At 48.8% G+C, this 72089-nt stretch overlaps 1 protein-coding gene across 1 annotated transcript; it reads right to left on the reverse strand.

Moving 5' to 3' along the window:
* Positions 1-29484: 29484 nt before the first annotated feature.
* On the reverse strand, positions 29485-42053 carry LOC134948849 (E3 ubiquitin-protein ligase ARK2C-like). Its single transcript, XM_063937097.1, has 2 exons — positions 41805-42053; positions 29485-36031 (listed from the first exon to the last, which is right to left on the reverse strand). The coding sequence occupies exons 1-2, from the start codon at positions 41872-41874 to the stop codon at positions 35406-35408; spliced, it is 696 nt and encodes a 231-aa protein (XP_063793167.1). The 5' UTR covers positions 41875-42053; the 3' UTR covers positions 29485-35405.
* Positions 42054-72089: the final 30036 nt, after the last annotated feature.

The following is a 72089-nucleotide window of genomic DNA, read 5'->3' on the forward strand; positions in this document are numbered from 1 at the left end:
CCTGTCCCTCCGCTAGGGGGCTTTGTTACTAATCTTATGGGTTGGGCCGTGCCTACTGTCGTTTCTGATATAGTGGCTGCTAGAGAGAGCGCCGATATTGTTGCCGATTCGTCCTCTTGATCACACTCCTGGGGAAAGTTCAAAACAGGGTACAACTTGCACGGGTTAATACTTGCGTGGGTTAACTTATTAACATTATCCTTAACATTTATACAGTTGCTAAGTGCCTGTTTGTTACCCCCTGATGCGTCATTCTCCGCAACCAATTTCTCTCCTGATATGTATGGTGGCGGCGGGGCCGTGGCTATCAGTTTCCTGATAGGGCCAGATCCCGCCGCCTGAGCCAATCCTCTCTGTATTTCACCCTCCTGTTGCCATAACTGCAAATAATCATAATGTTGGATTCGTCTCTTTGTTGATTTAATGAGACATATCCTTCTCCTTAAATTTTGCAACACTTCTGGGCTGAAGCTGCCTACTCTTGGGAATTTCTCCCCGTCATGTACAGTCATTTTCTCCCATTCATCACATAAAATTTCTGTGTGTCTTCCGTATTTTTCACACATTACATACCTTGCCGACCCAACTGGTCGGTTTACAGAATCAACCCGAACCGGGGTTGATCGCCCCCTTCCTGATCAACTGGCCCCCATAATTTGCAGGTGTTGCTTGCTCTACCTCTGACCTTTATATCAGGGTCTTCAGCGAACCCTTACAAAAAACCAAAATATTCAAAGATAGGTTGACGGTGAAGTTTACCGAGCACCTCACTCACTCGCCCACGCCGACCAATATGCCCACACACTGATATAGTGCTGGCGTACTCGACCCAGGGCCCCTATTAACCTTCGTTTACTGGAACATGTGAGTGTGATCCGAAGAGCATTAACCCTTTCCAGTAAAGGTGGGGTTGTCGGATAATTCCTGAGTGACCAGCGAACTTCCCTTTTTGAAAAAATAAAAAATTACACAAATCACGTTAGAATGTACAAATAGCGTTTATGACCGGGTTCGTACACAAATGGTACTGGTCAGGTTACTAACTAATGCACACAATTACGTGCGGTACAATCGTTCAGTACATAAGCAACTAATCTTATGTACGGAGCGACCAGTGGAATCGACATTCAGCAGCTGCGAATTCCTTCAGCCTGAGCTTTTATGACCTATATGGGTGTTGCACCAACCCTTCTTGGTGTTGTGCCTTGTCTCTATAGCGGACTTCTTTGTACCTAGACCTCCTGGTCTGTTATACGACCTCCTGGTCTGCTATACCTCCTGGTCCGCTACACTCTAATGCTCAAATTTTATGTTTAACCAGAGATGCCTCCCTAGCCACCGTGCATGTCACTTACACGTATGTACCTTCACGAGAACTCGATGATTTCTGTGGTTCAATCCCCAAAATTGTAAAAACAAACACTCACTCACCACATATACACTTTTGTTTCTATTTCTATTTCTGCGCAGAAATTTTCTTTAGACCAGATGTGTTGTAAATTTGGAGAAGGATCTGTTAATTTAAATTTCGAATACTAAAATAAACTTGCGCTATTTATCGCCTGTTGCGCTATTTATCGCCTGTTGCGCTATTTATCGCCTTGCCACCTTTTCGCTTGTTAAAAATCAACACTATCGTGTGACTTGAGTTACGTGGGCGTACCCAGACGCTCCGTTGCGTAATTTACGCTGCGTGCGTCGGCCTTTGCGTACGCGAGTCTCAGCCCTTTGTTAGACACGTGTACACAAAACCAATGTCCACCGTAACACAATGTACACGTTTATCAATGTAGATGATCCTCGATCCTCTACTGAACCCCACACCAATCTCTCCTTGTACCTTTAGGTAGAGCTGCGTGTGTGCTTTACACTTTATCCCTTAATGCATTACTTTTACACTTTAACTATGAAATAGCGACAAATCTCTCTTAGCACATTTTATCAATTTAAAATGGCAAACAGGAGAGTGACATATGAAAATACACGAAAAAGAAATGCAGATATGCGTGTGTGCGTACGCAAGATAGAAATAAACAGTTTTAAAAGACACTAGCGTGTTGTTCTTACCTCCGGTTCCGGATTCCCTCAGCACCCTTTACTAAGCGAAGCAGACGCTTATCCCGTCAGCACTGCGAAGAATATGATCTCCCGCCCTTTGCTGATGGATAATGTCTGCTGAAATTACCTAGCAGAGATATGTGAAGGACAGGACGAGCCGCCAATTGATAAAGCAAAATATTTATCTTATTTAAAACCCTTTAAGAGGCCTAAGAACACTGTACGCTATTGACGTATGGAGTACCGTAAGGGTACGCACGTTGCGTAACAATCTCTTAGCCGTGGTCGAGACGCTCAAGCGTCACGTTCGCTCACGGCCAAGAGATCACAGGCAGGCACGCTATTGGCTGCTGACTAACGTAATGGTTCGCTATAGTGTAGCGGACGCTCGGGACCACGAGGAGATCACCAGCGGCGCAGACGCTCACAATGTTAAACCTTTATATCTAAACCATAAACAATGTAATATGCAGTAAAACCTTAGTGTAGAGATAGGGTGTAGATGCAACACAGTGTAACCTTATTAACTTAAAAGCTGTTCGAGCGTCACCGACGCTCTGAGAATACTTAACACTATAAGAAATACACAGATACCGTGCTTAGGGTCTAACTCCTTATATGAATGTTATTACTTGCAAAAAGAATAATACAATACAAGTCACACACTACAATATAACATAGACTAACTAACCAGATAACTACACAGGAAATACAATATAATACAATTACGTTTGCAGGAATATTAAGAGAGAAAGGGGAGAAGAGAGAGAGAGAGAAATGGCTCACAATGACAATAAGACAATATGATTGCGGAGAAAAACTTACGCACAAAGGGGAACGATTGCATGCGCCTCTGGACATCCAGCTCCCGATTATCAGCAATGAGAACCGTTGAAGAGTGAGAGCTGGATGTGATCGGCTTGTCTATTTATGCCCCACACACAATACAATTCAATGGTCCCTACAATCTCATTGTTCATTGGACACAGGAATTCCTCCTCGTATTATAACAAAAGGTCATAGGTTGATTCATACAGGTGGGCTGTGACAATTTCCAACTGCTCAGGTGGGTGGGAAACTAGGTTTCCCGCCGCATGGATAAGTAAGTGCAAATAATAGTAAATGGACATAAACTTCTTATGTCCATAACTATTCGCACGAGCGATTAATTCGCTTCAAACCAACACCGGAATATTGCTAATTAAATACTCTTCCGATGGATACTAAACACCACTGTATTACTCCTGTCTGACCCTTCGTATCAAACAAAGAGGGATTTCTCTGTCCATGAACATTCTACATTAACCAAACTTTCAGATTCTATCAAAGGGACCATAATCTACAAAATACATTATATGGTGAAAATATGTAACGAAAGTCGCCCACTAGACGCATACAATCTCTACCGTAAATGCGCATACCGTGCGCCTGCGGGTGCACGCGACTGCGTGTATGCGCACGCACGGGAGAGTGTACGCACGTGCAGAGCGGACATGTATGAGGTGCAAATATGGCAGTGTGCATAGTGATATTTTTCTGACTTTGACAGCGTGTTGGGCCGTCCCACCAAGAGCAAACACAGCGTTGAGTAAATGTCTGTTCTTTAGGTGGCTATTTTATTTTATATTGATTTGACTGTGTTTGTGTTTTTTTCTGCAGTCGGCGGCCGCTGCTCGCTCCCCCCGCTGGGATCCCCGCTCGGCGCGGCTCACAGAGCCGGCACGGTGATCCTGCTTGAGGCGCAAAGCAACTTTGAATTTGGCGCCTTTGCGGAGGGGGGCGGTGCTTAGTCACGCTCTGCTCCGCCGGGCTCAGCGCGCGCTGGCGGCTATTTTCCGAGGCTGCAGCGCAGGGGGAAGAAGTAGATCGAGTCCTCTGGTCACAGTGAGCCGGTTGCAGTGGGGACAGGGGGCATCTATAATTTATTAGTGCTGCTTACACTGCACAGTAGCGTGCAGATCTTAGTGCTGCTGTGGCTGCGCTTCTCCATGCTCCCCCCCTCCTCCCTCCCTTTCTGCCTAATGCTGTGTTTAGGGGAGGGTGACAGGTGCTGACATGGCATCTAAAGGCTCCAAAGCAGCACAAAAACAGGGCCATTTATGTGAGGATGGTGGGTCAGAACCTTCTGCCCAGCCCTCATCAGAACCCCAGAGCACCCCTGCATGGACATCACAGCTCACTGAGGTTATGTCCCTGTTAACTCGGACAGCTTGTCCCGGTATCGGAGCCAGAACCAGCATGGGCTGTATCCCTGGCAAAATCAGAGGAAGGGCTCTCTAGGGCTGTAATCCCTTCCCAAGCCTCTTCTTTTAGTCCTCCCCCACAGGCTTCTAAAAAGATTGCTAGCCTCTGTGCTGAAGGAATCTGACGATGATATGCCTCAATTAGATGAGGCGGTGGTAGATATACAGGATACTGATGACGATCAGGTGTATGAGGACTCTGAAGCAGTAGCTCAGGGTATTGAGGCTCTTATTACTGCTATTCGCTCAGTATTACAGGTGGAGGAGACGGAGCAGGACGCCTTACGCCCTTCAAGGTTTGGCACCAACCAATGCTTGCCGGTGACTTTTCCAGTTTCGAAGGAGCTAGATGCACTCATAACGGCAGCCTGGAAACATCCAGACGCGAAGTTTCAGGTATCAAGAAAAATATTGTCTTCCTATCCTTTTCCCACAGATAGCAGGACGCGTTATGAGACCTCTCCTATTGTGGATCCTTCGGTGTCACATCTGTCCAAGAAGATGGTTCTGCCGGTTCCTGGAGTGACTTCGCTTAAGGAGGCGTTGGAATCCATCTTGAAGACTATTTACTCGGCGGCCGGGGTATTACATTGCCCGGCGCAGGTAGGTTGTTGGGTCAACAAGGCGATGGAAGCTTGGGCGGAGTAATTGTCCTCTGGAATTCGGGACGATTTGCCGGCGGATCAGCTGATACAGTTGGTGGAACACATCCGTGAATCAGCCCTTTATCTTTGCGAGGCTTTCAAGGACATCTGTATTCTCGCAGCTAGTATTTCTGCTTTAGCAATTTCGGCCCGCAGAGTTCTCTGGCTGCGGCAGTGGCAAGCGGATATGGAGTCCAAACGGGCAGTAGAAGCGTTGCCCTTTACGGGAGAGGTCCTGTTCGGTAAAGGTCTGGATGCCTGGATTTCTCAGGCCACCGTAGGTAAGTCGACTTATCTTCCTTCTGCTGCTCCAGCCCCTCGCAGACAATACAGGGGTCCCTCCTTTCGATCCTTTCGTGCCCCTTCCAGGTTCCGAGGCCAGGCCAGGGGAGGAGCTTCCGCCTCAAGTGGCCGTAGGCAGAAGTTCCACAGCCTCAACCCAGTCAGAGGTTAAGTCCTCCACCACTACCACCGCATGATGGGCTTCCCTCCCACCTGGGAGACCACAGGGTGGGAGCTCGTCTGTGGGACTTCAGGGAGGTCTGGGTACAGTCCTGTCCAGATGCTTGGGTCAGGGATATCATCATTTGCGGTTACAAGCTCGATTTTCAAGCCCGACCGCCCCAGCGGTTTTTTACCACGGGTTTACCAGTTTCCGACGACAGAAGATTTGCCTTACAGTCAGTGGTCCAGAAGCTTCTATCCGCAAAGGTACTGATACCTGTTCCCGCTCATCATCCCGCTGTAACTCAAGCCTGTTTCTTTTTCATCCACTAGGGGTCACTGGAGTACTCTTGGGGATATGGACGGCTTCCGCAGGAAACAGGGCACTGAATATTTTAATTTAGAACACTCCACCCCTCCATATCCCAGAGTACCTCAGTGTTTTTTCTGTGCTCGAAGTAGCAACAGGTCTGTGGCTTGGTCCACAATTCTTTTGAATATTTTTATTTTTTTTAGTGAATATTTTTCTTTTTTCATACACATCCCTTTCCCCCTTCCAAAAGGCAGGGTCAGGGATAGTGCAAGCTGCTACTAGCAGCTGTGGTGTGTTCGGTCCTCACTGAATGAGCACCCTCACAGCCAGACAGACTACCTGCAGACAGGCTGGCCGGCGCTTGCAGAGAAGCCCCGTCGGAGCCTCACCACAAGCAGGAGTCAAGGTATGTTGGTCGGGGCGGTCAGCTCCCGCTGCCGCCCCGCTGTGTGAGGACATTGTTTGCTTTACCGCTGATGCCGGGATCCCTGTACAGACCGCCGCCCGCCGCCGCTGCTCCGGCCCCCACCGCTGCTCCGGCCGCTGCTCAGAGCGCTTCAAGATGCGCTCCCTGCTGTAGGTGGCTCCCGCTGGCGGCCCCACACGCTGCTCGCTGCCCGCACTGCATCCGCAACGGAGCATACAGGGGGGGGGGGGCATTACAGATCTGCTAGCAGAGGGTGCAATCAGCGGCATGAGGGGGAATAACCTGCAGCAACAGCAGTATGCTAGGCTGCAGGGTTAATTACACAGGATTTTCATATAGATGTCAGTTTAAAGGCTGGTAACCTGCACTGTGATTATATGTGTAAGCATGGCAGCCATTTTAACCATGCTTCCTGTGTCTTCCTGCTGTGATTCCAGAACGTTCCAGTACTACATCTCTACTCCACCGGAGGCGCAGGGGTGTTAGTGGGAATTTGGGATCACATTTCATAGTACTGGCCACGTGTACTGCACTTGGCCAGATATATATATATAGAGACACCTTCGTTCTTTTTTACTGAGTCGGGCAAGTGTCTGTTTTTTGTGTATTGTATTGTCTGTCGCCATAATGAGTAAGGCACCAGCAAAAATTAAAAAGCATCACTGCAAAGTCTGTAGCAGTGTGTTACCGGTGTGTTTTGTGGATTCGGTTCCGAATACAATTTCTGCTCCGGTTTTAAAGCCAATTTCCTCCCCGGACCCTCCATGGGAAATGCTAGCCAATGTACTGGCTGGGTTGCAATCAGAATTGACCGCCGCTCGACAAGAGCGGGAAGCGGTGAGACCGCCAGAACTACCGGAGGCGTCTCAGCCTTGCGAAAGGTCCAAATCCATTTTGGGTAGACGGGATAAATTTCATATGTCTTATGATTTACCAGTTTCTGCTATGTTGCATTCTGACGATTCCATGCCAGACCTCACGGCACAAGATGAGGGTGAGGAGGGCGAAGTGGAGTCAGATAGTGAGGATTTTAACAGCTCAGGTATTGATAATATCATCAGAGCGGTGCGTCAGTCTCTCAAGTTTACAGAAACTGAGGAGCCTCTCACAAATGATCAGGTCGTATTTACTAAACGACAGAGAACTCCAATGTGTTTTCCTGTTTCGGAGTCTTTTAATAAGATGTTAGTAGAAACACGACAGACTCCAGATAAACGGTTTTCTATACCTCGCAGATTTAAGTCTAGTTACCCGTTTCCAGACTCTGTGACATGTACATGGGAGAATCCACCAATAGTTGATTCGTCAGTGTCGAAGCTTACAAAGAAATTAACCATACCAGTGCCAGCGGTTACTACGCTTAAAGACCCTTCAGATCGAAAAATAGAAACTATGCTAAAGTCCATGTATGTAGCAGCAGGAGTGCTGCTGAGACCTGGCTTGGTTGGTATCTGGGTCACTAAGGCGCTCATAGTATGGATAACAGAACTCAAGTCTGCCCTACATGACGAACAACTTATACTTCTTGCTGATCAAATGTGTGAGGCTGCGGAGTATCTCTGTACAGCTTCTACTGACGTCTGTCAGCTCACTTCTCGTATTTCATCGTCGCTAGTTACGGCACGACAAGCACTCTGGCTGCGTTCTTGGCAAGCGGAGGCAGAGGTCAAACGAGGTATAGAGGCGTTACCTTACGATGGCAAGAAGTTGTTTGGTCCTGAATTTGACACATGGATTTCTGGCCCTCTCGGTGGACTCTCCGGATTCTAGATCATTGGACGTCGTCAGGGCGATCAAGATCAATGTAGATAGGACTTTGGCTATTCGGAAGTCCGACTCCTTATTTGTTTTATACGATGCTGCCCGCCGTGGTTGGCCAGTTTCTAAGCAGACTTTGTCACAATGGATTCGGCTGACCATCAGACAAGCTTATTTGGCGGCTTCTCTGGAACTTCCGTCTTCAGTTTCGGCGCACTCTACGCGCTCTATGTGGCCTTCGTGGGCGACTGCCCGTGGGGTCTCCATGACTACTTTATGTTGGGCGGCTACTTGGTCGGGCCGACATACGTTTGTCAAATTCTACAGGTTTGACACTTTTGCGGCCTCTGCATCACAGTTTGGCCGAGCGGTTTTACAGGACTCTCAGCGCTCTCCCACTCCTGTCTTGGGAGCACTGGGACGTCCCCATTGTAACTGCACTCCAGTGTCCCCTAGTGGATGAAGGAGAAATCAGGATTTTGGTACTTACCGATAAATCCCTTTCTCTGATTCCACAGGGGACACTGGACGCCCACCCAGGGCTGTTTCCTCCTTTTTCGCTTAACGGTTTGCAGATCACTCTGTGACTGCTTGTTTGGTTCAGGTTAACCTTTTGTTAGGTTAGGTTTCCAGGTTTGTTTCGTGTTATCCTGGTTTACAGGGCGGCGTTAACCTCCTCTACTTTGACGTTAGTTTATTCCAGCTCTCCTCGGGCACAGTTTTACGTAGACTGGCTTGGAGGGGGGACATAGTAGGGGAGGAGCTAGACACAGTGTTTGAGTTTTCAAGTGCCAGCTCCGCAGGAGACATGGGCACTAAGGAAAAAGAAGAAAAGGGCTGTATTATCGGTGCACATAAGGAAGATTCGATCTGGTTATCGCATCCACCTGTATTGTTTTAAAATTTAACTTTTATTATTATATATTTAAGATTAGATTAAAAATGATTACACACAAACTAGGAGTATAGGCGAAACATAGAGGTTAAAATATGACATAGACAAAACATAAAGGTGCAATGAGATATAATAAAGGTGATCTAAAGATTAAAAAGATGTGTCCGCGGGGGGGCGTGGCCTGGAGGCTGACCAGAGTGGCTGCATAAACAGGGAGCTCTCTATCCCCTGAGGAAAATATCCCCTTGTTTTCCTCCCCTCACTCCCTGAACGCACCACCATACCATCTACTGCACCACCAAGACCCCCTCACACTGGTGGACCCGTGCTGCGGAGTCGGGAAGCCGGTATACTGGCTTCTGCGGACTGCGGCCTGTCCACCCATCTGAAGCCGGGGCCTCGATTTCAGCCCGGCGCTACTCGTCGCGGGGGCCGTCCGCCACTGGGAACCCCGGAGTGCCCGCTCAAGACTCCCATCTCTGATCTGTGCGGCCGGACCCCCCTTACCTGACACCTGAGATCCGCGGTGCTGTAGGAGGGGGAAGAATCCGACTGATCGCGGCTGCATGAGGCCCGGAGTCCCCGCGGTGGCGGCCATCTTTGATCTCGGGATCCGGACGGGGTGGCGGAGGACGTGCGGCCCGGGGATCCCCCCGGCGAAGAGGTAAGCCGCTTCCCCTGCTTTTGCCTCCCTGCGGTGCTCCCTCCCTCTGAGCCCCAGCGCACACCACCCGCGGACGGCCGCTGTCGGCGGCCCTGACACGCTGGAGGGGCTGGACGCAGCTCCACCCCCCCTCCCCCTCCTGTGACCTCAATCTGGGACTGACTCTGTGCCCCTCCTGGGACTGAGTGGACCTGCTTCACTTCAATTGCCTGGAGGCCCCTGCACACTGTCTCCTGGGGAGTCCCGGCCCAGATCCTCCCCAGCCTCCGGCTCCCTGCAGCCTGCTCCAGCGGCGGCCATTTTGTGGGTCCCCGGGACCGCAATCCCCTCTGCCTCCAACCACCTAAAGCCCGCTGGGGCCTACATTGGAGCTCACCCGAGGGCCGTTCTCATACCTGTCCGCGGTCCTCTCCCCCCGCCGGGACCCGACCGCGGGGCTACCCCGGTCACTGGCTGGTCCGTGCCCGGGACGCGTCCCCGTGGTCCCCGAGCGGTGGAGATCGTCTCCGGGGCCCTCCCTCCTGCGGCTTTGGATTATCAGCCTCCAATCCTGGGCTGGGTGCCCTCCCTCTGCTCTCTTGAGCCTCCCTGGGCAGGCTCCACCTGCCGGGCTCGGCTGATGTCCACACCATGATGCCTCCTTAAAGCCCCTGATTCACCTTCCCTGGCCCTGAGCCTCACTGCTGGAGCGCCACCTCCATTTCCCACCCTGCTTTCCACCCACCCCCCTACGCCCCCAAGATGACCAGGGGTAACAAAAAATCCCAGGGGTCCGACCTCACACCATTTCTAACCAAAAAAGGCACCCCAGCCACGAACAGGCCTGACAATCCCGGCCCATCCCAAGGTCCCTCCGAATCGGAGGCCGAAGATGACGATCTCACCCCCCTCACCCGCAAGGACTTCCTCTCCCTCCTTAAAGAGATGCGGGACATCAAGTCCTCAGTCCAGGCTCTACACTCCCTGAAATCCGATATAGCCGACATCGACTCCAGAACTGACCAACTTGAAAGGAGAGTGGAAGAAGTGGTAACATTCCAGCAAACTGCAGAGACCGATCTTCATCAACTCCGTCAGGATGTTGCCCACCTCCGGGAGGAGAACGAGGACCAAGACAATAGAGCAAGGAGAAATAATATGAGGATCCGGGGTATTCCCGAGGAGGTCGAGGCGACTCATCTCAATCTCTACCTCAAACGCCTCTTCGCACACTTGTCGCCTGACACCCCTGAGGAACATCTCCTCCTGGACCGAGCCCATCGGTCCTTGCGGCCTCGCTCCCAGGACTCCTCCCAGCCCAGAGATGTCATCCTCCGAATGCACTACTTTACAGCGAAGGAGGCCGTCATGAGGGAGGCCCGACGACTGGGATCTGTGACTTTCCAAAATACCCCGCTCCAGATTTTTCAGGATTTATCCCCGCTAACCCTAGCTAAACGCAGGGACTTCAAACCCATCACTTCCCTGCTCTCCCGTCACAACGTGAAGTACCGTTGGGGTTTCCCTTTCCGGATCCTAGTGTGGCACCAAGGGAAGCTCCTCACAGCCAGAGATCAACCTGAGGCCCAAACGCTCCTCTCCAGACTGGGCATCTCCGCTCCTGACCAAGATGTCCATTCTCCACGCCTCCCACAACGGACACAGCGGCACTCACTTCAATCTCCTCGCTCTGAGTGGTTCACGGTGCCGTCCTCTGCGGCCTCCCAGGCTCCACCTCCAGTTCCCTGAGAACTTTCACCTCTCTACGCTACCGCTCCCCACATTGAATTGGGGCGATCACTCCTGGTCGTATCCCCCCATCAGAGGCGCTACTTTACTTTAGGTTCTCCGTGACCTTACCTCTTGATCCCTTGGTTGCTTCACAAATGTTTTGTTGTTAACTCTTGTTGAATTGTTACAATGTTTAAAAGCTTAAATGCCTAACTGCCTAAATACTCAAAATTCACATTCCTGATATGTTTCCATGCTGACACTTGATTTACTCTCTTCCGTCCCCCCCCCCCCCCCCCTCTCCTATTCTTCTCCCTTTGGGGCTGGCGCTCCAGCTGTCTTCTCCTCCTGTCTTCTCTCCAGCTCTCTCCCTCAGGTACCCCCAGGGGAGGCTTGCCTCCTGTCCTTTCCCGAGCGGCTCGTGATCCGCGATCTGGGCCCCATGCCGCGCCCCCATAGGGCCCCAGACCCTACTGCTGACCTAGGTGCCCCCCCGACACCTAGTACTCCTTCCCCTTGTCAGCTCTACCGGTCCTGGCCTCCTCCGCCAGACGACCAACCACCCTCCCACCCCCTCCGGTCTTCTTTCCCTCCCCCCCCTCCTCTGACCACACTCTCTCTCACTTCATATATCTCCGATCTGTCTCCCCCTTCTCCACCTTTAACCACCTCCGCCCTTTCAAATCTGCCGACCTCGCTGTTGCCTGCCCATGGGTCTCTGGGTACTCTCTCATAACGTGAAGGGCCTGAATAGCCCTCAAAAGAGAGGTAAGCTCTTTGCTTCCCTTAAACACCATAGAGGCGATCTGATCTTCCTACAGGAAACTCACTTCGTACACGACTCTCACCCTACCCTGCAATGTAAACCATTCCCTGTCTCCTTTCATGCCTGCGATCACTTGGCCAAAAAACGTGGAGTAGCGATTTTAATTGCCCGCCACCTCTCTTTTGAACTCCTAGACTCTCATACGGACAAAGACGGCCGATTCCTTGTCCTAGTGGGGAAACTTAATAATAATCTATGCACTCTGGTTAACGTTTACACCCCTAACCAGCGACAGGAACGGTTCTTTACAAGGCTAGATAATCTCCTCACTCGAGTCCGGCAGGGCGACCTTATACTCGCAGGGGACTTCAACTCCGTCCTCAACCCACAGCTAGATCGCTCTTCCTCTTCCCTTACTCCTTCCCCATCGGACTCCCTCCGCTCTAGATCCCTCCTCCGACTTATGCGATCTCAACTCCTCTACGACTCCTGGAGGATAAAAGATCCCTCTGCCCGCGACTATACCTTCTACTCTGCCCCTCATAACTCCTACTCCCGCATTGATATGGTCCTGCTCAGTCATGATCTTGCTTTGAATCTCCGCGATGCCCATATTCACCCATTAATTTGGTCCGACCACACCCCCATCTCCTGCGACTTGGCAGGTTTGGTTTCCCATCCTCGCCCTATGACATGGCGCCTCAACGACTCCCTCCTACACAACCCTGAGATTAGGTTCCATCTTCATGACAAAATCTCTGATTATTTCACCTTAAATGACTCCCCCGATATCTCCAGATCCACCTTCTGGCTGGCGCATAAGGCTGTTCTTCGAGGACACCTCATCAGCCTAGCCTCAAAAGCTAAAAAGCAATCCCTTTCCCAATACAACTGGCTCTCTATTAAACTCCACGCACTTGAGACCCAACACAAGGCGTCCTCCGACCAGACGGTCTTGTCCGAACTTCGCACCATTAAGGCGGAACTTGATCTCCTTCTTACTACACGGGTGGCCAAGCGTCTTAAGTGGCTTCGCCAGTCCTTCTATGAGAAGGGCGACAAGGCGGACAAGATCCTGGCGGCTCGACTCCGCTCCACGAGAGCCAAAACCAACATTGTCACTATCAGAAATTCTCTCAATCAACTTGTTCAGGATCCCATTGCCATTAGAGCCGCCTTCCAATCCTACTACACCGATCTATACAACCTTCCGCCTCCTCCACTGGGCTCTTCCCCCCGACCTCGATCCGACCTTATCTCCCACTTTCTCTCTGCTTCTAAACTACCCAGACTACCCCAGGACGCCTTGGACCTTCTTAATGGTGAGATTACGGTGGAAGAAATCACCCAGACTATACTCATGCAAAAAATCGGCAAATCCCCGGGTCCGGACGGGTTCACGGCTCTCTATTACAAAAAATGATCTGCCCTTCTCTCCCCACACCTACACTCTCTGTTCAATGGGATTGTCCAAGGCGACCCTTTTCCCCCTGAGATGCTAGAGGCCAGAATTGTGGTGATCCCCAAAGAAGGCAAGGATCCCCTTAACTGCGCTAGCTATCGCCCCATATCTCTCCTGAACTTAGACCTGAAAATCTTTGCTAAGATCCTGGCCAATCGTCTTAACCCATACCTCCCTTCCCTTGTTCACTACGACCAAGTAGGGTTTATCCCGGGCCGCCAGGCAAGAGACAACACCAGACGAGCCATTGACCCTTATACATATCTCGAATTCCAGGGGATCCCCTACTATCATGCTCTCCTTAGATGCCGAAAAAGCATTTGACCGGATCTCCTGGGAATTCCTGAGACCCGCCTTGTAGGCCTATGGCCTGTCCGGGGGCTTCCTCACTAGCATCCTAGCATTATACTCCACCCCCTCTGCCACCGTCCTTATCAATGGTACCCCATCCGTCCCACTTAGTATTTCCAATGGCACACGTCAGGGCTGCCCCCTCTCCCCCTTAATATTCGTCCTCATCATAGAACCCCTTGCCTCTCAAATTAGAGCACATCCGGATATACACGGAATTCAGGTAGGCCCCACAGATCCCAAAATCTCCCTCTTCGCAGATGACATCCTACTCTCCCTGACCCAGGCCCTTATTTCACTCCCAAACTTATTCTCAGTTCTACAAGCCTATAGCCTTATTTCAGGCTATAAGATCAACTACTCCAAATCTGAGGCCATGATGCTACATATCCCCCAACATGAGGCTGAGTCCCTTCGCGCCAACTTTAAATTTAAATGGCAGCCCACGAAGATTAAATACTTAGGGATATACCTAACCCCGCGTTACGACTCCCTCTTCCGGGAAAACTTCCCACTCCTCCTCTCTAACACATTAGCCGACCTGACCTCTTGGAACAGTCTCTTCATCTCGTGGCTGGGCAGGATCATAGCAGTTAAGATGACCATAATCCCCAAATGGCTCTACCTTTTCCAGACTCTTCCTGTAGCGGTCCCGGCGTCCTTTCTCCGCACTATCCAACGAGCCTTTATACGCTTTATTTGGAACCACAGACCTCCCCGCATTGCTGCCAACACTCTGAAAAGATCAACCTCCACGGTAGGCAGAGGCCTTCCCGATGTCAAATTATACTACCTCGCCTCCCACTTATCCCACATTGTCACTTCATACCTTCATACGCTCCTCCAGGGTCGGTATCCTGGTTGGACATCGAGGCAGCCTTCATTGGCATCCCAGACCTGACCCCCTTATGGGGACTCTCCTCCACCTCTCGACCCCCAACCTCTAAACTTCTTCCCACCATCAAATTCAACCTCAAAACCTGGGACACCCTCTCTCTGAAGTGGGGTCTCACTACTACACCCTCACCCTTGACCCCCATCTGGCAGAATCCCATGTTCCCCTCCGGACTCTCACCTACGAGATCCCGGACGTGGATAACACTGGGCCTTAAATTCCCAATCGACTTTGCCGATCGGGGCCAATGGCTGTCCCTGCCTGACCTCCAGCAGAAAATCCCCTCACAACCACTCAATCCCTTCCAATTCCTACAAATACGCCACTTTCTAACCTCCCTCCCCCCCACCGCCTTACTTCGTGCCCTTACTCCCTTTGAATCCCTATGTGTCAACTCCCACTTTTCCAAAGGCATAATCTCCCAACTTTACTCTCTCCTACTGGAATCCTCCCTGCCCTTATCCCGGCCCCATGAACTCGCATGGGAACGGGACCTCGGGCCTCCACCCGAAACTGAAGACTGGGAGGACATGAGACTAGGGATTGCTAAATGCTCTATTGCCACCGCTTTTAAGGAAACGGCCTACAAAGTTTATTACCGCTGGTACTACACCCCCGACCGTCTTAACAAATTTTTCCCGTCCGCCTCTCCGGCCTGCTGGAGGAACTGTGGAGCTAGAGGTACTATGCTCCACATATGGTGGACTTGCCCGGTTATCGTGTCCTTCTGGGATTTGGTCCACTCCCTCCTCAACTCACTTCTAGAATCCCCTGTGCTGAAAGATCCTTGGATCTCCTTACTGTGTTATCCCCCCCCCACTCCTCAATAAATTCTCCCAAAAGCTGACCTCACACATTCTAGCGGCAGCAAAATCACTGATCGCCCTCAACTGGAAGAGCCCCTCACCACCTTCCCTACTATCCCTTAAAGCTAAAATTTGGCACATCGCCTCAATGGAAAAGATCACCTATTACCTCCACGACCGGGGCCATGTCTTCGAGCAAGTCTGGGCTCCCTGGCTCGCCGCTGAACGTGGCTAGCCGTTCTCCTCCATCTGCCCCGCCCCTCCCGCAGACCCATGGGCACATACCACCTTCTCTCTCCGACATTCCTCTTTAACCCAGCTCCTATCTCTCTCAATTATCTCTTCTTCCTATTACCCTCTCTGTCTTCGTCTCTTTTCTGTTCCCCCTCCTCTCCTCTATTATGATCTCGTTGTTCTCAAGATATATATTATGTATGGACACAAATGTGGTTCTCCCCCCCCCCCCCCCCCCCCTGTTCCTCTTCTCCTCCTCCCCCCCCCCCCCCGATCCCCATGTTTGAATTTAATTGTTTTCCCACACCGATTAACCCTGTTATTTATCTGAAAAATTGTGGTCTATCTTGGACGCTGGCTATGTTGGCCGCCTGTCCCATGTATTTCTAGAATGCCTTCTCAATGTACCTGACCACGTATAAATAAAGAATTTAAAAAAAAAAAAAAGATGTGTCCGCGTGTTTACTCTAACGTCTAAGTATTATATTAATAATTGATTATATCATTATTACTGTATTTGTCTAGTCAGTGAACGATATCTCAAGGAGGCATTAAAGGATCTAAATGAGACAGATATAGATAATGTATTATCAATTGTGTAACACTCTGTTCTAATGCTTAGGTGTGTATAGTATTATTATCCCGGGAAGGAAAACACCTTATTTATTAGGGACTTATGACACCTTAAGATAGTTCCAGATCATATAGATATAATCACAGCTCAAAGAAGAGCAAAATATTGTGTAGCATGTGACAACCTATTACAGTATTCAGGTATTAGTACCATATAATCCTAAATTTTAGTGTTCGATATACATATTGTCTTTGTCCACAAAGGAAAAAACACCTTCTATATTGAGGACTGATAACTCCTTGAGGCTGTTCAGATTCAATTCCTATACGCTAAGATACAGTCAAGTAGATATTAGATAGTATATTGTTGAGTGCGTGACATACTGTTACCATAAATTCTCACTGTTAATACAATTATGGTATTAAGGTGTATACTCTATTTTTATCCCTAGAAGACAAGCACCTTCTTTATCTGGGATTGGTGACACCTTGGAGTTATTCAGAGTTGGATCACATATCTTGCAGTATTCATCATAGTGTGTTATCAAATAGAGTATGGGAGACACAATATCATATATTTGATCTATTGTGACGTTGAGATGTATACTCTATTTATGTCCCTAGAAGGAAGGCACCCTCATTATTGAGGACTGGTAACACCTCCCCAACACTCAATATGTTCATAGTATTCCTGCCGTTACATGGGAAAGCACCTCCATTGTTAAACGACACTGATAACTCTTAAATGATTGTATATCTTGAGCCGATAGATCAGGGGTGGGCAATTATTTCAGCTGAGGGGCCACTTGACATTTCCTGTCAGTATGCGAGGGCCACATACAAAATAGCAGCTCGCCCCACTTGCCAAAAATATAGGGACGTGGCTTCATGTGGAAGGGGTGTGGGCAAAAAATAATACAGATTCATATTAGGCTGCACAATAGTCTCCATTATTCAAATTGCGCCACACAGCGCCACTTACACACATTACACCAGGTAGAGCCCCTTTTACACACATTACGGCAGGTAGAGAGCCTTTTTACACATTAACATTTTATTTAGGATAATTATTGTGCAGCAAGCACATTATCCAGTGTCTTATGGCCCCTGGGGAAAGGTGTGACACGGTGACAGAACACGGTGGGGGTGACACAGTGACAGAACACGGTGGGGGTGACAGAACACGGTGGGGGTGACACGGTGACAGAACATGGGGGGTGTGACACGGTGACAGAACACGGGGAGGGGGGGTGACAGTGACAGAACACGGGTGTGTGACACGGTGACAGAACATGGGGGATGTGACACGGTGACAGAACACGGGGAGGGGGGGTGACAGTGACAGAACATGGGTGTGTGACACGGTGACAGAACACGGTGGGGGTGACAGTAACAGAACACGGTGGGGGTGACAGTGACAGAACACGGGTGTGTGACACGGTGACAGAACATGGGGGGTGTGACACGGTGACAGAACACGGGGAGGGGGGTGACAGTGACAGAACACGGGTGTGTGACACGGTGACAGAACACGGTGGGGGTGACACGGTGACAGAACACGGGGAGGGGGGGGGGTGACAGTGACAGGACAACGGTGTGTGACACAGTGACAGAAAACGGTGGGGGTGACACAGTTACAGAACACGGGGAGGGGGGGTGACAGTGACAGAACACGGGGGGTGTGACACAGTGACAGAACACGGTGGGGCTTACAGTGACAGACCACGGATGTGTGACACGGTGACAGAACACGGGGGGTGTGACACAGTGAAAGAACACGGGGAGGGGGGGTGACAAAACACGGTGGGGGTGACAGAACACGGTGGGGGTGACAGTGACAGAACACGGGGGGTGTGACATGGTGACAGAACATGGTGGGGTTGACAGCGACAGAACACGGGGAGGTGACACAGTGACAGAACACGGGGGGTGTGACACAGTGACAGAACACGGGGGTGTGACACAGTGACAGAACATGGGGAGGTGACACAGTGACAGAACACGGGGGGGGTGACACAGTGACAGAACACGGGGGTGTGACACAGTGACAGAACATGGGGAGGTGACACAGTGACAGAACACGGGGAGGTGACACAGTGACAGAACACGGGGGGTGTGACATAGTGACAGAACACGGGGGGTGTGAGATAGTGACAGAACACGGCTGGGTTGACAGCGACAGAACACGGGGGGTGACAGTGACAGAACACGGGGGGGGGGGTGACACAGTGACAGAACACGGGGGGGGTGACATAGTGACAGAACATGGGGGTGACATGGTGACAGAACACGGGAGGGGTTGGTACAGCGAGAGCTAAAGATCTCTCTCCCAAACCTAAAAACAGTCTGACGCCACTGCCCGCACACACAAATATACGCACACTAACACACACACACACACACACACACACACACACACACACAGTAACTTACTGATCTGGCTGGCAGTGGCAGGAAGGATGGATCTGCAGCAGTCTGGCTCTTGTCCCGTGTAGCTCCGCCCCCTGAGGTCCCGTGTAGCCCCGCCTCCTTCTCGGCTGAACACAGCCGTTGTCACTGGGGACTCTGGAGGAGGCTGCTACAACGCAGCAGCAGGGGAGAGAGGCGCCGCTGGCAGCTTGGAGGTACTGCAGTGCAGAGCAATGACGAGCAGCTCAGCCGGTCGGGCCGCTTGTCATTGCTCGCTGGTGGGAGGCAGTGGGCCGGGCAGGATCGGTTTGCGGGCCGCATCCGGCCCGCGGGCCGTATTTTGCCCACCCCTACGATAGATCGTATGTCACCACCCAGCATTTCACCAAGTTACCATATACTGAGTTTTGTGGCTTATATAGATCACATGACTGTAGTATATATTTTCTAAATTAATTAGAATGTTGATATTAAAGCAAAAGGAAGGAAATTATCTTAATATACAGCTTCACTATGTCCTAAGTGTTTTCATATTTTTATTGCAGAATATGATCTGAACTTTTTATTCCGGTTGTCACTGTTAGCTTATATCACATGTGTCTCATAACATTTCTAAATTTGTCTTATATAAGTTGCAATATATCATTTCTCCACTTAATATAATTGCCTATTATACCGTATGTCGTTACATACACTCTATTCGCTGATGCAGTGTTGCTATTAGTCTCACTGAGATATTGACCTATTGAATGAGACCACAATTAGTGGTCACCTGTCAGCTACTTTGCACTAGTACTGTTAAGAAAACATCATCCCTGCATTCAGTTTAAATGTGTCCTGAATGCTTCTGTGTGTTTGTTACAAAGTATAAACTGAAACATTTGTTGCAATTGACACTGCTAAATAGTATCACTGATGTCTTTTAGCATCCCTAGGTTCTTTCATGTGAAGATACAATATATAATTTCTCAACTCCACATGCTTATTTATATTGCTTCAGAGAACCTGTTTAGCAAGTGCGGTGCTGCTTATTGTCTCACTGAATCATTTATCTCTAGAGTGAGTCTACAATTTGCTGCAACTGATACTCATCTCAGCTATTTTACACTAATGCTGTTAAACAATACTGCAATTCTATATAGGTCAGAACTGACTAGACATTTTTCTAACTATCAGACATAGACATTGAGACACGCGGACACACGCTGCCCACACGCGTGTTCCGCCGTTACCCTGACGAAGACTTCAAAGGCGGCAGAAGACTTCAGAGCTTCACTGAGGTAACGCTGCGCGCCATTGCTCCCTCACAGAACACACACAGCGCACACTGTTGGGTGCAGGACTCGGGGAGGGGGGGGGGGGGGGGGCAGCACCCTGGGCAGCAATATATACCTCTAAGACTGGCTATACATATATATACACTTTTTTGTGGTATTTACAGTGAATCCCCGCCAGTTGTTTTAAAAGAGCGGGACCGAAGCCCGCCACTGAGGGGGCGGGGCTTCTCCCTCCGCACTCACCAGCGCCATTTTCTCCACAGCACACGCTGAGAAGCTGGCTCCCCGGACTCTCCCCTGCTGATCACCGGTGACAGAGGGTTTTAAAGAAGGGGGGGGGCACATAATTTGGCGCAGTACATATATAAAGAAGCGCTGTATCTTGGTCATTTTTTCCAGGGTTATTGGCGCTGGGTGTGTGCTGGCTTACTCTCTCTCTGTCTCTCCAAAGGGCCTTGTGGGGGAACTGTCTCCAGATTAGAGCTTTCCCTGAGTGTTTGATGTGTTGGTACGTGCGTGTCGGCATGTCTGAAGCGGAAGGCTCTCCTAGGGATGAGGTGGAGCACATGAGTGTGGTGTCTCCGTCGTCAACGCCGACACATGACTGGATGGATATGTGGAATATTTTAAATGCAAATGTGAATTTATTGCGCAAACGTTTGGACAAAGCAGAGTCCAGGGACGGTACAGAGGGTCATGCCCTGCCTTTCCCTATGTCACAGGGGCCTTCTGGGTCTCAAAAACGCCCACTTTCTCCAGTAGTTGACACAGATACCGACACGGATTCTGAATCCAGTGTCGATTATGATGATGCGAGGTTGCTGCCATAATTGGCAAAGAGTATTTATTATATGATTATTGCTATAAAGCAGGGGTGGGGAACCTTTTTTCTACCGAGGGCCATTTGGATATTTATAAAATCCTTCGGGGGCCATACAAAAATTATCAACTTAAAAAATTACCCTGCCCCTTAGAGGTACTGTGTGTGCGCGCCGGAGGCGCGCACGTGCCAAAAAAATGGGTGTGGCCAGTTAAAATTGGACGTGATACACATATGCCCCCAATAGTGCGGTACCAGATCCACAATTGCCCCCACAGTGCCAGGTATACAGATGCCCCCACAGTGCCAGGTATACAAATGCCCCTCACAGTGCCAGGTATACAGATGCCCCCACAGTGCCAGGTATACAGATGCCCCCACAGTGTCAGGTATACAGATGTCCCCACAGTGCCAGGTACACAGATGCCCCCACAGTGCCAGGTATACAAATGCCCCTCACAGTGCCAGTTATACAGATGCCCCCACAGTGCCAGGTATACAAATGCCCCCCACAGTGCCAGGTATACAAATGCCCCCCACAGAGCCAGGTATACAGATGCCCCCACAGTGCCAGGTATACAAATGCCCCTCACAGTGCCAGGTATACAAATGCCCCTCACAGTGCCAGGTATACAAATGCCCCTCACAGTGCCAGGTATACAGATGCCCCCACAGTGCCAGGTATACAAATGCCCCTCACAGTGCCAGGTATACAGATGTCCCCACAGTGCTAGGTATACAGATGCCCCCACAGTGCCAGGTATACAAATGCCCCCCACAGTGCCAGGTATACAGATGCCCCCACAGTGCCAGGTATACAGATGCCCCCACAGTGCCAGGTATACAAATGCCCCCACAGTGCCAGGTATACAGATGCCCTCCCCCCTCCCCTCCGTGCTGCTTACCGTGGGACACGGAGGAGAGCGCGGCTGTCGGGTGGGAGCGGCGGCGTGTAGTCCTTCAAACCAGCCGCCGGTTCGAGAGCCAATCAGAGCTCGCGGACCGGCAGCCGCGGCTCCTGATTGGCTGCCGGTCCGCGAGCTCTGATTGGCTCACGGACCGGCGGCTAGTTTGAAGTACCGCACGCCGCCGCTCCCACCCGACAGCCGCGCTCTCCTCCCTGTTCTGACAGATGAGACACGCTGCCGCAGGACTGAGCGGCAGCGTGTCTCACTGACACAAGCTGGTGGGCCGGACCAAACGGCTTCGCGGGCCGTATACGGCCCGCGGGCCGGAGGTTCCCCACCCCTGCTATAAAGGATGTGCTGCATATTATAGATGACCCCGCTGTACCTAATCCAAAGATCCACATGTTTAAAGAAAAGAAGCCTGAGGTTACTTTTCCACCTTCTTTCGAATTAAATGAGTTATTTGAAAGTGCTTGGGAAACTCCAGACAAGAAACTGCAGATTCCCAAAAGGTTTCTTATGGCGTATCTTTTCCCGATCAAGGACAGGATACGGTGGGAATCCTCCCCAAGGGTGGACAAAGCGTTGACGCGCCTTTCCAAAAAGGTGGCGCTGCCGTCTCAGGATACCGCTGCCCTCAGGGATCCTGCTGATCGCAAGCAGGAAACTACCTTGAAGTCAATTTACACACATACCGGTACATTACTCAGGCCGGCAATAGCGTCGGCTTGGGTTTGTAGCGCTGTAATAGCGTGGACCGATACCTTATCTGCTGATATGGATACGATGGATAAGAAAACTATTTTATTGACCCAGGGCCATATTAAGGATGCGGTCCTTTATATGAGAGAGGCTCAGAGGGATGTGGGCATACTGGGGTCCAGAGCGAACGCTATGGCGATTTCTGCCAGGCGAGCACTGTGGACCCGACAGTGGACGGGTGATGCCGACTCGAAACGGCATATGGAGGTTTTGCCTTACAAGGATGAGGAATTGTTTAGGGAAGGTCTCGCGGACCTAGTTTCCACGGCTACTGCAGGTAAATCAACCTTTTTACGGTATGTTTCCTCACAGCCTAAGAAAGCGCCACATTATCAGATGCAGTCCTTTCGGTCGCATAAATCCAAGAGAGCTCGGGGATCTTCCTTTCTTGCCAGAGGTAAGGGCAAAGGGAAAAAGCTGCCAGCTACAGCCAGTTCCCAGGAACAAAAGTCCTCCCCGGCTTCTACTAAATCCACCTCATGACGCTGGGGCTCCGCGGGGGGAGTCCGCTTCTGTGGGGGCACATCTTCGTCTTTTCAGCCAAGTCTGGGTTCACTCTCAGGTGGATCCCTGGGCAATAGACATTGTTTCCCAGGGGTACAAGCTGGAATTCGAAGAGGTGCCTCTTCGCCGGTTTTTCAAATCAGCACTGCCGACTTCTTCCCCAGAGAGGGAAGTAGTTTTGGCAGCAATTCAAAAGTTGTGCCTTCAACAAGTGGTGGTCAAAGTTCCCCTGCTGCAGCAGGGTATGGGCTATTACTCAACCCTGTTTGTGGTCCTGAAACCGGACGGTTCGGTCAGACCCATTCGGAATTTAAAATCCTTAAACCTATACTTAAAGAGGATCAAGTTCAAGATGGAATCGCTCAGAGCGGTCATCGCAAGTCTGGAAGGGGGAGATTATATGGTGTCCCTAGACATAAAGGATGCATACCTTCATGTCCCCATATATCAACCTCATCAGGCGTTCCTGAGATTTGTGGTGCAGGATTGTCATTACCAATTTCAGACGTTGCCGTTTGGGCTTTCCACGGCCCCGAGGATTTTTACCAAATTAATGGCAGAGATGATGGTGCTCATGCGCAAGCAGGGTGTCACAATTATCCCATACTTGGACGATCTCCTGATAAAAGTGAGATCGATAGAACAGTTGCTGGACAGCGTATCTCTCTCCCTTGAGGGTGTTGCAACAACACAGTTGGATTCTCAATCTACCGAAGTCACAGTTAGTTCCAACGACCCGATTGCCTTTCTTAGGCATGATTCTGGACACGGAACAAAAGAGGGTCTTTCTCCCGATGGAAAAGGCCCAGGAACTTCAGAGCTTGGTCAGGGACCTGTTAAAGCCAGACAGGGTGTCGGTACATCACTGCACTCAAGTTCTGGGAAAGATGGTGGCGTCTTACGAGGCCATTCCATTCGGCAGGTTCCATGCCAGGACTTTTCAGTGGGACCTTCTGGACAAGTGGTCCGGGTCACATCTACAGATTCATCAGATGATCCGCCTGTCCCCCAGGGCCAGGGTATCTCTCTTGTGGTGGCTGCAGAGTGCTCACCTTCTAGAGGGTCGCAGGTTCGGCATTCAGGACTGGGTTCTGGTGACCATGGACGCGAGCCTCCGAGGATGGGAGCAGTCACACAGGGAAGAAACTTCCAAGGTCTGTGGTCAAGCCAGGAGACTTGTCTACACATCAACTTACTGGAATTAAGGGCCATATACAACGGCCTTCGTCAAGCGGAGACCTTACTTCGAGGTCTGCCGGTTCTGATTCAGTCAGACAACATCACAGCAGTGGCTCATGTAAGCCGCCAAGGCGGCACAAGGAGCAGAGTGGCAATGGCAGAAGCCTCAAAGATTCTTCGATGGGCGGAGAGTCATGTAATCGCTCTGTCAGCAGTCTTCATTCCGGGAGTGGACAACTGGGAGGCAGACTTCCTAAGGAGACACGATCTGCATCCAGGAGAGTGGGGACTTAATCAGGAACTCTTCGCAGAGATTGCAAGTCAGTGGGGACTGCCTCAAATAGACATGATGGCTTCACGCCTCAACAAGAAACTTCCGAGATATTGCGCCAGGTCAAGGGACCCTCAGGCGGTGGCAGTGGACGCACTGGTTACACCGTGGGTGTTTCAGTCGGTATATGTGTTCCCTCCTCTTCCTCTCATCTCAAAGATACTGAGAATCATAAGACGAAGAGGGATTCAGACAATTCTCATTGTTCCAGATTGGCCTCGAAGGGCCTGGTATCCGGATCGGCAGGAAATGCTCACAGAAGATCCGTGGCCTCTTCCTCTCAGGGAAGACCTGTTACAACAAGGGCCCTATCTGTTCCAGGACTTACCGCGACTGCGTTTGACGGCATGGCGGTTGAACGCAGGATCCTAGCGGAAAAGGGCATTCCGGATGAGGTCATTCCTATTCTGATAAAGGCTAGGAAGGAGGTGACATCGAAACATTATCACCGTATCTGGAGGAAGTATGTTTCCTGGTGCGAAGCCAGGACTGCTCCTCCTGAAGAATTCCATCTGGGCCGTTTTCTCCACTTCCTGCAAACTGGAGTGAATTTGGGCCTAAAGTTAGGCTCCATTAAGGTTCAGATTTCGGCCCTATCCATTTTCTTTCAAAAGGAATTGGCTTCTCTTCCAGAAGTCCAGACTTTCGTGAAAGGGGTGCTGCATATCCAGCCTCCTTTTGTGCCTCCGGTGGCACCATGGGACCTTAACGTGGTGTTACGGTTTCTTAAGTCTCACTGAATTGAACCTCTTCAAACAGTTGAATTGAAGTATCTCACTTGGAAAGTGGTCATGTTATTGGCTTTGGCTTCGGCGCGGCAAGTGTCGGAGTTGGCGGCTTTGTCTCACAAAAGCCCTTATCTGATTTTTCATGTGGATAGAGCTGAGTTGCGGACTCGTCCTCAGTTTTTGCCTAAGGTGGTTTCTTCTTTTCATATGAACCAACCTATTGTGGTGCCGGTGGCTACTAGGGACGTGGAGGATTCCGAGTCCCTGGATGTGGTCAGGGATTGAAAATTTATGTGGCCAGAAAACAGGAGGCCCTGTTTATCCTGTATGCAGCCAACAAAGGTGGCGCTCCTGCGTCTAAGCAGACTGTTGCTCGCTGGATCTGTAACATGATTCAGCAGGCTCATTCTACGGCTGGATTGCCGTTACCGAATTCGGTAAAGTCCCATTCCACTAGGAAGGTGGGCTTTTCTTGGGCGGCTGCCCGAGGCGTCTCGGCATTACAACTGTGCTGAGCGTCGACTTGGTCGGGTTTAAACACTTTTTTGCAAAATTCTACAAGTTTGATACCCTGGCTGATGAGGACCTCATGTTTGCTCATTCGGAGCTGCAGAGTCATCCGCACTCTCCCGCCCGTTTTGGAGCTTTGGTATAATCCCCATGGTCCTTACGGAGTCCCCAGCATCCTCTAGGACGTAAGAGAAAATAAGATTTTAAACCTACCGGTAAATGTTTTTCTCCTAGTCCGTAGAGGATGCTGGGCGCCCGTCCCAGTGCGGACAACATCCTGCAAGACTTGTATATAGTTATTGCTTACATAAGGGTTATGTTTTCAGTTTGGATCAGTTTTGGACTGATACTGGTTTTGTTTCATACTGTTGACTGGTTCGTGTATCCCATGTTATATGGTGTGAATGGTGTGGGCTGGTATGAATCTTGCCCTTGGATTTCCAAAATCCTTTCCTCGTACTGTCCGTCTCCTCTGGGCACAGTTTCTCTAACTGAGGTCTGGAGGAGGGGCATAGAGGGAGGAGCCAGTGCACACCCATACCTAAAGTTATTTTTTAGTGCCCATGTCTCCTGCGGAGCCCGTCTATTCCCCATGGTCCTTACGGAGTCCCCAGCATCCTCTACGGACTAGGAGAAAAAGATTTACCGGTAGGTTTAAAATCTTATTATTTCCCCATTGTAACTGTGCTCCAGTGTCCCCTGTGGAATCGGAGAAAGGGATATATCGGTAAGTGCCAAAATCCTGATTTCCTTTAGAAAACATATGCCATATTTTCTGGATAAACTTCATACTACTTAGGAAACACATGCCATGTTTTCTAGATGACTCATATGCTCTTTTACTGTTTTTTTCTTTTTAACTGTATTATCTTCTGAATCTTTTTTACTCATATTCGTAATAAATCTTTTATATTGGGATCTCACTGAGCGCCTGTCGGTGTTTTACCACATTCATTCAACTTCCAATACAACTTCTGGTCACAGGGAAGGCCCAAGTTATAACCCATAGGCAGCACGTGAAGGGTGCGCAGCTGAACCACACCAATTACCTGTTCAATCGGGATGTAATCGTGTCACTATACCGACGCCGGAATCCCGACCGCTGGAAATCTCAACAGTCGGCATGCCGACTAACAGGGACTATTCCCACTCGTGGGTGTCCATTACACCCATAGCGTGGGAATAGAACAAGGGGCTTCGTTGCGCTTGTCCCCACGCCGGCAATCTGACGGCTGGGATCCCGGCGTCGGTATGCTGACCGCTGGGATCCCAGACGCCAGTAACCTAATCCCAACCCATTCAATCTGCCCAAAGCGGGGAGTTTAGACGGGTTTAGGCGTTTAGGCAGATAAACCCAGTCTGTTTGGAAAGATGGGCGCACAGACACAATTGAGTTGTGACAATTGTTTTGGTGTCTAAAAAGTTGCGTTTAGACTGGATTTTTAGACGCCCAGAACAATTGAATCGGCCCCACTGACTGCTGCCGTAACCGCACTGGTAATAGAACCGGCAAGAGTGAGGGAAGGAGTGAGAACAATAGGATCAGAGAGTAAGTGGCATTTATAGACTATGAAAGCCTAAATGTAAGGCCAGAGCTTACATATTGGTCCTAGCTGGTGATTCCTCCAAACCTTGGCATGCCACTTACACCTGTTCCCTGTGACACTGTAGTTGAAATATACCATTCTGGTTTCTAGTATGGCAGGGGGTCCCGGGGCCACAGCTGTTAGGTTGGTGCAGAGTGAGTTGGGTCATACCTGGATGTAGGGTATATGGCAGGTCTGGTCCAGGTATTGTAGCTGGCTGAGATCAGCAAGCCAGGTAGGTATCCGGTCTTTAGGTCGACACGCGTTAGGCTGCTGAGTTGCAGTGAATAAAAACCTGCTGCCGTCACCACACCTGCTGGGCGTAGTTCTTACAAGTGTCACACTAGATGTAAGAGGAAATACTCTATAGAGACTTGGACCTAGCTATCTCTCTACCTGTGACCCAGCACTATATTCTGCTTGTGTTACTATCCAATACGGAGATGGAATATACCCGGGGCCAGGGGCCTAATGTCCATAATGAGTAACAATGACTTCTGCCTCCTGATTAGCTGCAGATGGAAATAACTGGTAATCTCCTTTGGCTTTGTCGTGTGTTCTGCAGACTTTGAGGGAGATGTATCAAAGCTTGGAGAGGGTTAAAGTACCAACCAATCAGCTCCTGTCATTTTATAGTGTTTGAAAAAAAGAGCTGATTGGTTCTATATCTCTCTCCAAGCGTTGATACATCTTCTCCTATGTCTGGCTTCCTGACCAGCTCCCAGTTCCACCATGTGCTAATACTGAGACCGTATTCTCTGTAACGCACTCAATATCTGGGAGATTACAGACACCTCACTACTGACACATTGTCACTATACTTTTACTGTTTAATATAAAAAGAACCATGCCCCAGCTTCCAGCATTGCTGGTTTATATTACATGATGGTTCCTGGAATAGAGAAGTCAGAGTAATAGACACGTCAGCAATTCTTCTTTACCTGAGGCAGGATGATTATCTTGCTAGACTTTGCCCAATTATAATATAATAAGTTGGCGACTAAAACAAGATGGATTTTCTCAAGAGTATAAAAGTTGTTGATTATATTTTTTGCTGATCTCTTAGGGGAACATTTCCGACGCGTTTCATGTTATTCGTCTAGTGACAGCAGAGATGGTGGGGAATGAGCCAGACACTGATGGACAGAAAGGCGTCCTAATCACCACAGCCAGCATCGCTGCCTATGACGCACCGGTCACGTGTTTACTGGAATATTATGTATTGTGTAATCCGTATGTATTATTTACACTGTGTTTAGGATACATTCCCCGTGCAGTAATTGAGGGTCTGAGTCACATGTAAAGGGGGAGCAATTCCAGCAATCAGTGATCCATGCAAATATCCACCTTATTCAGAGACCACTACATGTCTGTAACCTTATGTAACCTTACCCGCCCCCAGCCCCCCGCTTGTGACAGCAGCCATCAGCACCGGCCCTTTTCAGTAAGTGTGTCACACACATCCCCTGTAACCTGAGTATGATATAACCCATTCATTATTACCATACACAGCGCCGGAGATATTCTGCATATCCAGATCTCTAGTCTGGGGTGTTGTTAGGAGACCCCCATTCTCTTCAGGCTGCCATTTAAGGTACCTATTGGTGCAATCCATAATCTGTATTCCCCCTTATCCCCCCCACATTCAGTCCCTCGCCCAATCCTGCTGCTTCCACCTCCGTATTATCTACAGTATCAGCTCATTTCTTACATTAAAGATAATAAATCCCCTCATTCACCATCCCCATATCTCTCCCCTGGATTACTGTAATCACCTTACACTCCCACCCACTTGTCTCTGCCAATGACCCCTCCACTGCTTCCCCCGATCAGCTCTTGCCACTGGCATCTTCAGGATTTCTCCCCCTTTGTGTCCTCTCCTCCCGCAGAAAGTCAGCTGTTGCTGCTGTAGTAGAGCTCTCTCCTCCCCTTCTATTATCTAGTATATTAGTAACGAGATGTGCTAGTCTGTAACCATGTTACATGTATAACCCCTATGGACATTGCTGTGCAGCTCTGACGTGCTATATAAGTAAGCTGCCTACTGGCTCCCAGGCCTCAGACACATCCCCTCTTACCTCTGATAACATACACACAGGTACAGCACAGGGGGCAGTAAGGGTTATACTCGCCCTCCTAACGGCTGAGAATTGCGCTGTGTATGCATCAGTGATACCCAACATAAACCTTACATAAAATAACGACACGGAGACGTGAATTTGGCAGAAACTGTTAGCAATTTATTTAAATGAGCTTTAAACGTTAAATAAAAGAGAAATTAAGTTTACGCCATACATTCATTTTAAAGCCATAAACCTAGCTGAGCAGAAAACATGCGCGGCCAGCTATGCAACCCTTGCGCCTATCACCCAGACGATCTGCCAAAAAGAAAAAGAAAAATCATGGAAATTTCATGTAAACGAGCTTCAGGCCAATCGAAGCAACATATAGATACAATAGGATAGGTAAAACAAATAAAGGGGGGAGGGGGGTCACACAAGTAAACTCGGTCAGAGGTAAAACTTAAAACCTGCTGAGGGACACATAATTGAAATCCAATTAGCCAAATCAAGTATAATTAAGCCGAATTAAGTCCGTCAGTCCAGGTAAAAAATTGTTAAATCCCTCTAAACTCCCACTGCCAACAGTGGCGAGTAGCTAATCCCCGAGTAGGGAGGACAGGGGGAGACGTACAAGACAGCGCAACACGCAACAAACAGCGTAACAATTCCTGCATGCGCCTAAACGCTGCTAAGGCCTGCGCAAACTATCTGAACTCGCCAGAGCATAGTCAATCACGCCTAACCGCCTCTTGCCTAGCATACTTAGTGGGGTATTCAATTAGTACTGTTTTTTTCGACCAGTCGAAAGAACTGCACTTTTCACCCATTTTTAGGTCGAATTTCTATTCGCCCTATTCAATGGCCGAGCTGTTTTTTTTGACTGGTCGAAAAATCCGGCACGGGCGAAAACCACGTGTATCGGGGAAGCCACCGCCGATACACGTGTTTTGGCAAATTCGCAGGTGTTTTCGTTCATTTTTGCCGCAATTTTCGCCAGTGCCGATTTCAACAAAAAAAAGTGAAATGGCACGGGCGAAAATGGATTCAAAACCGGGTGAAAAGCCCGCAACTGAATGCCCTGTGTCGAATTAGTGCCATTTTTTTGACTGGTCAAAAAAAGGCACGTAATTGAATACCCCCCTTAGCAGCACGCATCCATGCCCTGACCGCGCTAGTAGCAGAGCCAGAGCCATCATCCTCTGAATCCCCAGTTAGCATACCGACAGTCGGGATCCCGGCAGTCACAATACAGATGCTGCGATCCCAACGGGGGCACCATGCCGCCGTCGGTATACCGGCGAGGTAGGTGATTCCCCCTCTATGAGTGTCCATGACACCCATAGAGAGAGAATAAAACAACTCGCCACCGAGCCCGCATGGGGCTAAGTTGCGCTCGCCCCCCTGCCGGCATTCCACCGCTAGGGATGCCGTTGTCAGCATAATGACATTCGGAATCCACATGCACACAGCATATATACATACATTCACACCGCATACCTACACACATAGAATGCATACACACATACGTTCATACACACAACACATACAGCATACATACAAACACACATATGCATACATACACAAAACATACATACATACATACACACACACATACATACATACATAGACAGCATTCCTACAAACACACATAGCATGCTTATATACACACAGCATACATACACATAACACACATCATACATACACAGCATACATACATATATGCATAGCATACCTACACACACCCATCATGCATACATACATACATACAGCCAGCATGCATACATACATACAAACAGCATACCCACACACAGCATACATACGTAGCATACCTACAAATACACATAGCATACACACACAGCATTCCTACACACACATATAGCATACATACATACATACATACATACATACACAGCATACCTATACACACACACAGCATACCTGCAAAACACACATGCATACACATACAAAATACAAAACTAACCAAAACAGGAAGAGGAGGAGGAGAGTCACTGCTGGAGTCCATGTGAGCTGATCTGCTGCTGCACATGCTCAGTAGCTCCCGGCCTCAGCTGTGTGGGTGTAATGTATCCAATGCAGAGAGCTCTACCGATCAGCGCTCTCTGTGAGGAGCAGCCAGGCAGGCGCTCTGATTACGACTGCGGGTGGCCCCGGCCGCTGCAGAGATGTAGACAAAGCTGCTGTATCCATCTCTGAAAGATAAAATTGGTCCATCATGGGGGGCCCCTAAGAGGTGAGGGGGCCCAGGGTAACATATCCCCTGGCCCCCCTTAATCTGGCTCTGCCTCACCTGAAGTCTCGGTCTGACCAGTCACCAACGCCTCCGCCGAGGAAACAGCTTCATCTTCTCTCAGCTCTTCATCAAACTCTGAAAAAGGAGTTAAAGCCGCCCCCGAAGATGAAGCTACGGAGGCGGGCAAAAGGGGAGGAGAAACCATAGCGGGCGCCCTAGTATACTGTATTGTTGCAGGTGCGCTCATACCCAGTTGGACAACAGCCGCTCCCATGTCCTGACATGCCTGCAAAAACTGCTGCATAGCCGGTCTGGATGGGACGGAAATAAGACCCCCGCCCTGAACCATGGTCAAAAGCCATAGCCACTACAAGGGGTGCAAAAGCCGAAGCTATAAATGACATCGCCGATGCGAAAACCCCCGTATGACGGATGAGGAGGGCCCAGAGCATATTTTTGAACTTGAGCCCAACACTCTCAAGTTCCGCCACTGATGTGTGACCCGTTTTCTTGGTGCATCAAGGCCTGAGGGTTACTCAGATGACAGATGCTAACACAGGTGGTACAATGCTCAGAACAGCAGCAGATCAGAGAAGCCATCAGGCGATGTCTATTTACATAAGACGCCTCCTGAATCAGGCCCTGGTAGATTCCTTGCACATGGCATGTATGCTATGCAGAGCAGGGGTTAGAGTGCTCCCCCTAACTCCCCCCCCCTCACCCCGGGACATTGCGCCCCGCGGATGGGACAGCCTGACAGTTCCCGAAAAGCGGGACTATCCTATCCAAAGCAGGACGGCTGTGGGGTATGCAAAGGATTCCCCCAGTGCCACACATAAGATGGCCACTGGCCAGTAGGAGCACAGTGGGCCTGATTCAGATGTGGACGGAGGAACTATATCTGCTGCTTATACAAAAGCAGCAGTGGTAGCGCTAATATGTTAATACAGCAGGATGCGTCATGCCTCCTGCATGCATTACTGATCCGAACTGCATCCTAGGAGGCAGTATCGGATCTTCTGCAACACTATCGGCGGGCTGAGTGACCCAAGGAGTCGCGCAAGTCAGCCACCGCGTCTACTATGAAGGAGCCATGAAATCTACAACCTCAGGTGGATAATCCTGGCCTAGTCCCTCCCTAAAAACATTGGCGACACAAATCCATTTTGAGAAACAGGCTGTTGCCACCCCTCCGCACCCTCAAGCGTAATCAGACTGTCAATCACAGATAATCTAATACCGTAGTGTGACCAATGTCATGGACCTGTACTGCACATGTGTAGCAATGCCCAGTGTACTAGCGCAGTCACTGGACCTGCTACTATGTGCTCTGTTCTTCCTTGCCTGGGATGGGCTGGGATCAAGAGGGATCCTGGTGCCGTCCTATGGGGAAGGATGCGGCAGTGGAACCAGGCAGCGCTGGGGACCTGGGCCGTGTCTGGTCCAGTCCCCACCTGCCCAACTGGCTGCAGAGTTCAGCAGCGGCCATGGAGGCGTTGGTGAATAACCACTTTCGCTCCACATGTGTAATGGCAGCGTACCTGCACCGAGTGGCGGCGGCGAGTCAATCCTGGCTCGTTACATCATAGCACCGCCTCCTGTCACTGGCTTATATCAGCCAGCACCGGGCATGGGTGAGCAGTATGTCGGCCGGGAGGGAGCAGTGAAGAGCTCCCGAAGATTGAAGATAGAAGACGCAGGGGAAGGCGCCGGAAGTCCTGGAGGGTGGTGGCAGTTGGGAAAGAGCTGTTACACACTGCCGCCCGCCGGGTGAAGATCATAGATCCGACGCTTGTCAGTGAAGACGTCGGAAGCCCTGGGACAGCGGTGTGCGACAGAAAAGAACTTTTACTTGCCACCACTGCCGAGGTGAAGACTCCAGGAAGCCCGGAGGTGGTGGGAGCCATCCCGCCTCTGGTGAAGACCACGCGGAGGACGGGTCTGGACCTAGCTTGGTCCAGCCACAGCCTTTATGATGGATAAATCCAGACGATCCCACCCTAGACCACCAGAGTGTGAGACTAGGCCCGTGGGCATAGCAGGCACTAGGCCTGTGTCGCATAAGTGCACACTAAGCCCGGTGGACATCTAGGGGCATAAGGCCCAATAGAATGGCACAATATGTGGGTACTAGGCCCGAGGAGCAGTGTGGGCAGTAAGCCCAGTAGACTTACACATTAGGCGGGCACTAGGCCCGTGGATAGAAGATTTAGCTCTCAACAGAAGCAATAGGTCTGGGCCCCGTGGTCATCAGGCACCAAGCTCAGGTAGGTGGGCAATAGGCCCAAAACATTTGGATCATATTAAGTAGGCGGGCAACAGGCCCATGGCAGTAAAGTCCCCCAGATACACAACAACAGTAAGCCCAAAGCTATTGTGTGGATGACAAGGTTGGTATAGGCAAGGGCACAAGGCCTAGTAGTCTTACATTGTGTGATTAACCGCAGGTATGGTAAATCGGCACTAGGCCGTAGTATCTCCTCATCCTGCACTAGACCGCAGGTTGGATAAATCGGCGCTAGTCTGCAAATGTGGTAAGTCAAGGCTAAGCTGTGGTAACTCTTCATCCGGCGCTAGGCCGCAGGTTGGATAAGTCGGCGCTACGCCGCAGATGTGGATAAGACGTCGAAGCCCTGGGACAGTAGTGTGCGACGGAAAAGAGCTTTTACTGGCCACCACTGCCCAGGTGAAGACTCACAAGAAGCCCGGAGGTGGTAGGAGACATCCCGCCTCCGGCGAAAACCACGCGTTGGGCGGGTCTGGACCAAGCTTCATCCAGCCACAGCCATTAGGATGAGTAAATCCAGATGGTCCCACCCTAGACCAACAGGGTTTGGGCACTAGGCCTGGGATTCATTACGCGGGCACTAGGCCCGGGTGACGTAAAGGGACATTAGGCCCAATAGAATGGCACAATAGGCGAGTACTAGGCCCGGTGAGCAGTGTGGGCAGAAGGCCCAATAGAGCTGCACACTACGTGGACACTAGTCCCTTGGATAGAATATTCAGCCCCTAATGGCAGCAATAGGTCGGGGTCCCGTGGTCATTAGGCCCAAAGCTTATTGTAAGAGGCTCAGGTAGGTGAGCAATAGGCCCAAAGCATTGGGATCATTTCAGGTAGGCAGGAAACAGGCCCATGACAGCAAAGTCCCACATATAGGCAACAATTGGCCAGGGCACAGTGGGCGGTAAGCCCAAAGCTACTATGTGGACGACAAGGTTGGTATAGACAAGGGCACAATGCCCAGTAGTATTACATTGTGCGATTAACCGCAGGTGTGGTAAGTCGGCACTAGGCCGTAGTATCTCTTGATCCTGCGCTAGCCCGCAGGTTGGATAAGTCGGCGCTAGGCTACAGGTGTTGTTAGACGGCGCTAAGCTGTGATATCGCTTCATCTGGTGCTAGGCCGCAGGATAAATAAGTCGGCGCAACGCCGCAGATGTGAAAACGTTGAAGTCCTGGGACAGTGGTGTGTGACGTAAAATAGCTTTTACTGGCCACCACTGCCCAGGTGAAGACTCCAGGAAGGCCGGAGGTGGTGGGAGCAATACCAAGTGGTGGGCGGGTCTGGACCAAGCTTGGTCCAGCCACAGCCCTTAGGATGGGTAAATCCAGACGGTCCCACCCTAGACCACCATGGTTCGGGCACTAGGCCCGTGGGCATAGCAGGCACTAGGCCCGGGCAATATAAAAGGGGCATTAGGCCCAATAGAATGGCACAATAGGCGAGCACTAGGCCTGGTGAGCAGTGTGGGCAGTAGGCCCAAAGTAGAATGGAGGAGGTGGTATGGAATCTAGAGAAGGTGGTAATTTAGATCTTCCTCTTACCGTATTCAGGAGATCCAACACTCAATTTGCCCTGGGATGCACTCTCCGCGGCACAGGGGACAGCTGGAATGTGTTGCAAACCACTGTAAGATGCAGCTTGGATGGTACTTGTGGCTGCAGGGCAGGGTAGACACTCGCTCCCCATCTTGGTACTGCATCAGACAGATAGCACATGACTGTGTCGCTTCGTCCCCAGCAATGATGGTAGATTGGAAAAATCTGATCTTTAACTGCAAGGCCTGGACATTCTGCCTGTGCATCTCTTCCACCACAGCTGGCCTGTTCTGTTCGATGATTTCTTCCAAAATGGGCGGGATATTCTGCTCATTGTCAGCTTCCTCAGCGGCTGTCATCATCTGCATGACGATCTCGTGCACCATGTCCGAGAGATTCTGCCTATTCTCCGCTGGCTGCTGAGACGTTGGCTGTAGATGACTTGGACCAGGGAGAGGATCTGGACTTGGTCCGTCTGTTGGTGCTATCTCAGGAGCAGGAAGAGGAGAACGGCTTTGGTGTCTGTGCTCCCTCTGAGGTCTCTGCAGATGTTCCTGGGTGTCCTGATGAGATCTTATTTCACCTCTTCGGCGCTCAGACCGCAGTCTCTCCTCAAATACGGTCTGCGTTGAATCATCTGAAAAAATATACCTTATATAGTAGCCATAACAATTACCTATCGATAACATGTACCAATCAATTGCCGATCAATAACTTGAGTTACAGTAAACATTTTGGTATATCATTGATAGTGTTACACTGTAAGAGACTGTCAGAATAAGAGTTGTTTCATTTATTATAGTTATTTTTGTAAGTGAAATTTCCATTAAGAGCAATATTACAGCATTAAGCAAGAAAGGAACCAATAAGGAGCCGCTCTCATTGGGAGAATGGATCTCTAGGTGTTCCAGTAAGAAAAGACACAGAATAATGCAGGTAGAACAGAAGGCCTGAGGGGAGCTGCACTAAACAGAAGCGATATAGGGAGACAAGAAAAGCGACAAGAGGGGAAATGAGAGGTAAAAAGTAGGAGGGGGAGAAAGAAGAGCGTGTTGGTAGGGGTGCACGCAGGAAGGGAGGAGGAAGGGGGAGTGCTGGCATGACAAATCATTAAGTGATAAAATATCAGATCTAAGCAGGGGATGTAGTGGAGGAGGCCTCGTTATGACAAACCCAAGGTGCCCAAATATATGCAAACTGGCTGGGGTGCTCAGGCAGGACGCTAGAAATGTATTCCAGGTGTAGATTTTCCAAATAGGGTTGAGTAGAGCAGAGAAGGGAGGCAGCGCTGGATGTTTCTAATGAGCAGCAGCAGTACAATTAGCTGCATTTAGCTGCATGAGTGAGTACTGCTGTGTGTGTCTGCAGCGGAGTAGGGAATGGTAATACCAGTGAGTGTGACATTCAGACGATCAGTCGCTGACCAGAACCCTGTGATTCTCAGACAGATCCACCATAAGTATCCCAAGGAGCCCCTATAATATCTATGAGTGGTCGGAGGGGGAATAAATGAGAAGGCACCAGAGGAACGAGTGCGGCTCAGAGTGGAGATTGGGCTAGATGCAGTGGTGCAAGTAGAAATATTTTCTTATGGGTACTGAGTGACGAAAAATGGGCGTGGTCATGTGTTGTTATGGGGCGTAGCCACATGCTGCTAGTGGGAGTGGCTACATGACACTAGCGGCATGGCCACATGACACAGCCCCTTTTTGGGGGGATTCTGGAGGCAAGGCTATCAATATATAGTAATGCCTCCAGTATAATATAAATATATAGTGGTACCTCCAGTATAATAGAAATATATAGTAATGCCCCCAATTTAATAACAATATATAGTAATGCCTCCATTATAACAGGAAAATACAGCCACTGTCCTCCCAGTAACCCTGACAAAGTGGGAGGAGCAGTCATGCTGCCAAGCACCATGGTCTTGTTGCTTTGTGGCACTTATAATTGTGGCAATGGCAAAGTGTGTGGCAGGTGGTACTGCGTACCCACTGCCAAATTCTTAAGGGTACTCCGTACCCGAGCGTACCCACATACTTGCACCACTGGCTAGATGTGAGGGTGCATTAGTGGGGGTAGAATAGGTGGGAGTAGGGTAATAAAGAGATGGGAATAAGGGTGTGAGGGCTGTGGGAGAGTCTGGGCTAGCCTGTAAGGAACATAAGTGAGTAGCGGAATGGGAAAATCATCTAAAAATACTGAACTAGTCTATAAATGAAAACCTGCTGAGGACTGAGCTCTAATGGTTCAGGTCAGTGTTTCTTATACTTGGTCCTCAGCACCCCTAACAGGTCATGTTTTCCAGACCTCCTGTGTTTCCCTAGACTGTGTCAGTCAGGAATGAATGTGCTGCAACTTTTGAAATGTGACAGATACAGCGAGTGATGAGCCCACCTGTGCCCCAGCTAGGGGGTCTGCAGCACGTGACCTGTCAGCAGTCCTGAGGGCTGAGTATGAGAAACCCCTTACATCATACAATGACTTGGTGATTTTGTGAACTCGGAGCCACCATGTTACTTTGGGCCAAGCTGGCCGTGTCCATCTCTGTACAGCTGCTGGACCCAGAGCTCAGCTGTCAGCTCCTATTTCTCCCTCTGCATTAGTTCCCCATCACTGCGTCCCTCCTCCCTAGTCTGCACCATGACCTGCTTTGTTCCCTGCACCAGCGCACTCTCAGGCCTATATAAGCAGAAGCACCTCACACCCACAATTCATCCGGGCATGTCCTCTATCTCACCCTGCACCTTCTCATGGCTGGTGGTGACATCTCACCCAACCCGGGACCCCGTACACTCCCCACTATCTGCTCACACTCCTCTTTCCACCCCAAAACTTTCCATCCAGCCCATGCATGTAATCCCTCCAACCTGACCCACATATCTTCCATACTCTGTAAAGTACATAAACCATAGACCTCAGATTCACATTACAATTTCCAGATCGTAGACTGTTGGTTGGTAAAATTAAAAATATATTGAGATAGTTTGTGAGAGGGGCTCTGAGATTTCGGCTGCCTAGGGGCCTCCACAGGGTTTAATGCGGCACCACTCACACCCATCCATGATCTTCTTATTTCACTATCTATCACACCCCATTGCCAGTTCATTTTGGCACTCGGAGCACATTGCATTGTTATCAGACTGCGTGACCCCCCTATTGGTCCAGCAACTGAATAGAGATGACAGCTCAATAGATCCTAAATCAGCCTTGTGTTACGTGTGATCCCAAATAGATCCCAAATCCTCAGCCCCAGTATTATTACTGAACAGTACCCATAAGGGTCGGATGGTTTATGTAAATATAAAAAGTGTGTGGCAGGGCATAGAGATAATGTGCAGCATGGTCAGATCACATGCGCCCGCACCACCCCACTGTGTCCCACAGTGTGTGACAAGGAGATACGTTCTGCAGATGAGTATAATATAATACTGAAAAAAAAATACTTTTTAAGTTATATTAATAACATTTTTTTTTTAAGGAAAACACTGTTATGAATGGTTTTAGAGAGAAACATCATCAGTTAAGTGGTTAAAGATTCCCCAATCCACCAATCTGCCCCCATACATTACAGATATTGTTAGTTGATTGCAGATCATTTTCAGCAAATACAGATCTGCTGAATCTGGAAAGTCTCATCATGTTACTAGTAACGGTCTGCTGATTGTTACCATACACCAGCAATCTACAGCTTTAATTGATCTGTGAAATTCAACATATTTAAAAACCTGATTTACCAATCACTGGTCAGAATCTGCGATCTGTGATCCCCATATATTGTGGATTTTGTTTACAGAATGATCTGCAAAATGCCAAATTGCCCTAATTTATTGCTGATGTATGGGGGCCACATCTCCAGCTGCCACCCGCATGCTACCCAGGGTAACATAGCATGGGGGGATATTTATCGGTGCTTGGAGAGAGATAAAGTAGCAGCCAATCAGGTGCTAACTGTCATAATTCAAACCCAGCCTGTAACATAGCTGATTGGCTGGTGCTTTATCTGTATCCACTATATCACTTTAAGGCTAAAGGTGCATACACACGGAGCGATATAACTGAGCGATTTTGACTATATAGTCAAAATCGCTCAGAAAGTTAGTGCAGATCGCTCCGTGTGTATACAGGCAGCGATAGCGATGCGCGTCCCCGCTAGGTCGCTATCGCTGGGAAAAATAGTCAGTGCAGGCAAGTCAATTTTGGCTATGTCGCTGCAAAAGTTAGTCAAAATCGCTATACTTTAAGAGGCCAGCGATTTTTCCCAGCGATAGCGATGTTGCAGGCGGCGGTGGTGCGGGCGGCGGCGGGTTGTGGCGGCGGTGCGGGCAGCGGCGGGTTGCGGTGGCGGTGTGGGCGACGGCGGGTTGCGGCGGCGGTGCGGGCGGCGGCGGGTTGCGGTGTGGGCGGCGATGGGTTGCGGTGGTGGTGTGGGCGGTGGCGGTGCGGGCGGCGGCGGGTTGCGGCAGCGGTGCGGGCGGGCGAAATTTACCTTTATCTTTATCTTGCAGAGTCTGGCAGCGGAGCGGTACCAGTTTCAAAAATGGCGCCTCAGCGTCATTTTTGAAATTCAAGATGGCCGCCGCGAGCCAATCACGGCTCGCCACGTCATCGCCCCGCCCCCTCCCGCTGACTTATATAAGTCAGCGCGAGGCAGCGGCTTTCAGTCCGACGGCGGAGGAGGAGCGAAGAAGAGCTCCTGAAGACTGAAGACACCGTGGAAGTCCTGGATGGGCGGCGGCTATGCAAAAGAGCTTAGCAGCCGCCGCCCACCAGGTGAAGATGCTGGAAGTCCTGGGAAGGCGGCGGCCATGCAAAAGAGCTTAAAGGCCGCCGCCTCCCAGGTGAAGACGTCGTGGAAGTCCTGGATGGGCAGCGGCTATGCAAAAGAGCTTAGCAGCCGCCGCCCACCAGGTGAAGACGCCGGTGCAAGACCCCAGAAGCCCCGGGGAGGTGGCGCCCCCCCAGGTGAAGACGCCGGAAGCCCTGGGAAGGCGGCGGCCATGCAAAAGAGCTTAAAGGCCGCCGCCCCCAGGTGAAGACCCAGTTTAATAAAGTATTTTTTAAAGAATGTGTTGTGTTTTTTTTCAATATGTTCTTTACAGGTGGACTACAGGTGCCAGCGGGCCCTTTATGTCCGGGCATGCTGGCACTTGTGGTTCTCCAAGTGCCAGCATGCTGGGGCAGGCTTGCTGGGACCTGTAGGCCACCTGTAAAGAACAATATTACTATTGAAAGGCTATCAGCCTCCCATCCACCGCCCACGGATGGGGGGGACAGCCTCGGGCTTCACCCCTGGCCCTTGGGTGGCTGGAGGGGGGGGACCCCTTGATTTAAGGGGTCCTCACTCGTCCAGTGTACCCCGGCCAGGGGTGACTAGTTGGGGGGGTAATGGCACGGCCGCAGGGACCAATATAAAAGTGTCCCCCGGCTGTGGCATTATCTCCCTGGCTAGTGGAGCCCGGTGCTGGTTTTAAAAATACGGGGGACCCCTATGTCTTTTGTCCCCCGTATTTTTTAAACCAGGACCGGACGCAGAGCCCGGTGCTGGTTGTCTAAATATGGGGGAACCCTACTCATTTTTTCCTCTGTATTTTAACAACCAGGACTGGCTCAAAGAGCCCGAGGCTGGTTTTACATAGGAGGGGGGACCCCACGCAAATTTTTTTTTAAACTTTTAGCTATTTAAATACCAGCCACCCTGTAAAATCGTCCTATATATGACACTCATCCCCTTATTTAAATGAGATAGTCAAAATCTCCCATAGCCAAAATCTCTTGCATAGTTAGACAAAATCTCTGGTAAAGTTAGTCAAAATCTCCTACTGCCAGTTCAAGGGAAAAGTTAGTCAAAATCTCTCATAGTCAAAATCTCTCCGTGTGTATGCACCTTAAGGCTTAGTATATCTCCCCCTCTGACTGTAAAATGTTAGGAGTTGATTGGTTGGTATATTGGGGTCTATGTATGAAGCCTGGGATAAAGTGGATGAGATAAAATACCAGCCAATCAGCTCCTAACTGCCATGTTATAGGCTGTGTGTTGAAAAATGACAGGAACTGGTTGGTTTGTAATTTATCTCCTTTCACGTTATCTCTCTCCAAGTCTTAGTACATAGACCTTTTTATCTCTCCCCAAGCTTTCAGGAATCTCCCACAAAGTGTAAGGCAGGACATATAGCTAATGTGCAGCTAACTCCAACTACCACCCGCATGCCACACAGGCTGAGAGGACATAGCGGAGATTTATCACAGCTTGGAGAAAGGTAATGTGGGGAGAGATAAAGTACCAGCCAGTCAGCGCCTGTTATTTTAATGACAGTTGGAAGCTGATCACTTAGTACTTAATTTCTCTCCAATCTTTGATAAATCTGCTCTTTAGATTGAAATCACTGCCCCAAAATCTCACTTACCATGATCTCCGTGACGGCTCCACCTCCTCTGATCCTCCAGGAGCCGTCTCAGCTCCGTTCTCCGGCTCATCTCCAGATGTTCAATAAATCCACCAAATAGAAAAAAATAAAATAAAAAAAATGTTCAGGAAAATCACAGATTTTATTGTGCTCTGAACAACAAGATAAACGCTGGAAGTAGAACACTAGCTGCCAAAGCACACTAGCTCGCTCTTCCAAGGCAAGACTATAGTATCAGCCACCAGAGCTTCAACTGTCAACTGCCACTGATGTGGCTGTGCACTGGGCTTATATACCTGTCCATAGACAAATGGCCGACTGCTCGCATCACTGCAGTCAGGCAGCCATATTTCTTACTGGCATGGAGAAAACCAGCTACTGAGTATCTGTATTATCATGAATTATACTGCTGACTAGCTTACACAATATTTCTACAAACTTTCCAATGAAGCCCCACCCACTACCCCATAAGCACCACCCCCTGTAAGTTCACAAATTGGGACAGTTTGTGTTTGTATGTAATAGTGGCTGGTATGTCTCATGGTAAATTCTCAATTCCAAATCATTACTCTACAGTCTGCAACATACTAATCCATAGCCCCCAATTGATAATGTAATAATTTCCATATTATTTCTTACTGACTATAGCCACTTGACCAGGAGCTGCAGAACTGCGCTTCTTCCAGATTCTAACAAAATGTGTCTGAGTGAAAGGACATAGCTACGTTGTGGTGAAACGCATTGGATGTTATCCGCTGGTTAGCTGTTATCAGTTCAGATTAGGTATCCAGCTTCGATTTGTTGTATTTTTTTGTATTTAATAGGATTTTGTTGTTTGTATTTGGCTCGTTTTGGATGTATACTGTACTTTGAATATTTAGCCACAAGATGGCAGCACTTACAGCACATTGGTGTTAGCCATTGACACAGTATTTTTTTTTTCTATATACATTTTATTTCTTTATATACTATTATATATTGTTTAACTTGTTCATATTATATTATAGTATGTCGTTTTACACTATATATGATTTTAGCACTTTAAGCTAGACATATTTGTCCTCCTTAGGATAACATCCGTTCTATGGGGGTCATTCCGACCCAATCACTCGCTGCAGTTTGTCGCCCTGTGCTGGGCGTCCCCCCGCATGTCAGGGAAGATGATCATAAATGTGCTAGATTTAGCACAGCTACGATCAACTCGGAATGACCTCCTATGTTTTATACTGCTTTTGTATTTTAAATATGTACATATGTGTATTTTATTGAGGTGGTGCACAGTGCAATGTTCATTTTATGTATACTGTATAATGCACATGTGCGATTGTGATATGACACTGTGTTATTGTATTGGTGCACAGTGCAATGTTCATTTTATGTATACTGTATAATGCACATGTGCGATTGTGATATGACACACTGTTATTGTATTGGTGCACAGTGCGATGTTCATTTTATGTATACTGTATAATGCACATGTGCGATTGTGATATGACACACTGGGGTATATTTACTAAAATTCGTATTTTCCCGACTGAGGTTAAAGTTCAAACACGAATGACATCGAAAGTGTAAATTTGCAACTTTTTGAATTTATTACGACTAATTTACTAAGCTGTCGTATTCTGCATTTTCGTGTTTACCGATTTCGATGTCATTCGTATTTTTTGGCAGTGTTTTACGGGAGTGAATTGTAAAACACTGCCGACTTTAGCACAATGAATCTCGGCCGGATCTGTGCGATCCGTGCTGGGCTTCATTGTGCATCTTTCAAAATATGTTAAACTTGGTTAAAAAAAATGTAAAAAAATGCGTGGGGTCCCCCCTCCTAAGCAAAACCAGCCTCGGACTCTTTGAGCCGGTCCTGGTTGAAAAAATATGGGGAAAAAAGTGACAGGGGTTCCCCCATATTTAAACAACCAGCACCGGGCTCTGCGCCAGGTCCTGGTTCCAAAAATACGGGGGACAAAAAGCGTAGGGGTCCCCCGTATTTTTAAAACCAGCACCAGGCTCCACTAGCCAGTTACATTATGCCACAGCCTGGGGACACTTTTATATAGGTCCCTGCGGCCCTGGCATTACATACCCAACTAGTCACCGCTGGCCGGGGTACCCTGGAGGAGTGGGGACCCCTTCAATCAAGGGGTCCTTCCCCTCCAGCCACCCAAGGGCCAGGGGTGAAGCCCGAGGCTGTCCCCCCCATCCAAGGGCGGCGGATGGGGGGCTGATAGCCTTTGTTAAAAGTGTTGAATATTGTTTTTAGTAGCAGTACTACAAGTCCCAGCAAGCCTCCCCCGCAAGCTGGTACTTGGAGAACCACAAGTACCAGCATGCGGAGGAAAACCGGGCCCACTGGTATCTGTAGTACTACTACTAAAAAAATACCCCAATAAAAACAGAACACACACCTTGATAGTATAACTTTATTACATCCATGCACACTTACATACACACATACTTACCTATGTTCACACGAGGGTCGGTCCTCTTCTCCATGTAGAATCCATGGGGTACCTGTTGGGAAAATTATACTCACATAATCCAGTGGAGATCGGTCCTCTTCTGTTCTATTTGTAATCCAGGAACTTGGCAAAATAACAAAACGAACACCCGACCACGCACTGAAAGGGGCCCCATGTTTTCACATGGGACCCCTTTCCCCGACTGCCAGAAACCCCCCTGACTTATGTCTAAGAGGGTTCCTTCAGCCAATCAGGGAGCGCCACGTTGTGGCACCCTCCTGATTGGCTGTGTGCTCCTGAAGTGTCTGTCAGGCAGCACACGGCAGTGTTACAATGTAGCGCCTATGCGCTCCATTGTAACCAATGGTGGGAATTTTGCGGTCAGCGGTTAGGTTACTTTCGGTCAACCGCTGACCACAAAGTTCCCACCATTGGTTATAATGGAGCGCATAGGCGCTACATTGTAACACTGTCGTGTGCTGCCTGTCATACACTACAGGAGCACACAGCCAATCAGGAGGGTGCCACAACGTGGCGCTCCCTGATTGGCTGATGGAACCGTCTTAGACATAAGTCAGAGGGGGTTCCTGGCATTCGGGGAAAGGGGTCCCATGTGAAAACATGGGGCCCCTTTCAGTGCGAGGTCGGGTGTCCGTTTTGTTATTTTGCAAAGTACCTGGATTACAAATGGATTAAAAGAGGAGCCATCTACACTGGATTTTGTGAGTATAATTTTTTCAACAGGTACACCATGGATTCTACATGGAGAAGAGGACCGGCCCTCGTGTGAACATAGGTAAGTATGTGTATATGGAGGTGTGGATGTATGTATTAAAGTTTTACTTTCAAGGTGTGTGTCTTATGTTTTTATTGGGGTATTTTTTTAGTAGTAGTACTACAGGTACCAGCGGGCCCGGTTTTCCACTGCATGCTGGTAGTTGTGGTTCTCCAAGTACCAGCTTGCGGGTGAGGCTTGCTGGGACTTGTAGTACTGCTACTAAAAACAATATTAATTTTTTGACAAAAAGGCTATCAGCCTCCCATCCGCAGCCCTTGGATGGGGGGGACAGCCTCGGGCTTCACCCCTGGTCCTTGGGTGGCTGGAGGGCAGTGGGGGATCTAGACTTAACTTTTAGGGGGGGGGGGGGCGCGGCGGTTTAAGAATCATAACTCCTCCCCCTAATCATAGCCCCTCCCACTTAGTAATACCCTTCCCGTTCGCTTCTAAAATTTCCTATTGTTGCCATTACTAATAAAATGTTGCCAGTTAGTGGAGAGAACCCTGCGCACTGGTGATACAGACTGGCAAATCGCCATTCCTTCCATCAGAGGTGGTAGAGGCTAAGACACTAGGGCAATTTAAATATGCATGGGACAGACATAAGGATATTCTTACAAAGAAATAAGGATCACATAAGGTTAGAGATAAAAATAATGTAAAAAAAAAAAAAAGGGGCAGACTAGATGGGCCAAGTGGTTCTTATCTGCCGACAAATACTGTTTCAACAGCACACAGATTGAGCCGAAATTCACATTATAGCACACTGAATGAGCCGTAATTCACATTATAGCACACTGAATGAGCCGTAATTCACATTATAGCACACTGAATGAGCCGAAATTCACATTATAGCACAGTGAATGAGCCGAAATTCACATCATAGCACACTGAATGAGCCGAAATTCACATCGTAGCACACTGAATGAGCTGAAATTCACATTGTAGCACACTGAATTAGCTGAAATTCACATTGTAGCACACTGAATGAGCCGAAATTCACATCGCAGCACACTGAATGAGCCAAAATTCACATTATAGCAAGCAGAATGACCCAAAATATACATTATAGCACGCTGAATGAGCCGAAATTCACATTATAGCACACTGAATGAGCCAAAATTCACATTATAGCACGCAGAATGAGCCAAAATTCACATTATAGCACGCTGAATGAGCCAAAATTCACAATATAGCAAGCAGAATGAGCCAAAATTAACATTATAGCACGCTGAATGAGCCGAAATTCACATTATAGCAAGCAGAATGAGCCAAAATTCACATTATAGAACGCTGAATGAGCCATAATTCACAATATAGCAAGCAGAATGAGCCAAAATTCACATTATAGAACGCTGAATGAGCCAAAATTCACAATATAGCAAGCAGAATGAGCCAAAATTCACATTATAGAACGCTGAATGAGCCAAAATTCACAATATGGCAAGCAGAATGAGCCAAAATTCACATTATAGAACGCTGAATGAGCCAAAATTCACAATATAGCAAGCAGAATGAGCCAAAATCCACAATATAGCACGCTGAATTAGGCAAAATAATGCAGGGACACAATGCAGGGAGAAGAGGGGGGAGAAATGGGACACAGGGGACACCCCCCCCCCCCCCACCACCACCACCACACAGACACACACACGAGACACCTACTCATAGATGGCACACACTGGAGGCCGGGTCCCGCCGCGTTATTGGGAACTGGTGGAGAGCGGTGCAGCACGGCGGGGGACGAGGAGAGAGAGAGCGTCCTAATGCGCGTACAGGAAGGAGGGGGCGTGGTCAGAACAGAAGCTGCTGTACGCGCGTGAGGACGCTCTCTCTCTCTCTCCTCGTCCCCCGCCGCGCTGCACCGCTCTCCACCAGTTCCCAATACCGTGGCGGGACCCGGCCTCCATCCCGGTGGCGGTATATCTAGGGGGGGCGTTCGCCCTAATCACCCCCCGCTAAATCCGCCACTGCTGGAGGGGGGACCCCTTGATTGAAGGGGTCCCCACTCCTCCAGGGTAACCCGGCCAGGGGTGTCTAGTTGGTTATGTAATGCCAGGGCCGCAGGGACCTAGATAAAAGTGTCCCCCGGCTGTGGCATTATGTATCTGGCTAGTGGAGCCCGGTGCTGGTTTCAGAAATACGGGGGACCCCTACGCTTTTTGTCCCCCGTATTTTTGGAACCAGGACCAGGCGCAGAGCCCGGTGCTGGTTGTTTAAATATGGGGGAACCCCTGACATTTTCCCCCCCATATTTTTACAACCAGGACCGGCTCAAAGAGCCCGAGGCTGGTTTGGCTTAGGAGGGGGGACCCCACGCAATTTTTTTTTTAATTTTAACACTGATTTCAATTTTTCAAAAGGTGCACAATGAAGCCCAGCACGGATCTCTCAGATCCGGCCGAGATTCATTGTATTAAAGTCGGCAGTGTTTTACAAGTCACTCACGTAAAACACTGCCAAAAAAAACGAATGACATCGACATCGGTAAATCCGAAAATGCAGAATACGACAGCTTAGTAAATTAGTCGTAATAAATTCGAAAAGTTGCAACTTTACACTTTCGATGTCATTCGTGATTGAACTTTGACCTCAGACGGGAAAATACGAATTTTAGTAAATATACCCCACTGTGTTATTGTATTGGTGCACAGTGCAATGGTCATTTTATGTATACTGTATAATGCACATGTGCGATTGTGATATGACACACTGTGTTATTGAGGTGGTGCATAGTGCAATGTTAATTTTATGTATACTGTATAATGCACATGTGTGATTGTGATATGACACACTGTGTTATTGTATTGGTGCACAGTGCAATGTTCATTTTATGTATACTGTATAATTCACATGTGTGATTGTGAAATGACACACTGTGTTAGTGTGTACATTTTGTCCCTATGGTCCCGGGTCCGGCTGAGTGACGTCATTTCCAGCTTGATGGAGGTGCCTGATCGGGAAGCCCGGCTGGCAGGATCACGGTGCTCTTTATGCGGGAGACAATTATGGGGGCAAGTTATTATTTGGTAAATATGACTTTATGTGCCACAGTGTGTTTACAATCCTGAGGAAGGGGATACTCTCCCCAAAACGTAGACCACCAATAAAGCGTGCACGCGTCCCGCCCACATCCTAAGGAATACCAGTGACTGTGTGCCAAGTAATATGACGGAATGTAGTTGGCATCCCGACACTCTGGATGCCAGCGGTCAGGTGACCGGCGCCGGAATCCAGGCACCGATCAGAATCCCAACAGTCAGCATCCAGAACATAAGTATACTGGGGAGGGTTATACTGCGGGGTGTAGGTTAGGGTCAGGTTCTAAGGAGAGGGAGAGGGTTAGGGTTATACTGCGGTGTGTAGCTTAGGGTCAGGTACTAGGGAGAGGGTTAGGGTTATACTGCGGGGTGTAGGTTAGGGTCATGTTCTAGGGAGAGGGTTAGGGTTATACTGCGGGGTGTAGGTTAGGGTCAGGTACCAGGGAAAGAGTTAGGGTTAGGCTGTGAGAGGGGAGGGTTAGGGTTATACTGCGGGGTGTAGGTTAGGGTCAGGTACCAGGGAGAGGGTTAGGCTACGGGAGGGGTGGGATAGGGTTATACTGCGTGGTGTAGGTTAGGGTCAGGTACCAGGGAGAGGGTTAGGCTGCGAGAGGGAAGGGTTAGGGTTATACTGCGAGGTGTCGGTTAGGGTCAGGTAATAGGGAGATTGTTAGGCTGCAGGCGTGGAAGGTTAGGGTTATACTGCGGGGTGTAGGTTAGGGTCAGGTACTATGGAGAGGGTTAGGTTTAGGCTGCGGGAGGGGAGGGTTAGGGTTATGCTGCGGGGTATAGATTAAGGTCAGGTACTAGGGAGAGGGTAAGGCTGTGGGAGGGGAGGGTTAGGGTTATACTGCGGGGAGTAGGTTAGGGTCAGGCACTAGGGAGAGGGTAAGGCTGTGGGAGGGGAGGGTTAGTGTTATACTGCGGGGTGTAGGTTAGGGTCAGGCACTAGGGTTAGGGTTAGGCTGCGGGAGGGGAGGGTTAGGGTTATTCTGCGGGGTGTAGGTTAGGGTTAGGCACTAGGGAGAGGGTTAGGCTGCGGGAGGGGAAGGTTAGTGTTATACTGCGGGGTGTAGGTTAGGGTAAGGCACTAGGGAAAGGGTTAGGCTGCGGGAGGGGAAGGTTAGGGTTATACTGCGGGGTGTAGGTTAGGGTCAGGCACTAGGGAGAGGGTAAGGCTGTGGGAGAGTTAGGCTGCAGGACAGGAAGGTTAGGGGGAGGACAAGGTGTAGGATTAGCTTACCTATGATAGTGTCGGCATCCTGACTGTCTGATTCCTATACCCAGCCCAATACGACAACACAATTGCTGTTAAACACTTTATTCACATTAAAGAGAATGTGTGTCATACTTATCTACATTGAATGCTGAAGGTGCCTGTGCTCACTGTGGATGGACTTTTGAAACTCCCTGTACAATGGCGTAAATATACATTTTGCGGAGCCGGTCACAGCTAGGGGAGCTCTCCTGAGCTTTCCTAAAAAAGTTTAGTTTAGAGTTTATTATTTCTCATACGTCCTAGAGGATGCTGAGTCACTTTATGACTATGGGGTATAGACAGGAGCCATTTGCATTCTTAAGACTTTTCAATGGGTGTGAACTGGCTCCTCCCTCTATGCCCCTCCTCCAGACCTCAGTTATAGGAACTGTGCCCTGGGAGACGAACATTTCGAGGAAAGGATTTACTTTAATACTAATGGTGATATACATACCAGCTCACACCTCAACGATGCCGCACAACATGGCATTCACATAACACACGCCAACAGGCATGAACCAATTACAGCAAACATGCTGAAACTAATAAAACACAACATGTGTAACTTTTAACAAACAAAACTGCAGGTAAAGTACGCACTGGGACGGGCGCCCAGCATCCTCTACGGACTAGGAGAAAAGGATTTACCGGTAGGTATTAAAATCCTGTTTTCTCATACGTCCTAGAGGATGCTGGGGTCCACTTCATGACCATGGGGTTTATACCAAAGCTCCAGTACGGGCGGGAGAGTGCGGATGACCCTGCAGCACCGATTGACCGAACTTGAGCTCTTCATCGGCCAAGGTGTCAAACTTGTAGAACTAAGCAAATGTGTTTGACCCTGACCAAGTAGCTGCTCGGCAAAGTTGTAATGCCGAGACCCCCCGGCAGCCGCCCAGGAGGAGCCGACCTCCCTAGTAGAATGGGCCTTCACCGACGTAGGTAACGGCAATCCAGCCGTAGAATGTGCATGCTGAATCGTACCTCTGATCCAGCGCGCAATAGTCTGCTTGGAAGCAGGACACCCAATCTTGTTGGGAGCATACAAGACAAATAGAGCCTCTGTTTTCCGTATCCTAGCTGTTCTAGCGACATTAATCTTCAAAGCCCTAACCACATCTAGAGACTTTGACTCAGTGAAAATGTCAGTAACTACTGGCACTACAATAAGTTGGTTTATGTGGAAAGATGAAACCACCTTTGGAAGAAAATGTTGGTGTGTTCTCAACTCTACCCTATCCTCATGAAAGACCAGGTAAGGGCTCTTGTGAGACAAGGCCCTCAATTCAGACACCCGCCTTGCGGATGCCAATGCCAAAAGCATCACCACTTTCCAAGTGAGAAACTTCAACTCTATCTCTTGTAGAGGCTCAAACAAATCCGATTGAAGGAACTGCAACACCACATTAAGGTCCCATGGTGCCACTGGAGGCACAAATGGAGGCTGGATGTGCAGAACCCCTTTCACGAAGGTCTGAACCTCTGGAAGAGCGGCCAATTGTTTTTGGAAGAAATTTGACAAGGCCGAAATCTGGACCTTGATTGACCCCAATCAAAGGCCCGCCTCCACACCAGCCTGCAGAAAATGGAGAAAACGTCCCAACTGAAACTCTTCCGTAGGAGCCTTCTTGGATTCACACCAAGACACACATTTTCTCCAAATACGGTGGTAATGTTTCGACGTTACCCCATTCCTGGCCTGAATAAGTGTGGGAATGACTTCCTTTGGAATACCCTTTCGGGCTAGGATCCGGCGCTCAACAGCCATGCCGTCAAACGTAGCCGCGGTAAGTTTTGATACACGCATGGCCCCTGCTGCAGCAGGTCCTCGCGAAAAGGAAGAGGCCGTGGATCTTTTATGAGCAACTCCTGAAGATCCGGGTACCAAGCCCTTCTTGGCCAGTCTCGGGCAATGAAGATTGCTCGAACCCTTGTTCTTCTTATGATCCTGAAAACTTTTGGGATCAGCGGAAGTGGAGAGAAGACATACACTGCATCCACTTTCTATTGCTTGAGTGTCTCTCGACCTGGAACAATATTTCTGAAGCTTCTTGTTGCGACGAGATGCCATCATGTCTACTTGAGGAACTCCCCAAAGACTTGTCACCTCTGCGAAGACTTCTTGGTGGAGGCCCCACTCTCCTGGATGGAGATCGTGTCTGCTGAGGAAGTCTGCCGACGCGGAATCCAGAAGAAGTGTGGAGTCGCTACCCTATACAGGTCAGGCTCTCTTTGGGGAAGCTCTAGACGTGTGGATATCTACCGCTACAGCGGGTAAGTCTCCCTGTCTTCCCTCAGCAGCACCTGCTCCGAAGAAATCCTTCTCCTCAGCTGCGCAGCAGTCCTTTCGGCCTAACAAGACCAGAAAGGCCAGATCATCCAATACCTTCTTCAGGGGAGGTAAGGTTAAGTCCAAGAAACCTGTCGCCGCAGGTTCCCAGGAACAAAAGCCTGCTTCAGGTACCCCAAAGTCCTCCACATGACGGTGGACGAGACGGCCCGGAGGTGGGGCCTGTGGGAGTGAGACTCAGACAGTTCTGTCATGTCTGGGTATCGTCCGGCCTGGATCCCTGGGTGGCAGATATTGTGTCTCAGGGATACAGGCTGGAATTTCAAAGTCTCCATCCTCATCGTTTTTTCAAGTCGGGCTTACGAACTCTGTTGGAGGACAGCACAGTGCTTCAATACGCTGTCCAAACGCTGGTGGAGGCACAGGTCATTGTGCCAGTACCACCGCACATGCTGACAAAGGGTTACTATTCGAACCTGTTTGTGGTACCGAAACCGGATGGTTCGGTTAGGCCCATTCTGAACCTAAAATCACTGAACCCCTTTCTAAAGGAGTTCAAGTTCAAGATGGAGTCCCTCAGGGCTGTCAGGTCCGGGTGTTTTTGTGAATCCGTTAACCCGGAACCAACCACAGGTGCTGGGCTATGAAGAAAGCAGGGAGGACGAAGAAAGTTCCGATTCATATATTTATTCAAAATAACAATTCAGTAAAGGGTTAACTGACAAGTTGTTAATCATCATATTATACTGAAGTATTGCAGGAATAATATGCAAGAGAAAACTCAAAAATAAATAAAAGAAATGTTCATGGAAACATATGCAAAACAAGCTGATGAATAAATGTTGGATTGTCCAAATATAAACAAGCTTTGATGCTGAACTGCAGAATGTGATTAACTGGATAATGCAGACATGAAGAGATAACTGTAAGGATTTGCAATGGAGTTTTGAGAGTTAACTGAGAGACTGTGAAGAATTATCCTTGTTATGACAACATAGCAAATATAAACAAGCTTTGATGCTGAACTGCAGATTGTGTTTAACTGGTTAATGCAGACATGGAGAATTAACTGTAAGAATTGGCAATGGAGTTTTGAGAGTTAACTGAGAGACTGTGATGAATTATCCTTGTTATGACAACATAGCAAATATAAACAAGCTTTGATGCTGAACTGCAGATTGTGTTTAACTGGTTAATGCAGACATGGAGAATTAACTGTAAGAATTGGCAATGGAGTTTTGAGAGTTAACTGAGAGACTGTGATGAATTATCCTTGTAATGACAACATAGCAAATAAAAGTACTAAATTGGGTTACTTGCGGGTTTCCGGAGATCACTGTGAAACTGTAGTAGAAGACAAGGTGATGAATGGGTTAAATGCAGAGTTGAACAAACGAACAGCTGAGAGAAACGGAATCCTCCAGACTTTGAATGATAGGCAGACTGACAAGGTAACCTCATGCAGGACACTGGGAATCCAACTATTTCCAATAGGAGTGCAATTAACTGACAGCACAGCGGAGAGCCGGTGGATCTTTCAGCAGTGAAGGCTGCAGACGGACCTCTGGGAACGGAGGCGATATCTGGACCACGGGAATCACACAGGAATGCACGGAGAGAGCTCAGAGCTAGAGCACAGCTTTGATACAACAAAGCACTGGCCCAGAGTAACATAATCCCAGCCTACTTAAAGGCAGCACAAGCACGGGATTGGCTTACACCTGCCCACAGGTGTTTTCACAAGTGCTCTGTATTAGCTATTTGGTCTCCAACATGGCCACCTCCTATACAGCAGACACACCGCAGTGCCTTAGGCCATTTGGTCCCCGCACTCACAGTTCCCAGACTCTGCATTACCTGTGCCATTGATCACGCCGTGTCCCCACACGGGCGCACAGCACCGCGAGCAACCGCACTGGCAACGGATGAACCCCAGAACCCGCAAAGGTGAGAGACCGGTTCGTGACAGTACCCCCTCTTCTATGGGTGGTCTCCGAACACCTTTGAACCTTGTCAGGATTTTTGGAGAAGTATTTCTGTACCAGACTTGGAGCTTGAACATCTTCAGAGAAAACCCAGGATCTCTCCTCCGGACCGTAACCCTTCCAGTCGACCAGAAACTGTAAACGTCCATATCGGAAACGTAAGTCCACAATCTCTTTAACTTCAAATTCCTCATTCTGCAAAGAGTGAACTTTAGGAGATTTGGACTGGGTAGTACGGAACTTATTGAGAATCAAAGGCTTCAGTAAAGATGTATGAAAGGCGTTAGGAATTCTCAAAGACGGTGGCAACTTGACTTTGTATGACACAGGGTTGAGTACCTTTACAATGGGAAATGGACCAATGAACTTGGGAGCAAATTTCTTAGAAGGAACTTTGAACTTGAGATTGCGCGTAGAAATCCAAACTTGGTCTCCCACTTTGTAATTCGGTACAGTTTTACGTTTTCTATCTACAAAAGATTTATAACGAGCGAAAGTTTTGACCAAAGACTTACGTACACAACTTCAGATGCTAGATAGACGTTGAAGCTCTTGATCTGCTGCTGGAACCTCTAGGGCTGGCAATGGATGAAACCCTGGTGGAGAACTTCTTGGACTCTTATGTTGGGCACATTTAGGACATGCTGCTATAAACTCTTGGACATCGGCTTTGAGACGTGGCCACCAATAAGACTGTTGAATAAATTTGAGAGTCTTTAGAACCCCAGGATGACCCATGAAGGAAGAGGAGTGAGCCCAGGTAAGCAGCCGTTTTCGGAGACTTGTGGCGACAAAGGTCTTGCCAGGCGGAGGAACTGGAGAGGTTCGAGTCATTAAAAAGGACGTAGGATTCACAATGGCTTGATTCGTGGTAGCATCATTTAATTCAGAAGAAGCAAAGGACCGGGAAAGGGCATCTGCCTTTTTGTTCTGAGACCCTGGACGATAGGTGAGTTTGAAATCAAATCGTGAGAAGAAAAGCGCCCATCGAGCTTGTCGTGGATTCAAACACTGAGCTGACTGCAGATACAGAAGATTCTTATGATCAGTATAAACTGTAATGCGATGTTGAGCTCCTTCTAGAAGGTATCTCCACTCCTCAAATGCCAACTTGATGGCAAGTAACTCTTGCTCACCGATTGCATAATTACGTTCTGCGGGGAGGAACTTACGGGAGAAATATCCGCAGGGATGGACCTTTTTATCTTCAAAGACTTGTGACAACACAGCTCCTACTGCTTCTGTATATGCATGCACCTCTAGTAGAAAGGGACGATTCAAATCAGGCTGTCGAAGAATGGGGGCTGACACAAAGGCTTGCTTTAAATCAGAGAAGGCTTTGATTGCTTCAGAAGACCAGTTCGTAGGATTTGCTCCCTTGCGAGTTAGGGCTGTGATAGGAGCAGCTAACGTAGAATAATTCTTAATGAATCTTCTATAGAAATTAGCAAAGCCAAGAAATCGCTGAATCCCCTTGAGAGTTGTAGGAGTGGACCAATCCCGGAAAGCTCGCGTCTCTGGGATGGATAGCGGATGAATTTGTCCCCTAGGAGGGGTCTTGCCCGGAACCAGGACGACTGGGCAGTCCCATTCACGATGAGGAGGTAGAGAGTCTGCTGCTTGCTTACTGGAAACATCCGCAAGGGATTGATACACCGGAGGTAGATCGGAAAGGCTAATTGACCGAAGAGGTACAATTGTAGCTACACAGTCCTTGGTACAAGATTTACCCCATGAAAGGACTTCCATGGTTTGCCAATTAAGTTGAGGATTATGTTTCTGCAGCCAAGGTAAACCAAGTATCACATCTTGAGAGGCTTTGGGAATCACGTAGAAGGAGAGGTATTCGGAATGGAGCTCACCAACTTTCATCTTGAGACATACGGTTCGATGAGTAATTATACCATCTGGAATTCGACTTCCATCCACTGCTGTAACGGCAACTGCTGCTTCCAGAGGCATGGTTTGAACTTTAGACCGTATGACAAAGGCTGAGGAGATGAAGTTCTCGGCTGCCCCGGAATCTAGGAGAGCTGAAACTTTCACTGTAGAACTTGGAACTTCTAATTGAATAGACAAGGTCGGCTCTTTCCCAGAACGTGATTCTAAAGTAACTCCTAGCTTAACCTCTCTTGAATAAGCTAGGAGGCGAGAGTTTCCCGGTCGGAGTTTGCAGAATTTAACTAAATGTTCGGAGGACCCACAGTACATGCAGAGGTTACCCTGTCGACGACGAAGTCGTTCCTCCTCTGTGAGGCGAGAGCGCCCAATCTGCATTGGTTCTTCAGTCATTACTAGAGACTGTGATGAAGAATCTTGTCGAGGTCTAGGATGATCACGTGGACTGGATCGCTCTGCCCTGGATTTCTCTAAACATCGCTCCCTGTAGCGTAGGTCAAGTTTGTTACAGAGAGAAATCAATTCATCCAGTTTAATTGGCACATCCCGGATAGTTAAATCATCCTTGATTCTTTCTGAAAGTCCATTCCAAAACGCGGCGATCAGGGCCTCCTCATTCCAGTTTAACTCTGAAGACAACGTGCGAAACTGAATAATATATTGACTGACAGGACGTAAACCTTGACGTAGATGGAGAATCTCCAAGGATGCTGAGGTGGTCCTGCCTGGTTCGTCAAAGATTCTCCGGAAGGAAGATACGAACTCTTTGTAATTCGAGAGGATAGGATCACCTCTCTCCCATAATGGTGATGCCCACTCCAGAGCCTGACCGGAGAGGAGGGCAATAATATATGCGACCTTAGAACGAGCTGATGGGAAACTGGCGGACATCAGTTCGAACTGGATCTCGCATTGATTCAGGAATCCTCTGCAAAGTTTTGGAGTTCCGTCAAACTTACTCGGAGAGGGTAACTGCAAGCGGGACATAGGCAGCGTCACAGGAGAAGCTGTAGTGGTAACTGGGACATCCGGGGTTGGAATCTGGACTTGGGACGTTTTAATAGCCGTATGGAGAGTCTCTAAACGGTCTGCCATAGTTTGCATAAACTGCACTATTTGTGTCTGTATAGACTCCTGGTTTTCCAGACGGGAAAGGATATCTGACGTAGCACCGCCTCCTGCGAATTGGTCACTTGACGGATCCATGTGGCCAGTGCTTACTGTCAGGTCCGGGTGTTTTTGTGAATCCGTTAACCCGGAACCAACCACAGGTGTAGGTGCTGGGCTATGAAGAAAGCAGGGAGGACGAAGAAAGTTCCGATTCATATATTTATTCAAAATAACAATTCAGTAAAGGGTTAACTGACAAGTTGTTAATCATCATATTATACTGAAGTATTGCAGGAATAATATGCAAGAGAAAACTCAAAAATAAATAAAAGAAATGTTCATGGAAACATATGCAAAACAAGCTGATGAATAAATGTTGGATTGTCCAAATATAAACAAGCTTTGATGCTGAACTGCAGAATGTGATTAACTGGATAATGCAGACATGAAGAGATAACTGTAAGGATTTGCAATGGAGTTTTGAGAGTTAACTGAGAGACTGTGAAGAATTATCCTTGTTATGACAACATAGCAAATATAAACAAGCTTTGATGCTGAACTGCAGATTGTGTTTAACTGGTTAATGCAGACATGGAGAATTAACTGTAAGAATTGGCAATGGAGTTTTGAGAGTTAACTGAGAGACTGTGATGAATTATCCTTGTTATGACAACATAGCAAATATAAACAAGCTTTGATGCTGAACTGCAGATTGTGTTTAACTGGTTAATGCAGACATGGAGAATTAACTGTAAGAATTGGCAATGGAGTTTTGAGAGTTAACTGAGAGACTGTGATGAATTATCCTTGTAATGACAACATAGCAAATAAAAGTACTGAATTGGGTTACTTGCGGGTTTCCGGAGATCACTGTGAAACTGTAGTAGAAGACAAGGTGATGAATGGGTTAAATGCAGAGTTGAACAAACGAACAGCTGAGAGAAACGGAATCCTCCAGACTTTGAATGATAGGCAGACTGACAAGGTAACCTCATGCAGGACACTGGGAATCCAACTATTTCCAATAGGAGTGCAATTAACTGACAGCACAGCGGAGAGCCGGTGGATCTTTCAGCAGTGAAGGCTGCAGACGGACCTCTGGGAACGGAGGCGATATCTGGACCACGGGAATCACACAGGAATGCACGGAGAGAGCTCAGAGCTAAAGCACAGCTTTGATACAACAAAGCACTGGCCCAGAGTAACATAATCCCAGCCTACTTAAAGGCAGCACAAGCACGGGATTGGCTTACACCTGCCCACAGGTGTTTTCACAAGTGCTCTGTATTAGCTATTTGGTCTCCAACATGGCCACCTCCTATACAGCAGACACACCGCAGTGCCTTAGGCCATTTGGTCCCCGCACTCACAGTTCCCAGACTCTGCATTACCTGTGCCATTGATCACGCCGTGTCCCCACACGGGCGCACAGCACCGCGAGCAACCGCACTGGCAACGGATGAACCCCAGAACCCGCAAAGGTGAGAGACCGGTTCGTGACAAGGGCGGTGATATCAGGTCTGGAAGAGGGGGATTTCCTGGTATCACTGAATATCAAGGATGCGTACCTTCACATTCCGATTTGGCTGCCGCACCAAGCTTATCTCCGCTTCGCATTGCTGGACTGTCATTTTCAGTTCCAGGCCCTGCCATTCGGCCTCTCCACAGCACCGAGGGTGTTTACCAAGGTGATGGCGGAAATGATGATACTACTCCACAAGCAGAGTGTGAACATCATTCCTTATCTGGATGATCTCCTGATAAAGGCATCGTCCAGGGAGGAGCTACTGCAGTCCATTGTTCTCACGACGCGGCTGCTCCAGAGTCACGGGTGGATTCTGAATTTTCCAAAGTCACATTTGGAACCAACCCAGAGATTGTAATTTCTGGGAATGATCCTGGATACGGAAGTGCAGCGGGTGTTTCTTCCGTGGGACAAGGCGTTGGTGATCCAATCCATGGTCTGTGATGTCTTGAAGCCACCCCGGGTGTCAGTTCATCAAAGCATTCGCCTATTGGGAAAGATGGTTGCTTCCTACAAGGCTCTCCAGTACGGGAGGTTTCATGCTCGGACCTTCCAACTGGACCTCCTGGACAAGTGGTCGGGATCTCACCTCCACATGCATCAGAGAATTTGTCTGTCACCAAGGGCAAGGATTTCACTCCTTTGGTGGCTCCAATTGCCTCACCTCCTGGAAGGCCGCAGGTTCGAGATTCAGGACTGGGTCCTGCTAACAACGGATGCGAGCCTCCGGGGCTGGGGTGCGGTCACTCAAGGGGTGACCTTCCAAGGACGGTGGTCAAGCCTGGAAGCCGGCCTGCCCATGAACATTCTGGAACTAAGAGCCGTCTCCAATGGTCTTCTTCAGGCGGCCCCTCTTCTAAGAAACCGGGCCATTCAAGTACAGGCGGACAACATAACAACGGCTTACATAAACCGTCAGGGCGGAACGAAGAGCAGAGCGGCAATTCTGGACGTAAAAGCACGCGTTGGCGCTGTCATCCATCTTCATTCCGGGAGTAGACAACTGGGAAGCGGACTTCCTCAGCAGACACGATCTCCATCCAGGAGAGTCGGGTCTCCATCCGGAGGTGTTCAAGGAGGTAACAGATCTTTGGGGTCTACCCCAAGTAGACATGATGGCCTCTCGTCTCAACAAGAAGCTTCGGCGTTATTGTTCCAGGTCAAGGGACCCACAGGCAGTGGCAGTGGACGCCCTGGTGTCTCTGTGGGTGTTCCAGTCAGTGTACGTGTTTCCACCTCTCCCACTAATCCCAAGAATCCTAAAGCTCATAAGGGGAACAAGGGTTCAAGCGATCCTCATTGACCCAGACTTGCCAAGAAGGGCTTGGTACGCGGACCTTCTGAATCTACTGCAAGAAGTGCCGAGGCCTCTTCCTCTTCGGGAGGACCTGTTACAGCAGGGGCCGTTCGCTTATCAAGACTTACCACGGCTACGTTTGACGGCATGGAAGTTGAGCGCCTGATTCTTGCTCGGAAGGGTATTCCGAAAGAAGTTATTCCTACTCTCATACAGGTTAGGAAAGGGGTAACGTCTAAACATTACCATCATATTTGGAAGAAATATGTTTCTTGGTGTGAGTCCAAGAAGTTTCCTGCTGTGGAATTTCAACTGGGACGTTTCCTCCTCTTCCTGCAGGCAGGAGTGGATATGGGGCTGAGGTTGGGATCTGTGAAGGTCCAGATTTCAGCCCTATCCATTTTCTTTCAGAAGCAATTGGCTGCCGTCCCTGAGGTTCAGACCTTTTTGAAGGGAGTTCTGCATATCCATCCTCCCTTTGTTCCGCCTACGGCGCCATGGCACCTCAACGAAGTGTAGCAGTTCCTCCAGTCGGATTGATTTGAGCCTCTACAGGAGGTGGAGCTCAAATTTCTTACATGGAAGGCGGTCACTTTGTTGGCCTTAGCTTCTGCTAGACGTGTCTCCGAGTTGGGGGCTTTGTCATGCAAAAGCCCTTACTTGATCTTCAAAGAAGATAGAGCTGAGCTCTGGACTCGTCAGCAGTTCCTTCCAAAGGTTGTGTCGGCATTTCATATCAACCAACCTATTGTGGTGCCAGTGGCTACTGACTCCTCAATTACTTTAAAGTCCTTGGATGTCGTGAGGGCTCTGAAGATTTATGTGAAGAGAACCTCTCGTCACAGGAAGTCGGACTCTCTGTTTGTCCTATATGATCCCAAGAAAATTGGGTGTCCTGCAACTAACAATGTGTTCCCTAATGCACACCGAGTGAAAAATATTACTACATAATAGTCAGATAATACGGAGATCTTAGTTGCGTATATCTGCAGATATAGGGTTAAGCCCCCATGCCGATCGACAAGGCTTCTCCGTCACTGGGGGTCCCTAATACTAGGTATGCGTGGGGTCCCCCCTCCTAAGCACAACCAGCCTCGGGCTCTTTGAGCCGGTCCTGGTTGAAAAAATATGGGAAAATAAATGACAGGGGTTCCCCCATATTTAATCAACCAGCACCGGGCTCTGCGCCTGGTCCTGGTTCCAAAAATACGGGGGACAAAAAGCGTAGGGGTCCCCCGTATTTTTTAAACCAGCATCGGGCTCCACTAGCCAGGTACATAATGCCACAGCCCGGGGACACTTTTTTACTGGTCCCTGCGGCCCTGGCATTACATACCCAGCTAGTCACCCCTGGCCGGGGTACCCTGGAAGAGTGGGAACCCCTTAAATCAAGGGGTCCCCCCCCTCCAGCCACCCAAGGGCCAGGGGTGAAGCCCGAGGCTGTCCCCCCCCCATCCAAGGCCGGCGGATGGGGGGCTGATAGCCTTGTGAAAAAAATTTGAATATTGTTTTTAGTAGCAGTACTACAAGTCCCAGCAAGCCTCCCCCGCAAGCTGGTACTTGGAGAACCACAAGTACCAGCATGCGGTGGAAAACCGGGCCCGCTGGTACCTGTAGTACTACTACTAAAAAAAATACCCCCCAAAAAACAGGACACACACCGTGAAAGTGTAAGTTTATTACATACATGCACACCTCCATACATACATACTTGCCTATGTTCCCACGAGGCTCGGTCCTCTTCTCCATGTAGAATCCTTGGGGTACCTGTGAAAAAAATTATACTCACATAATCCAGTGTAGAATCCGACCTTTGAATAATCCACGTACTTGGCAAAAAAATAAAACGGAAACCCGACCACGCACTGAAAGGGGTCCCATGTTTACACATGGGACCCCTTTCCCCGACTGCCAGGACCCCCCTGACTCCTGTCAAAGAGGGTCCCTTCAGCCAATCAGGGAGCGCCACGTCGTGGCACTCTCCTGATTGGCTGTGTGCTCCTGTAGTGTCTGTCAGGCAGCACACGGCACACATACAATGTAGCGCCTATGCGCTCCATTGTAGCCAATGGTGGGAACTTTGCGGTCAGAGGTTGACCGAAAGTAACCTCACCGCTGACCGCAAAGTTCCCACCATTGGCTACAATGGAGCGCATAGGCGCTACATTGTATCTGTGCCGTGTGCTGCCTGACAGACACTACAGGAGCACACAGCCAATCAGGAGAGTGCCACGACGTGGCGCTCCCTGATTGGTTGATTAAATATGGGGGAACCCCTGTAATTTTTTTCCCCATATTTTTTCAACCAGGACGAGGCTGGTTATGCTTAGGAGGGGGGACCCCACGCAATTTTTTTCTCAGTTTTTACACTAAACAGACCCTTTCCCATAGATAACCATGCACAGATCTCACTGATCCGTGCATGGTTACCCAAACTCGACTGGAAAAAGCAGGTCTATTTTTTTGCTGCTTTTTTTAACGATTCGAAAAAAAACAGACCCGCACTTGAGCACTCAGAAACTAACACCCAGATACGAATGAATAGTGAATGCCCGTATTGTATGAAATATCAGCCGCATTTGACCGGTGGTCTATTCATTCGTATTTCGGAACTTTGCAAATCAAACCATTACGAATAGTCCAAACACTGCCGAGATTGGTGCTTAGTGAATTCCCGGATTGGGACTTAGAAAAAAAAACACAAATCGGACAAACTCGAATTCTTAGTAAATATTGGCCCATGTTTTCTGGATAGACTTCAAGGACACTTATTGTTTTATTGTGTTGTATATAAATCTGCATGACTTGCACATAAATGCGTCAGTACCGTTGAATATTATTGTTATTTCCTTTTAGAAAGCACATGCCATGTTTTCTGGATAAACTTCATACTATTTAGGAAACACATGCCATGTTTTCTAGATGACTCTCATATGCTCTTTTACTGTTTTTTTCTTTTTAACTGTATTATGGCCCTCATTCCGAGTCGTTCGCTCGGTAATTTTCTTCGCATCGCAGCGTTTTTCCGCTTAGTGCACTGCGACTGCGCCAAGTAATTTTGCTATGAAGATAGTTTTTTTACTCACGGCTTTTTCTTCGCTCCGGCGATCGTAGTGTGATTGACAGGAAATGGGTGTTACTGGGCGGAAACACGGCGTTTTATGGGCGTGTGGATAAAAACGCTACCGTTTCCGGAAAAAACGCGGGAGTGGCTGGAGAAACGGAGGAGTGTCTGGGCGAACGCTGGGTGTGTTTATGACGTCAAACCAGGAACGCCAAGCAGTGAACTGATCGCAGATGCCGAGTAAGTCTGAAGCTACTCTGAAACTGCTAAGTAGTTTGTAAGCGCAATATTGCGAATACATCGTTCGCAATTTTAAGAAGCTAAGATTCACTCCCAGTAGGTGGCGGCTTAGCGTGTGTAACTCTGCTAAAATCGCTGGGATCCCGGCTTCGGTATGCTGACCGCTGGGATCCCAGACGCCAGTAACCCAATCCCAACCCATTCAATCTGCCCAAAGTGGGGAGGTTAGACGGGTTTAGGCGTTTTAGGCAGATAAACCCAGTCTGTTTGGAACGATGGGCGCACAGACACAATTGAGTTGTGACAATTGTTTTGGTGTCTAAAAAGTTGCGTTTAGACTGGATTTTTAGACGCCCAAAACAATTGAATCGGCCCCGCTGACTGCTGCCGTAACCGCACTGGTAATAGAACCGGCAAGAGTGAGGGAAGGAGTGAGAGCAATAGGATCAGAGAGTAAGTGGCATTTATAGACTATGAAAGCCTAAATGTAAGGCCAGAGCTTACATATTGGTCCTAGCTGGTGATTCCTCCAAACCTTGGCATGCCACTTACACCTGTTCCCTGTGACACTGTAGTTGGAATATACCATTCTGGTTTCTAGTATGGCAGGGGGTCCCGGGGCCACAGCTGTTAGGTTGGTCCAGAATGGTTATCAGGTGCAGAGTGAGTTGGGTCATACCTGGATGTAGGGTATATGGCTGGTCTGGTCCAGGTACTGTAGCTGGCTGAGATCAGCAAGCCAGGTAGGTATCCGGTCTTTAGGTCGACACGCGTTAGGCTGCTGAGTTGCAGTGAATAAAAACCTGCTGCCGTCACCACACCTGCTGGGCGTAGTTCTTACAAGTGTCACACTAGATGTAAGAGGAAATACTCTATAGAGACTTGCACCTAGCTATCTCTCTACCTGTGACCCAGCACTATATTCTGCTTGTCTTACTATCCAATACGGAGATGGAATATACCCGGGACCAGGGACCTTATATCCATAATGAGTAACAATGACTTCTGCCTCCTGATTAGCTGCAGATGGAAATAATAAGAATTTACTTACCGATAATTCTATTTCTCGGAGTCCGTAGTGGATGCTGGGGTTCCTGAAAGGACCATGGGGAATAGCGGCTCCGCAGGAGACAGGGCACAAAAAAGTAAAGCTTTACTAGGTCAGGTGGTGTGCACTGGCTCCTCCCCCTATGACCCTCCTCCAGACTCCAGTTAGGTACTGTGCCCGGACGAGCATACACAATAAGGGAGGCATTTTGAATCCCGGGTAAGACTCATACCAGCCACACCAATCACACCGTACAACTTGTGATCTAAACCCAGTTAACAGTATGACAACAGAAAGGGCCTCTTAAAGATGGCTCCTTAACAATAACCCGAATTAGTTAACAATAACTATGTACAAGTATTGCAGATAATCCGCACTTGGGATGGGCGCCCAGCATCCACTACGGACTCCGAGAAATAGAATTATCGGTAAGTAAATTCTTATTTTCTCTATCGTCCTAAGTGGATGCTGGGGTTCCTGAAAGGACCATGGGGATTATACCAAAGCTCCCAAACGGGCGGGAGAGTGCGGATGACTCTGCAGCACCGAATGAGAGAACTCCAGGTCCTCCTTTGCCAGGGTATCAAATTTGTAAAATTTTACAAACGTGTTCTCCCCCGACCACGTAGCTGCTCGGCAGAGTTGTAATGCCGAGACCCCTCGGGCAGCCGCCCAAGATGAGCCCACCTTCCTTGTGGAGTGGGCTTTTACAGTTTTAGGCTGTGGCAGGCCTGCCACAGAATGTGCAAGTTGAATTGTGTTACAAATCCAACGAGCAATCGACTGCTTAGAAGCAGGTGCGCCCAACTTGTTGGGTGCATACAATATAAACAGCGAGTCAGATTTTCTGACTCCAGCCGTCCTTGCAATGTATATTTTTAAGGCTCTGACAACGTCCAACAACTTGGAGTCCTCCAAGTCGCTAGTGGCCGCAGGCACCACAATAGGTTGGTTCAGATGAAATGCTGATACCACTTTAGGGAGAAAATGCGGACGAGTCCGCAGTTCTGCCCTATCCGAATGGAAGATTAGATAAGGACTTTTATAAGATAAAGCCGCCAATTCAGATACTCTCCTGGCAGAGGCCAGGGCTAGTAACATAGTCACTTTCAATGTGAGATATTTCAAATCCACCTTTTTCAATGGTTCAAACCAATGGGATTTGAGGAAATCTAAAACTACATTTAGATCCCACGGTGCCACCGGAGGCACCACAGGAGGCTGTATATGCAGTACTCCCTTGACAAAAGTCTGGACCTCAGGGACAGAGGCCAATTCTTTTTGGAAGAATATTGACAGGGCCGAAATTTGAACCTTAATGGATCCCAATTTGAGACCCATAGATAATCCTGATTGCAGGAAATGTAGGAAACGACCCAGTTGGAATTCCTCCGTCGGAACCTTCCGATCCTCGCACCACGCTACATATTTTCGCCAAATGCGGTGATAATGTTTCACGGTGACTTCCTTCCGTGCCTTAATCAAGGTAGGAATGACTTCTTCTGGAATGCCTTTCCCTTTTAGGATCTGGCGTTCAACCGCCATGCCGTCAAACGCAGCCGCGGTAAGTCTTGAAAAAGACAGGGACCCTGCTGTAGCAGGTCCCTTCTCAGAGGTAGAGGCCACGGTTCGTCCGTGAGCATCTCTTGAAGTTCCGGATACCAAGTCCTTCTCGGCCAATCCGGAACCACTAGTATTGTTCTTACTCTTCTTTGCCGTATGATCTTCAATACCTTTGGTATGAGCGGCAGAGGAGGAAACACATACACTGACTGGTACACCCAAGGAGTTACCAGTGCGTCCACAGCTATTGCCTGTGGATCTCTTGACCTGGCGCAATATTTGTCCAGTTTCTTGTTGAGGCGAGACGCCATCATGTCTACAATTGGTCTTTCCCAACGGTCTATTAACATGTTGAAGACTTCTGGATGTAGACCCCACTCTCCCGGATGAAGATCGTGTCTGCTGAGGAAGTCTGCTTCCCAGTTGTCCACGCCCGGGATGAACACTGCTGACAGTGCTATCACGTGATTCTCCGCCCAGCGAAGAATCTTGGCAGCTTCTGCCATTGCACTCCTGCTTCTTGTGCCGCCCTGCCTGTTTACATGGGCGACCGCCGTGATGTTGTCCGACTGAATCAACACCGGCTTTCCTTGCAGGAGAAGTTCCGCCTGGCTTAGAGCATTGTAGATTGCTCTTAGTTCCAGAATGTTTATGTGAAGAGACTTTTCCAGACTCGTCCATACTCCCTGGAAGTTTCTTCCTTGTGTGACTGCTCCCCAGCCTCTCAGGCTGGCGTCCGTGGTCACCAGGATCCAATCCTGAATGCCGAATCTGCGGCCTTCTAATAGGTGAGCCTTCTGCAACCACCACAGAAGTGACACCCTTGTCTTTGGTGACAGGGTTATTCGCAGGTGCATCTGCAGATGCGACCCTGACCATTTGTCCAACAGATCCCTTTGGAATATTCTTGCATGGAATCTGCCGAATGGAATTGCTTCGTAAGAAGCCACCATTTTTCCCAGGACTCTTGTGCATTGATGTACTGACACTTTTCCTGGTTTTAGGAGGTTCCTGACCAGATCGGATAACTCCTTGGCTTTTTCCTCTGGAAGGAAAACCTTTTTCTGAACCGTGTCCAGAATCATTCCTAGGAACAGCAGACGAGTTGTCGGGATTAAATGGGATTTTGGAATATTCAGAATCCACCCGTGTTGTCTTAGCACCTCTTGAGATAGTGCTAAAGCTGTCTCCAGCTGTTCTCTGGACCTTGCCCTTATTAGGAGATCGTCCAAGTATGGGATAACTAATACGCCTTTTCTTCGAAGAAGAATCATCATCTCGGCCATTACCTTGGTAAAGACCCGAGGCGCCGTGGACAATCCGAACGGCAGCGTCTGAAACTGATAGTGACAGTTTTGAACAATGAACCTGAGGTACCCCTGGTGTGCGGGGTAAATCGGAACGTGTAGATACGCATCCTTGATGTCCAAGGATACCATAAAGTCCCCTTCTTCCAGGTTCGCTATCACTGCTCTGAGTGACTCCATCTTGAACTTGAACTTTTTTATGTAGAGGTTCAAGGACTTCAGATTTAGAATAGGCCTTACCGAGCCATCCGGCTTCGGTACCACAAATAGAGTGGAATAATACCCCTTTCCTTGTTGTAATAGGGGTACTTTGACTATCACCTGCTGAGCGTACAGCTTGTGAATGGCTTCCAACACCCTCTCCCTTTCGGAAGAGACGGTTGGTAAGGCAGACTTCAGGAAACGATGAGGAGGATCCGTCTCTAATTCCAACCTGTACCCCTGAGATATTATCTGCAGGATCCAGGGGTCTACCTGCGAGTGAGCCCACTGCGCGCTGTAATTTTTGAGACGGCCCCCCACTGTCCCCGAGTCCGCTTGAGAGGCCCCCGCGTCATGCTGAGGTTTTTGCAGGAGCCGGGGAGGGCTTCTGTTCCTGGGAAGGAGCTGCCTGTTGGTGTCTCTTCCCTCTTCCTCTGCCTCGTGGCAGGTACGACAAGCCCTTTGCTCTCTTATTTTTGTAGGAGCGAAAAGGCTGCGGTTGAAAGGTCGGTGCCTTTCTCTGTTGGGGAGTGACTTGAGGTAAAAAAGTGGATTTCCCGGCAGTAGCCGTGGCCACCAAGTCTGATAGACCAACTCCAAATAACTCCTCCCCTTTATACGGCAAAACCTCCATGTGACGTTTTGAATCCGCATCGCCTGTCCACTGTCGTGTCCATAAGGCTCTTCTGGCTGAAATGGACATAGCACTCACCCGAGATGCCAGTGTGCAAATATCCCTCTGTGCATCACGCATATAGATAAATGCATCCTTTATTTGTTCTAACGACAGTAAAACATTGTCCCTATCTAGGGTATCAATATTTTCAATCAGGGATTCTGACCAAACTACTCCAGCACTGCACATCCAGGCAGTTGCTATAGCTGGTCGTAGTATAACACCTGCATGTGTGTATATATTCTTTTGAATAACTTCCATCTTTCTATCTGATGGATCCTTAAGTGCGGCCGTCTCAGGAGAGGGTAACGTCACTTGTTTGGATAAGCGTGTGAGCGCCTTGTCCACCTTAGGGGGTGTTTCCCAGCGCGCCCTAACCTCTGGCGGGAAAGGGTATAATGCCAATAACTTTTTTGAAATTATCAACTTTTTATCAGGAGCAACCCACGCTTCATCACACACGTCATTTAATTCTTCTGATTCAGGAAAAACTGTTTGTAGTTTTTTCACACCATACATAATACCCTGTTTTACGGTATCTGTAGTATCAGCTAAATGTAACGTCTCCTTCATTGCCAAAATCATATAACGTGTGGCCCTACTGGAAAATACGTTTGAATTTCTACCGTCGTCACTGGAATCAGTGCCCGTGTCTGGGTCTGTGTCGACCGACTGAGGCAAAGGGCGTTTTACAGCCCCTGACGGTGTTTGAGGCGCCTGGACAGGCATTAATTGATTGTCCGGCCGCCTCATGTCCTCAACTGACTGTTTAAGGGAAGATAAACCATCACGTAATTCCACAAATAAAGGCATCCATTCTGGTGTCGACCCCCTGGGGGGTGACATCTGCATATTTGGCAATTGCTCCGCCTCCACACCAATATCGTCCTCATACATGTCGACACCACGTACCGACACACACCGCAAACTCACAGGGAATGCTCTAATGAAGACAGGACCCACTAGCCCTTTTGGGGAGACAGAGGGAGAGTCTGCCAGCACACACCACAAAGCGCTATATATACAAGGGATATCCTTATATTAAGTGCTCCCTTATAGCTGCTTTAATATATATATATATAGCCATTAATGTGCCCCCCCTCTCTGTTTTACCCTGTTTCTGTAGTGCAGTGCAGGGGAGAGACCTGGAAGCCGTTCTGACCAGCGGAGCTGTGACAGAAAATGGCGCCGTGTGCTGAGGAGATAGGCCCCGCCCCTTTTTCGGCGGGTTCTTCTCCCGCTATTTTTCCAGTCAGGCAGGGGTTAAATATCTCCATATAGCCCCTATGGGCTATATGTGAGGTATTTTTAGCCTTGTATAAGGTTTATATTTGCCTCTCAGAGCGCCCCCCCCCAGCGCTCTGCACCCTCAGTGACTGCCCAGTGAAGTGTGCTGAGAGGAAAATGGCGCACAGCTGCAGTGCTGTGCGCTACCTTATGAAGACTGAGGAGTCTTCAGCCGCCGGTTTCCGGACCTCTTCACGCTTCAGCATCTGCAAGGGGGTCGGCGGCGCGGCTCCGGGACCGGACTCCACGGCTGGGCCTGTGTTCGATCCCTCTGGAGCTAATGGTGTCCAGTAGCCAAGCAGCAAATCCACTCTGCATGCAGGTGAGTTTACTACTTTCCCCCTAAGTCCCACGTTGCAGTGATCCTGTTGCCAGCAGGACTCACTGTAAAGAAAAAAACCTAAACTAAACTTTCTCTAAGCAGCTCTTTAGGAGAGCCACCTAGATTGCACCCTTCTCGTTCGGGCACAAAATCTAACTGGAGTCTGGAGGAGGGTCATAGGGGGAGGAGCCAGTGCACACCACCTGACCTAGTAAAGCTTTACTTTTTTGTGCCCTGTCTCCTGCGGAGCCGCTATTCCCCATGGTCCTTTCAGGAACCCCAGCATCCACTTAGGACGATAGAGAAAACTGGTAATCTCCTTTGGCTTTGTCGTGTGTTCTGCAGACTTTGAGGGAGATGTATCAAAGCTTGGAGAGGGTTAAAGTACCAACCAATCAGCTCCTGTCATTTTATAGTGTTTGAAAAAAAGAGCTGATTGGTTCTATATCTCTCTCCAAGCGTTGATACATCTTCTCCTATGTCTGGCTTCCTGACCAGCTCCCAGTTCCACCATGTGCTAATACTGAGACCGTATTCTCTGTAACGCACTCAATATCTGGGAGATTACAGACACCTCACTACTGACACATTGTCACTATACTTTTACTGTTTAATATAAAAAGAACCATGCCCCAGCTTCCAGCATTGCTGGTTTATATTACATGATGGTTCCTGGAATAGAGAAGTCAGAGTAATAGACACGTCAGCAATTCTTCTTTACCTGAGGCAGGATGATTATCTTGCTAGACTTTGCCCAATTATAATATAATAAGTTGGCGACTAAAACAAGATGGATTTTCTCAAGAGTATAAAAGTTGTTGATTATATTTTTTGCTGATCTCTTAGGGGAACATTACCGACACGTTTCATGTTATTCATCTAGTGACAGCAGAGATGGTGGGGAATGAGCCAGACACTGATGGATAGAAAGGCGTCCTAATCACCACAGCCAGCATCGCTGCCTATGACGCACCGGTCAGGTGTTTACTGGAATATTTTATGTATTGTGTAATCCGTATGTATTATTTACACTGTGTTTAGGATACATTCCCCGTGCAGTAATTGAGGGTCTGAGTCACATGTAAAGGGGGAGCAATTCCAGCAATCAGTGATCCATGCAAATATCCACCTTATTCAGAGACCACTACATGTCTGTAACCTTATGTAACCTTACCCGCCCCCAGCCCCCCGCTTGTGACAGCAGCCATCAGCACCGGCCCTTTTCAGTAAGTGTGTCACACACATCCCCTGTAACCTGAGTATGATATAACCCATTCATTATTACCATACACAGCGCCGGAGATATTCTGCATATCCAGATCTCTAGTCTGCGGTGTTGTTAGGAGACCCCCATTCTCTTCAGGCTGCCATTTAAGGTACCTATTGGTGCAATCCATAATCTGTATTCCCCCTTATCCCCCCACATTCAGTCCCTCGCCCAATCCTGCTGCTTCCACCTCCGTATTATCTACAGTATCAGCTCATTTCTTACATTAAAGATAATAAATCCCCTCATTCACCATCCCCATATCTCTCCCCTGGATTACTGTAATCACCTTACACTCCCACCCACTTGTCTCTGCCAATGACCCCTCCACTGCTTCCCCCGATCAGCTCTTGCCACTGGCATCTTCAGGATTTCTCCCCCTTTGTGTCCTCTCCTCCCGCAGAAAGTCAGCTGTTGCTGCTGTAGTAGAGCTCTCTCCTCCCCTTCTATTATCTAGTATATTAGTAACGAGATGTGCTAGTCTGTAACCATGTTACATGTATAACCCCTATGGACATTGCTGTGCAGCTCTGACGTGCTATATAAGTAAGCTGCCTACTGGCTCCCAGGCCTCAGACACATCCCCTCTTACCTCTGATAACATACACACAGGTACAGCACAGGGGGCAGTAAGGGTTATACTCGCCCTCCTAACGGCTGAGAATTGCGCTGTGTATGCATCAGTGATACCCAACATAAACCTTACATAAAATAACGACACGGAGACGTGAATTTGGCAGAAACTGTTAGCAATTTATTTAAATGAGCTTTAAACGTTAAATAAAAGAGAAATTAAGTTTACGCCATACATTCATTTTAAAGCCATAAACCTAGCTGAGCAGAAAACATGCGCGGCCAGCTATGCAACCCTTGCGCCTATCACCCAGACGATCTGCCAAAAAGAAAAAAAAAATCATGGAAATTCCATGTAAACGAGCTTCAGGCCAATCGAAGCAACATATAGATACAATAGGATAGGTAAAACAAATAAAGGGGGGAGGGGGTCACACAAGTAAACTCGGTCAGAGGTAAAACTTAAAACCTGCTGAGGGACACATAATTGAAATCCAATTAGCCAAATCAAGTATAATTAAGCCGAATTAAGTCCGTCAGTCCAGGTAAAAAATTGTTAAATCCCTCTAAACTCCCACTGCCAACAGTGGCGAGTAGCTAATCCCCGAGTAGGGAGGACAGGGGGAGACGTACAAGACAGCGCAACACGCAACAAACAGCGCAACAATTCCTGCATGCGCCTAAACGCTGCTAAGGCCTGCGCAAACTATCTGAACTCGCCAGAGCATAGTCAATCACGCCTAACCGCCTCTTGCCTAGCATACTTAGTGGGGTATTCAATTAGTACTGTTTTTTTCGACCAGTCGAAAGAACTGCACTTTTCACCCATTTTTAGGTCGAATTTCCATTCGCCCTATTCAATGCCCGAGCCGTTTTTTTTGACTGGACGAAAAATCCGGCACTGGCGAAAACCACGTGTATCGGGGAATCCACCGCCGATACACGTGTTTTGGCAAATTCGCAGGTGTTTTCGTTCATTTTTGCCGCAATTTTCGCCAGTGCCGATTTCAACAAAAAAAAGTGAAATGGCATGGGCGAAAATGGATTAAAAACCGGGTGAAAAGCCCGCAACTGAATGCCCTGTGTCGAATT

The sequence above is a fragment of the Pseudophryne corroboree genome, chromosome 8 (assembly GCF_028390025.1).
Source record: "Pseudophryne corroboree isolate aPseCor3 chromosome 8, aPseCor3.hap2, whole genome shotgun sequence".
Lineage (NCBI taxonomy): Eukaryota > Metazoa > Chordata > Amphibia > Anura > Myobatrachidae > Pseudophryne > Pseudophryne corroboree.

Coding starts and splice junctions, on each gene's coding strand:
- LOC134948849 (XM_063937097.1), bottom strand. CDS start 41,874: ATGAGCCGGAGAACGGAGCTGAGACGGCTCCTGGAGGATCAGAGGAGG. Junction 36,032..41,804: donor GAGCCGTCACGGAGATCATG/GTAAGTGAGATT, acceptor ATATTTTTTCAG/ATGATTCAACGCAGACCGTA.